The sequence below is a fragment of the Rhinopithecus roxellana genome, chromosome 5 (assembly GCF_007565055.1).
Source record: "Rhinopithecus roxellana isolate Shanxi Qingling chromosome 5, ASM756505v1, whole genome shotgun sequence".
NCBI classification, from domain to species: Eukaryota; Metazoa; Chordata; class Mammalia; order Primates; family Cercopithecidae; genus Rhinopithecus; species Rhinopithecus roxellana.
The window spans coordinates 121,130,009-121,201,273 of record NC_044553.1 but is presented as its reverse complement, the minus strand read 5'-3'; the positions used below and the strand labels follow the sequence as shown (position 1 = coordinate 121,201,273).

General features: G+C 44.9%; 3 protein-coding genes across 6 annotated transcripts in view; 2 read left to right on the top strand and 1 right to left on the bottom strand.

Annotated features, from left to right (window-relative positions):
* Positions 1 to 4,371, top strand: part of LOC115897707 (endogenous retrovirus group FC1 Env polyprotein-like) — an 11,268-nt gene extending 6,897 nt beyond the window's left edge. For 3 of the 4 annotated variants that reach the window (XM_030931572.1, XM_030931575.1, XM_030931574.1), the window contains one exon: positions 2,191 to 4,371. In XM_030931572.1, coding sequence (XP_030787432.1) covers positions 3,027 to 4,229 — 1,203 coding nt within the window. In that variant the 5' untranslated portion in view covers positions 2,191 to 3,026 and the 3' untranslated portion in view covers positions 4,230 to 4,371. Of the gene's footprint in view, positions 1 to 1,861; positions 1,872 to 2,190 lie in introns of those variants that run through there. The other variant, XM_030931573.1, reaches the window with a different exon arrangement.
* A 33,064-nt stretch (positions 4,372 to 37,435) lies between these two features.
* Positions 37,436 to 39,313, bottom strand: LOC104679279 (gamma-aminobutyric acid receptor-associated protein-like 3). The gene has a single exon (XM_010384799.2). The coding sequence runs from the start codon at positions 39,059 to 39,061 to the stop codon at positions 38,708 to 38,710; it is 354 nt and encodes a 117-aa protein (XP_010383101.2). The 5' UTR covers positions 39,062 to 39,313; the 3' UTR covers positions 37,436 to 38,707.
* Positions 39,314 to 41,815: 2,502 nt separating this feature from the next.
* ZNF774 (zinc finger protein 774) lies at positions 41,816 to 51,020 on the top strand. The gene is made up of 4 exons (XM_010384798.2): positions 41,816 to 41,982; positions 44,238 to 44,360; positions 48,388 to 48,494; positions 49,582 to 51,020. Exons 2-4 carry the CDS (start codon positions 44,257 to 44,259, stop codon positions 50,820 to 50,822), a joined length of 1,452 nt encoding a protein of 483 aa, XP_010383100.2. The 5' UTR covers positions 41,816 to 41,982; positions 44,238 to 44,256; the 3' UTR covers positions 50,823 to 51,020.
* Positions 51,021 to 71,265: the final 20,245 nt, after the last annotated feature.

Below are 71,265 nucleotides of genomic sequence, written 5' to 3'. Positions count from 1 at the left end.
AACAAAAGACCTCCTGAAAACCTTGGGAAACCTAGGTTATCGAGCCTCAGCTAAAAAGGCCCAGATCTGCAGGCCAGAGGTAACCTATTTGGGGTATCTACTTAGAGGGGGACAGCGCTGGCTAACAAATGCTCGAAAAGAGACTGTCCTACAGATCCCCAGACCGCAGTCAACACGGCAGGTAAGAGAGTTCCTGGGATCTGCAGGGTTCTGCAGACTCTGGATACCTGGCTTCGCTGAATTGGCAAAACCCCTCTATCAGGCTACCAAAGAACAGCAGCCCTTCAATTGGACTGAAGAGGCTGAGCAAGCTTTTCAGCAAATCAAAACTGCTCTGCTCTCGGCCCCCACGCTGGGTCTTCCGGATGTCTCTAAGCCTTTCCACTTATACGTGGACAAAAGCCGGGGCATAGCGAAAGCAGTATTAACTCAAAATTTAGGTCCCTGGCGCAGACCGGTTGCATACCTCTCAAAGAGACTGGACCCGGTAGCTGCAGGATGGCCTCCTTGCCTCTGGATGATTGCTGCAACGGCCCTAATGGTCAAAGACGCTAACAAACTGGCTATGGGCCAAGAATTACAAGTCACCACCCCCCATGCTGTCGAAGGCATTCTCCGACAACCCCCTGACCGATGGCTCAGCAATGCTTGGCTTACCTATTACCAAGGGCTGTTGCTAAACCCCCTCAGAATAACATTTAAGCCCCCGACAACCCTAAACCCAGCATCGCTGTTGCCAGACCCAGACTTAAGTAAGCCACTCCACAACTGTGCTGAAATACTAGCCCAGGTGCATGGAGTCAGAGAAGACCTCCAGGACCGACCGCTGCCAGATGCAGATCTCACCTGGTTCACTGATGGAAGCAGCTTCCTTCACCAAGGACAGAGGTATGCGGGGGCGGCGGTAACCTCAGAGACTGAGATAATTTGGGCTGAGCCTTTACCTCCAGGAACATCGGCTCAAAAAGCTGAGTTAATAGCCTTGGCACAAGCCCTGAAACTAGGCAAAGACCGTAAACTGACAGTGTATACTGACAGCCGGTATGCATTTGCCACTGCCCACATACATGGGGCTATATACAGAGAGAGGGAACTTCTCACAGCTGAAGGAAAAGACATTAAAAATAAAGAAGAAATCTTAAATCTTCTGGCTGCCCTTTGGGAACCCAGAAAGCTGGCTATCGTCCACTGTCCGGGACATCAAAAAGCCACTAACCCAGTCACTCGAGGAAACAACCTGGCTGACCAGACTGCAAAGGACGTGGCTAAAACCACCCCCCAGCTACTGACCCTCCGGCTGCCTGATCCTGGGCCCAGAGAGTTGCCCTTTCACCCAGAATACTCAGAAGAAGACCTCCAGTGGATAAATAAACTCCCCGGAACACAGGTCAGTAATCAGTGGTGGAAAGATTCTAACAACAATACCATTCTCCCAGACAGGTTGGGGCAGCGAGTAATAGCACAAATCCACCGAAGCACTCATCTGGGCCTGCGGCGGATGTTAGATTTGATTCAACACACTGGACTAAAAAATTAAAAACGCCCCTGAAAAAATAGACGCCACGGTTAAAAACTGTGTAGTATGTCAACTCAATAACGCCAGTCACGGGACCCAGACCTCGGGAAAAAGACAAAGGGGAGATAGACCTGGTATATATTGGGAAATTGACTTCACAGAAATAAAGCCGGGAAAATATGGATACAGATATTTACTAGTTTTTATAGATACATTTTCAGGATGGGCAGAAGCTTTCCCGACAAAGAAAGAAACTGCACAAATTGTAGCCAAAAAGATCCTAGAAGAGATACTGCCCAGGTACGGCTTTCCAGTCATGATAGGGTCGGATAATGGGCCGACCTTCACCGCAAAGGTAAGTCAGGGACTGGCTTCCATCCTTGGGGCTAATTGGAAACTACATTGTGCTTATCGACCCCAAAGCTCAGGTCAGGTAGAAAGAATGAATAGAACATTAAAAGAGACCCTAACTAAATTGACCATGGAGACTGGCGCTAACTGGGTAGTCCTCCTCCCCTATGCTCTGTTCCGGGCACATAATTCGCCTTATAAACTAGGACTTACCCCTTATGAAATAATGTATGGCAAACCACCCCCTATCCTCCCTAACCTTAAAGACAATCTCCTCAAAGCTGACACAGATAATGGTCGTGAACTTTTGTTTTCCTTACAAGCCCTACAGAGAGTTCATGAGGAAGTCTGGCCCAAGCTAAAAGAACTATATGAAGCTGGGCCTCCACCCATTCCACATCAGTACAAACCGGGAGACTGGGTCCTCGTCAAACGCCACCGACAAGAAACCCTAGAACCCCGGTGGAAAGGACCATTCCAGGTGATCCTGACTACGCCTACAGCCCTCAAAGTGGAAGGCATCGCCGCCTGGATTCATCACACCCACGCCAAGCCTATAGACCCGCTCTCAGACCTTGTTACATCCTTGACGGGAGAGACAACAACCTGGACAGTTGACCGGACCAAAGAAAGCCCTCTAAAACTTGTTCTACGCCGTCAACAACCTAAACTGTAACTATGACACCTACCTCCTTTATAACTCTTCTACTCTTATGGATCCCCTGTGGGGAGACCCAGGCAAACCCGGCAACATCCCCTTTCACTTGGCGTTTCTTCCTGACTGAGAACTGGACCAATTATGCTCAGACAGAACAAAAGGGCTATGTATTAGGCACTGCTGATTGTCCCCCTGGGGGTTGTAGCACTCCCATCTATCTAAATTTCACTGATTTTAAACACCAGCCAGGAAAGGCAGCACCCGCAATTTGTTTTCTCTTTGACCAATCACTCTCTTATTGTAATAACTCATGGGTAGAACAAAGTGTCGGCTGCCCATATAGGTCCTGCAAAATCCACACTGTTAAAATCCTAAAAACTTCTGAGTCCCTGTCCAGTCAAACGTGGCAGTCACACAATTTTTTTAAAACCACATCAGGCTACACCTGGGTTATCTGGGACCCCTAGGGACCCCCGCTGGACTTCTCAGCAAAAAGGGGCCATGTACTTGACTTCAGGGACAACCTGGCCTAGTAGCCGTCTCTTTCTCTGGCGTTCCCTTGTTCAGATCCAGACCACCCTACACGCAGCTATACAGAACCAAGAGAGGGAATTAAATGTCCAGCTTTCAACTTTAACTCCTACCCGCCCCTTTTCCTGGTTATCCCTATTAAGAGAAGGGTTAGAAATCGCAAACGCCACTGGCCTAGGCAATCTCTCTGCATGCTTTTTCTGCGCGGCTCTAGGGCGACTGCCGTTAACGGCAGTTCCACTTCCAGGCCCGTCTAACGCTTCTCTCAGCCTAAGCCCTAACAACAGCCACATACCACCCCCGATCCCTGACGTCCCCTTGTTCCTAAACCCTGGACAGACACAAGTTTCCTTTTGTTATTCCAATACCGGCACTACCCTCTGTAATACAATTTCCACTCCCAACTCAACCCTCTTTGCCCCCCCCCCACCCCCCGGTTCTTTCTTCTGGTGCAATGGGACCCTATATAAGAACCTTTCCACTCAGGCCACTATAACCCTACTGTGTCTCCCTGTCACACTAGTCCCCCAACTGACCTTGCGCACCCCCGCAGAATTTTCCAGGTGGGACTCCGCCCCTTTCCCTAGACAAAAACGAGCTATATTCCTCCCCTTAGTAGCCGGAGTCTCACTCACCACGTCCTTAGTTGCTGCAGGACTAGCCGGAGGAGCTTTAGGTCACTCCCTTATCAGCACTGCAAAGCTCTCTCACCAATTCTCCATAGCTATGGAAGCTTCCGCTGAATCCCTTGCCTCATTACAGAGACAATTAACTTCCCTTGCCCAAGTTACTTTACAAAACTGCCATGCACTAGACCTGTTAACGGCAGAAAAAGGAGGGACCTGTCTTTTCCTCAGAGAAGATTGTTGTTTCTACATAAATGAATCTGGACTCGGAGAAACGCGAGTCCAACAGCTACATAAACTTAGCCTAGAATTGCAGAAACAACAATTCACCTCGGCTGCCAACAGCTGGTGGAATTCCTCCATGTACTCCCTTCTAGTGCCCCTCATAGGACCATTCATAAGTATACTTCTCTTACTCACTATAGGACCATGTATAATAAACAGATTAACAAACTTTGTAAAAGAAAGACTCAACACTGTCCAGCTTATGGTCCTGAGAGCCCAGTACCAACCTGTACTGACCAAAACTTCCGAGTCAGACATATAAGACCCAAGATTGGCTCTCCAGGTGCTAGAGAGAGGGGGAAATAAGAAGTGGAAAAATACTGAATATCAGAGGTCAGAAAAAGTCAGGAAACTCCCCCTAATGCAAAAACAACACAGTTATCTGGAAAGTCCCTAGCAGAGCAATGGCCATTTGTGTTTTGGTCAAAGGGCGGGAACCAATGAACAACTGACTAATGTTCAACTTTATTTTTTTATTTTTATTTTTTATTATACTTTAAGTTCTAGGGTACATGTGCATAACTTGCAGGTTTGTTACATATGTATACTTGTGCCATGTTGGTGTGCTGCACCCATCAACTCGTCAGCACCCCTCAATTCATCATTTATATCAGGTATAACTCCCAATGCAATCCCTCCCCCCTCCCCCCTCCCCATGATAGGCCCCGGTGTGTGATGTTCCCCTTCCCGAGTCCAATGATCTCATTGATCAGTTCCCACCTATGAGTGACAACATGCGGTGTTTGGTTTTCTGTTCTTGTGATAGTTTGCTAAGAATGATGGTTTCCAGCTGCATCCATGTCCCTACAAAGGACGCAAACTCATCCTTTTTTATGGCTGCATAGTATTCCATGGTGTATATGTGCCACATTTTCTTAATCCAGTCTGTCACTGATGGACATTTGGGTTGATTCCAAGTCTTTGCTATTGTGAATAGTGCCGCAATAAACATACGTGTGCATGTGTCTTTATAGCAGCATGATTAAATGTCAGCCAATTGTAAACCTACAACTGTAAAAATCCCCAGTGACTCTGTAACTTGCTGTAACTTGTTTGTGTCTGACTATAAAAGGCAGCAGAGCACCGAGCTCAGGGTCTCTCCCTAGGATCTGACGCCTGGCCGGAGAGATCCAAGTTCGAACTCAAAATAAAGCGATCCCTGACGCTTGGCTTTGTCTCTGGACTCTGGTGGTTGCTTCTGGGTCATCGCGGGTCTGGGCATTACAGTCCATGTCCTCATTTTTAATGTACTGCAATGTATGTTGAGTATTTTCCATGTCATTGTAAATTCTTCATAATCATTATTTGCAGTGGTTGAATGATCTTTTTCATGATAGGGTTCTATTGTAATTTTGTAATAATTTACTTATTTTTAGACACTGATCATTTTGTTTTTTGCTGTATTGACTATTCTTATCATATATTTTTGTATGTATTTCTGATTGTTTCCTTATAAGAGACCTAGTATTGAAATTACTGAGTCAAACACATTTGCAAATCTTTTTATTCATGCTGCAAAAAAACTTCCTAGAAAGCTTGCATTATTGTGTACTGTCAACAGCAAGTACCATAAGGAATGTGCACCTAACTGCACCCTAATCAAAAGTAATGAAAACAACTTTATAAATCTCTCTTATCAGTGCATTGGTAAAAAAAAAAAAAAAAAAAAAGATGTTTTAATTTGCAATTAGGCTGGACATGGTGGATCATGCCTGTAAATCCAGCACTTTGGGAGGCCAAGGCAGGAGGATCACCTGAGGTCAGGATTCGAGACCAGCCTGGCCAACATGGTGAAACCCCATCTCTACTAAAAACACAAAAAAATTAGCCAGGCGTGACGGCATGTGCCTGTACTCCCAGCTACTCGGGAGGCTGAGGCAGGAGAATCGCTTGAACCTGGGAGGTGGAGGCTGCAGTGAGCTGAGATTGCACCATTGCACTCCAGCCTGGGCAGCAAGAGCAAAACTACCATCTTAAAAAAAAAAAAATTCAATTAATTACTAGTATAAATGAACATTTTAAAATGTATATTTCTGTTTCTATAAATTGTTAGCAGTTTTTACTTATTTATTTACTTAGAGACAGGGTCTTGCTCTGTTCCTAGGCAGTGGCAAAATCATAGCTCACTGCAGCCTCAAACTCCTGGGCTCAAGGGGTCCTCCTGTCTTGGTTTCCCAAAGTACTGGGATTACAGGCATGAGCCATGATGCCTGGCCTTTTTACTTATTTATTTATTTACTGGGATCTTAATTTTAAAATCCATTTGTATGACCCCTTTATTTATTGAAGATACCAATCTATTGTCTGCTATATTGTTATAAATGTTTTCTCAATTAAGTGTATTGCTTAATTTATAGTTTTTTTTTGTTTGTTTGTTTTTTTGAGACGGAGTCTAGCTCTGTCACCCAGACTGGAGTGCAGTGGCCGGATCTCAGCTCACTGCAAACTCCGCCTCCCGGGTTCACATCATTCTCCTGCCTCAGACTACAGGCGCCCATCACCACGCCCGGCTGGTTTTTTGTATTTTTTAGTAGAGACGGGGTTTCACCGTGTTAGCCAGGATGGTCTCGATCTCCTGACCTCGTGATCCGCCCGTCTCAGCCTCCCAAAGTGCTGGGATTACAGGCTTGAGCCACCGCGCCCGGCCAATTTATAGTTTTATGAATATTTTTGTCACAGGCTGAACTCCCAATTTTGGGGTTCAGTCAACCTGGGAGGCCATGTGGGTTCTTGGCTTTGCACAAGAAGGAATTCAAGAGCAAGCCAACAGAATGAAGAGAAAGCACATTTAATAAGAAAGTAAAGGACTGCTGGGCGCCATGGCTCACGCCTGTAATCCCAGCACTTTGGGAGGCCGAGGGGGTGGATCACCTGAGGTCAGGAGTTCAAGACCAGCCTGGCCAACACGGCAAAATCCCATTTCTAGTAAAAATACACAAATTAGCCAGGGATGGTGGCACACACCTGTAGTACCAACTACTTGGGAGGCTGAGGCAGGAGAATTGCCTGAACTCGGGAGGCAGAGGGTGTAGTGAGCCGAGATTGTGCCACTACACTCCAGCCTGGGTGACAAAGTGAGACTCCATCTCAAAAAAAAAAGAAGAAAGAGAGGACTTCGGGAGGCTGAGGTGAGTGGATAACTTGAGCCCAGGAGTTCGACACCAGCCTGAGCAACATACGGGGACCCAGTCTCTACAAAAAATGTAAAAATTAGCCAGGCTTGGTGTTCTGCATCTGTAGTCTCAGCTACTTGGGAGGCTGGTGTGGCAGGATTGCTTGAGCCCAGGAGGTAGAGGCTACAGTGAACTATGATCATGCCCATGCCACTGCACTCCAGCCTGGGCAACAGAGCAAGACACTGTCAATAAATAAATAAATAAATAAATAAATAAATAAATAAATAAAGTGAGCAAAATCCCCTGGTGACCATCCAGTAGGCCCCAGAGACAAAAACTCCTCATCTGAGGAATTTGGAAGTTATTAGACTTCCCTGTTATCTAAAGACACTTGGTTCCAGGCCTCTTTTCAACTTAAAATGTATACGTAACTAGGATTTCTATACATCTCCGGAATGCATGCATGCCAAAACTGGTTGTTCAACCCTTGCTAACATTAAGACACCAAAATGTCTAAAAATGTAATCATTTATCATGCAGGTTACCCTTCAGCTCCTGCTTTAGGTTCATAAATATCCCTAAGGAAAAGACCACCGCAGTGGCTCAGTGCTCTCGCTGACGCGCCCCACTGCACTTTTCTGCAATGTTCCTTCTTTCTATAATAATAAAACTTTCCTTTTTCACACCTGTACTGTTGTCAGTAAATTCTTCTTACCAATCCTCAAGTTGACTGTTACCAGAAAGGGGTCCCAGTCCAGACCCCAAGAGAGGGTTCTTCAACCTCTCCCAAGAAAGAATTCAGGGTGAGTCTATAAAGTGAAAGCAAGTTTATTAAGAAAGTAAAGGAATCGGTGGGGTGCAGTGGCTCACTCCTGTAATCCCAGCACTTTGGGAGGGCGAGGCGGCAGATCACGAGGTCAGGAATTCGAGACCAGCCTGGTCAACATGGTGCAATCCCGTCTCTACTAAAAATACAAAAATTAGTTGGGTGTGGTCGTGGGCACCTGTAATCCCAGCTGTTTGGGAGGCTGAGGCAGGAGAATCGTTTGAACCCAGGAGGCGGAGTGGGCAGGGAGCCGAGATCATGCCGTTGCACTCCAGCCTAGGCAACAGGGCGAGACTGTCTCAAAAAAAAAAAAAAGAAAGAAAGAAATATATTCATGTACATTTCCACACTTCCGATAAAACAACATAGGGTCTATACACTATAGTCTATTTGTGGTTTTTTCCACTTCATTGTAGCCCCTTCTCAAGGCCCTAAAACTAGTGGAGCCAGTGAGCTACTGGGGAGTTCGTGAAGGGCCGCCACTCTTTCCACTCATTTCTAAAATAATAAGTTACGAAAAAAATAATTTTTATCTGACTAATGCTAGTCCTTTTTTTTTCTTTTTTTTTTCTTTTTTTTAAAAAAAGCGTCTTGCTTTGTTACCCAGGCTAGAGTGCAGTGGCATGATCACAGCCCACTGCAGCCTCGACCTCCTGGGCTCAAGAAATCCTTCCAATTCAGCCTCCCGAGTAGCTGGGACTACAGATGGGCACCACCACACCTGGCTAATTTTTTTTAATTTTTTGTAGAAAAGGGGTTTCTTGGCTGTGTGCAGTGGCTCACGCCATAATCCCAGCACTTTGGAAGACAAAGGGGGGTGGATCTTGAGGTCAGGAATTCAAGACCAGGGTGACCAACATGGTGAAACCCCCATCTCTACTAAAAAGACAAAATTAGCAGGGGGTGGTGGTGCATGCCTGTAATTCCAGCTGCTTGGGAAGCTATTATTTTTGGTAATAATAATAAGTTAGTAATTTTTGTATTTTGTATTTTCACCATGTTGTTCAGGCTGGTCTTGAACTCCTGACCTCAGGTGATCCACCCACCTCAGCCTCCCAAAGAGCTGGGATTACAGGCGTGAGTCACCACACCTGGCCACTGAAAACAGCTTTATTGAGGCAGCAGTGTTACAGCTCTGTAACTGCTCCTGCAGGGCAGAGCTACCCAGTAGTCAGTGTGTTGAGAGTAGCAGCTAAGGGGCAGTTCCACAGTCATATTTATACCCACTTTTAATTACATGCAAATTAAGGGATGGGTTTTTCAGAAATTTCTAGGAGAAGGGTGTAACTCCCAGGTTGTTGCCATGGAAAGGGGCAGTAACGTCTGGGTGTTGCCATGGCAATGGTAAACTGACATGGCATTGGTGGACTGGTGGACACGTCTTATGGAGAGGTGCTTTCCCCTCTTCCCTGTTTCAGCTAGTCTTCAGTCTGGTCTGGAGTAAAGGCCTGCCTCCTCCCTCACAACTGCTGCTAATCAGGGTGTATACTAAGGGCAACTTGACTCTATGCTCCCAGTTTGCAATATCTAGCTTGACCCAAATAGAACCTCTCTCTTACTATTGTTGTTTTTTTAGAGAAAAGGTCTTGCTCTTGTTGCCCAGACTGGAATGCAGTGGCAGGATCTTAGCCCACCATAACCTCAAATTCCTGGGCTCAAGCAATCCCCCTGCTTCAGCCTCCTGAGTAGCTGGGACTACAGGCATGAGCCACCATGCCTGGCTAATTTTTAAACTTTTTGTACAGATGGGGTCTCACTATGTTGCCCAGGCTATTCTGAAACTCCTGGCAAGCAATCCTCCCAACTCGGCCTCCCAGAATCCTGGATTACAGGAATGCGCCACTATGCCCAGCCCCAAATAAATTCTGTACTTATTTTAATTTTGCTTCAGCTTCCTTTCAGGTCGACAGTTCCCAGTTGACTCTCAACATGTTTATGAAATTAAGCCATTTCAGTGGGGCGTGGTGGCTCACGCCTGTAATCCCAGCACTTTGGGAGACCCAGGTGGGCAGATCACTTGAGGTCAGGAGTTTGAGACCAGACTGGCCAACATGGTAAAACCCTGTCTCTACTAAAAATACCAAAAAAAAAAAAAAAAAAAAAAAAAAAGTCAACCAGGCATGGTAGTGCATGCCTGTAATCCCAGCTACTCGGGAGGTTGAGGTGGGAGAAACACTTGAACCTGGGAGGTGGAGGTTGCAGTGAACCGAGATCATGCCACTGTACTTCAGCCTGGGCAACAGAGAGAGATTTCATTTCAAAAAAAAAAAAAGGCAATTTATTTAGTGATGTAAAAGTTTTCATGGATATATATATAAGGGAATCAGGCAGTCCTCAAGGAGGAAGAAGATGAAGCAACAGAGCAGGGGAGGAATAGGAGGGAGGAGAATCTCCCCCAGGCTGAGCAGCCCGGGGCACTGAGCTCTAGATGTTTGCACCCCTCCTTTGTTTTCCCCATCTCTTCCCTACTCCCCAGGCCAGTTACATGGCAAGGCCTGGACAACTGGAAGGAAAGAGAATGAAGGATGGCACTGGGGCAGCAGCTGTGATGGCCGAACAGGTCCTTCTGACTGGGCAGCATGGAGGCCACTTTTGTCAGCCTGAGAGTTGCAGAAGTAGATGGTAGGGAATCCCCTGCTTGGGGAATGGCACAGTAGGTAGATTAGAAAGTTGGAGAACAGGAACTGTAAGCCACTAGCAGGAACATGGTTGAAGAGCCGACTGTAGAGTCCAGACTGAGGAAGGAGGTAGAAAAGGAACAATAAGCAAGGAAGAAGAGGAGGCTGTGGCAAGGACAAGGGGCAGCCCCAGTTATTCTAAGGGAAAAGGAGAGACGGAGTTGAGAGGCTGAAATGGAAGGAGCTCCCTCATGTGGCCAGCCTTTCGAGGTTACTGGAGCAGAGGAGGTAAAGGGACCATGTGTACCAGTGGTGGAACTGTGATAAATAAGTATGAGGCCGGGCGCGGTGGCGCATGCCTGTAATCCCAGCACCTTGGGAGACCAAAGCAGGTGGATCACTTGAGGTCAGGAGTTCGAGACCAGCCTGGCCAACGTGGTGAAACTCCATCTCTACTAAAAATACAAAAAATTAGCTGGGTGTGGTGGCAGGCGCCTGTAATCCCAACTACTCAGGAGGCTGAGGCAGGAGAATCACTTGAACCCGGGACGTGGAGGCTGCAGCAAGCTGAGATCGTGCCATTGGACGTGACAGCCTGGGCGACAATAGCGAAATTCCATCCCCCCTCACAAAATAAATAAATAAATAAATAAGTATGCTGAAGCCACTGAGGATGAGGGCAAGACACCGGGATAAGGGAAGCCTGGTAGCCAGGTCCCAAAGCCATTCCAGAGGGCTGCGGAATGACCCAGAGAAGAAGTCCTCAGCTAAGGCAATGACACTAATGACTAATTGATGGTTGTAATCATTTCTTCCTTTTTTTTTTTTTTTGAAACAAGGTCTTGCTCTGTCACCCAGGCTGGAGTGCAGTGGCCCAATCTTGGCTCACTACAGCCCTGAACTCCTGGGTTCAAGCGATCCCCTTTCCTCAGCTTCTCAAAGTAGCATTACAATCAGCACCAGGAATTGAGCCCAGCTGAACTGTGCCACCATATGCGTAGCAACTACAACTGAAATCTAGATGGGAGTGCCGTGTGTGAGGCAGGTGTTTGTAGGTGACAGTGGAGCGGACATGCAGATATCCTGAGCATATGTAACTACTGTTGGAGTTTAGAGGAGGTCAGTAAACAATGCCCCTCTTTTCTTCACCCAAGTTTAGAATTAATGGAGAGATGGACTCAGATGGAATCCATTCAGATGAATCGCTCACTCATTCAACAAAATTTATTGAGCATTATTTATATGTGCCAGGATGTACCAATGATTCAGAGAGAATAAAACAGCAAAATCCCTACTCTTGTTGAGCTTACATTCTGGTTGGAAGAGATGGACAGTAAATTAAACAATTAAATAAAGCATAGGCTGGGCGTGATGGCTCATGCCTGTAATCCTAGCACTTTGGGAGGCTGAGGCGGGAGGATCACTTGAGGTCAGGAGTTCAAAACCAGCCTGGCCAACATGGTGAAACCCCGTCTCTACTAAAAATACAAAAATTAGCTGGGTGTGGTGGCAGGCGCCTATAATCCCAGCTACTCAGGAGTCTGAGGCAGAAGAATTGCTTGAACCCGGAAGGCGGGGAGGTTGCATTGAGCCGAGATTGCACTCCAGGCTGGGTGACACAGCGAGGCTCCATCTCAAAAAAAAAAGAAAAAGGAAAAAAAAAATTAAGTAAAGCATATGGTATGTTAGAATGAAGCAGAAAGGAGTGGAGAGTACTGGGGTGTGACCGTGAGCAAGATGGTCAGGAAAGGCCTTGCTGATAAGCTTATGAGGGGGAAAGACTGGCAGAAGATGATGGTCCACACCTTGCTGCTATCAGAAGGAAGAACATTTCAGGCAGGAAACTGCAAGCGCAAGGCCCCTGCGACAAGACTGGCTTGAAAGCACGATATATGCTGATATAACAACAACAACAGCAACAACAACGACGACGACAAATGACTGTGTAGCCTATCTGAGAACTCTAAGCTAATCATGCTGATACTATTTTCCTTCCCAGTGACTGGTGTAAGGGGTGAACAATTCTGACACAGGAGGAGATGTCATCTACCTAGGGGCTCCTGAGAATTGTTTCCACACTCTGATGAGAGGCCCACATTCTGTCTGTGGACTTTTCCACAGTTGATGTGATGTCTGAAACTGTTGTAGCCATGTTGTGGTGAGAGGGGACTCAGCCTGAGATGGCAGAGCCAGAAAGACAGAAGGAACTTGGGTTTTTCATGACATCAGTGAGCCACTGATAATGCCAAGGCTTCAGCTGCACGAAGACCAATTCAGTATCACGTCAACCCTGGGCAAGTTGGTGTGTATGGTTCAATGAATGTGTCGGTTGATGACAATGTGTATAAGTTCAGAAAATTATATGAGGATCCAGCTATTATACTTTCTCATTAAAACCTTATAAAAACAAAATATCATTATATGACAATCATATTGGCAAAAATAAAAAATGTCAGAGAGGGCTAGGTGCAGTGGCTCACACCTGTAATCCCAGCACTTTGGGAGTCTGTGACAGGAGGATTGCTTGAGCCCAGGATTTCAAGATCACCCTGGGCAACATGGTGAGACCTTGTCTGTATAAAAAATCTAAAAACTGGCCGGGTGTGGTGGCTCACGCCTGTAATCCCAGCATTTTGGGAGGCCTAGGCAGGTGAATCACCTGAGGCCAGGAGTTCAAGACCAGCGTGGCCAACATGGTGAAATCCAGTCTCTGCTAAAAATGCAAAAAATTAGCCAGGTGTTGTGATGGTAGCCTGTAATCCCAGCTACTCAGGAGGCTGAGGCAGGAGAATCACTTGAATCCAGGAGGCAGAGGCTGTAGTGAGCCAAGATGGCAACACTGCAGTCCATCCTGGGAGACAGAGTGAGACTTTGTCTCAAAAATAAAAATAAAAAATAAAATAAAAATCTATTTAGCATGGTGGTTCACGCTGTAGTCCCAGCTACTAGGGAGGTTGAGGTGGGAGGATCACTTAAGCACAGGAGTTCAAAGCTGCAGTGAATTATGACCATACCACTGCCCTCCAGCCTGGGCAACAGAGAGAGACACTGCCTCTTTTTAAAAAAAAAAAGTTAGCTCTTAGTACACAACAGCTACCCATTCCTCACCCTACAGAAGGCAGCTGTGCACCAGTTCCTGGATCAGCATGTAAACAGCTTGCATGAGCCAGGGTATGCAAAAAAAAAAAAAAAAAAAAAAAAAAAAAAAAAAAAAAAGCCTGATGTCCAAATATTGAGGATCTGTGCTCAGATCCCTGATTACTGCTTTTCATCACAGAGGTGCAGAGAAAGAGAGAGGTGGCCATTGTTTTCTGGACATCTCCCGTTGCTGCAAGCCCCTTCCACTCTGACTAACGTAATTCCCAGGACATTTAACAGGCCAGTGCCCTTTTTCTTCCTCTTTCATTTTTCTCTTTTCTCCCTTTTGAGGGCCAGACATTAAAGACCAGGACATTAAAAAGAAACTACATATATGGGGGATATTAGAAGGTGAGTGTTCATGTTCAGGGAAAGGCTCAGGCTCAGAAAACCCTGAAAACATAAGATTACTTGTCAGGATTATCATTCTTGGTACAGAGACCGCCTACAATAATTTTTTAAAATAGACAAAAACAATAACAACAACAACAACAACAAAAAAAACCCCAGCAAATCCTAGTGGAAGGAGAGAATCTGATTTCCAGAGTCACCCCATTATTAGAGTTAAATGTCCAGTTTTCATGAAAAACTCACAAGATATACAAAGAAATAGGAAATGACTCATTCAAAAATAATAATGTCACCAGAAACCATCCTGTAAAAGACCTGATGGCAGATCTACTAAAGACTTCAAAACAGCTGTCTTAAAGATGCTCAAAGAACTAAAGGAAGATATGCAGAAAGTGAAGAAAATTATGTATAGCCAGGTACAGTGGCATATGCCTATAGTCCCAGCTACTCTGAAGGCTGAAGCAGGAGGATCACTTGAGCCCAAGAGTTCAAGGATATGGTGCACTATGGTAGTATCTGTGAATAAGTGCTGCAATCCAGCATGGGCAACATAGCAAGACTCTTGTCTCAAGAAAAAAAGAAAGGGAGAAGAGAAGAGAAGAGAAGAGAAAAGAAGAGAAGAGAAGAAGAAAGGAGAGCAGAGGAGAGAAGAGGAGAGGAGAGGAGAGGGAAGAGGGCAGAGAAAAGAGAAAAGAGAAAACAAAACAATGTATGAACAATATATCTATTGTTCAATTTATTCAACAATAAATTTCTATTTATGATAGAAATATCAGTAAAGGCATAGAAAACCTAGAAAGAAACCAGAAAGAACTTCTGGAGCTGAAAAGTACAATAACTGAAATGAAAAATTTACTAGAGGGATTCAAAAGCAGATTTGAACAGGCAGAAGAAAGAATTGTTGAATATAAAGATAGGACAATAGAAATTATCAAGTCTGAGGAACAGAAAGAACAAAGATTGAAGAAAAGTGAACAGCTCAGGAAACGCTGTGGGATGCCATCAAGCATGTCACTGTCATTGTGGAAGTTCCAGAGGAAGAGAAAGAGGCAGAGAGAACATTTGAAGAAATAATGGTTGAAAACCTGCTAAATTTGATGAAAGACATGAATATAAATATCTAAGAAGCTCAACAAACTCCAAGTAGGATGAATTTAAGGAGACTCACACCAAGACACATTATAAATAAACTTTTGAAGGCCAAAGACAGAGAGAGAATCTTGAAAACAGCAAAAAAAAGAGTGATTTATCACATACTGGGAACCCTCAAAAGGATTATCAGCAGATTTCTTATCAGAAATTTTGGAGACCAGAAGGCAGTGAATTGATATACAGTCATGCATCACTTAATGACAAGAGTATATCTGAGAAATGCACTGTGATTTCATCCTTGTGCAGACATCATAGAGTGCACTTACACAAGCCTAGATGGTATAGCCTACTATGTATCTAGGTATATGGCATAGCTTATTACTACTAGGCTACAAATACGTATGGCGTGTGTGTGTGTGTGTGTGTGTGTGTGTGTGTGTGTGTGTGTGTGTGTTTAGACAGAGTCTCGCTCTGTCGCCCAGGCTGGAGTGCAATGGCGCAATCTCAGCTCACTGCAACCTCCAACTCCCGGGTTCAAGTGTTTCTTCTGCCTCAGCCTCCCAAGTAGCTGGGATTACAGGCACACACCACCATCCCTGCCTAATTTGTGTATTTTTAGTAGAGACGAGATTTCACCATGTTGGCCAGGATGGTCTCGATCTCCTGACCTTTTGATCCGCCTGCCTCAGGCTCCCAAAGTGTTGGGATTAGAGGTGTGAGCCACTGCGCGCTGACCAGTATGTTTGTTTTTTGGGGTTTTTTTTTTTTTTTTTTTTTTGGAGAGGGAGTCGCGCTCTGTCGCCCAGGATGCAGTGCCGTGGCGTGATTTCAGCTCACTGCAACCTCTGCCTCTCTGATTCAAGCAATTCTCCTGCCTCAGCCTCCCAAGCAGCTGGGACTACAGGTGTATGCTGCCATGCCTGACTAATTTTTTGTATTTTAGTAAAGAGGGGTTTCACCATGTTGCCCAGGCAGGTCTTGAACTCTTGAGCTCAGGCACTCCTCCCACCTTGGCCTCCCAAAGTGTTAGGATTACAGGCATGAGCCACTGTGCCCAGCCTGTTTTGTTTTGTTTTGTTTGTTTTGGTTTGTTTTGTTTTGTTTTTTTAGATGGGGTTTAGCTCTTGTCTCCCAGGCTGGAGTGCAATGACACAATCTCGGCTCACTGCAACCTCTGCCTCCCAGGTTTTTGCGATTCTCCTGCCTCAGCCTTTCAAGTAGCTAGGATTACAGGTAACCGCCACCACGCCCAGATAATTTTTATATTTTTAGTAGAGACAGTGTTTTGCCATGGTGGCCAGGCTGCTCTCAAACTTCTGACCTCAGGTGATCCACCCGCCTCTGCCTCCCAAAGTGCTGGGATTATAGGCATGAGCCACCGCGCCCAGCATAGCATGTTACTGTACTGAATACCACAGGCAATTATAACACAATGGTAGGTATTTGTGTATCTAAATATAGGAAAAGTACAGTAAGAATTCAGTATTATAATCTTATGGGACCACCATTATATATGTGGTTCATTGTTGACTGAAACATTGTTATGTGGCACATGACTGCATATGCTGTTTACGAGAGGCTGTCTTTAGATCCAAAGACACAAACAGATTGAGAGTGAAAGGTTAAGGCCGGGCGTAGCGGCTCACACCTGTAATCCTCGCACTTTGGGAGGCCGAGGTGGGTGGATCACCTGAGGTCAGGAGTTTGAGAGCAGCCTGGCCAACATGGTGAAACCCCATCTCTACTAAAATTAGCTGGGTGTGGTGGTGCACACCTGTAATCCCAGCTACTTGGGAGGCTGGGGCAGGAGGATTGCTTGAACTTCAGAGGCGGAGGTGGCAGTGAGCTGAGATCATGCCACTGAAGCCCGGGCAACAGAGTGAGACTCTGTCTCAAAAAAAAAAAAAGAGAGAGAGAGAGTGAAAGGGTAGATGAATTCCATTCAAATGGTAACCAAAAGAGGGTATGTGTGGCTATACTAATATCAGACAAAATAGACTTTAAATCAAAACAGTTTACAAAACACAAAGAACATTATCTATTACAAAAACATTCCAAACAACAAGATATAACAATTATAAATATTGTGCACCTAAGTTCAGACTACCAAAAATATGAAGCAAAAAACTAACAGAATTAAACAATTGTACTATTCTCCAATAATAGTTGGAGACTTTATTCCCTCTCAGTGATGGTTAGAACAACCTCCCTAAACTCCTAAAGTTAGACTTTAATACCTCCCCCTCAGTGATGGTTAGACAGAAGATACGTAAGGAAACAGAAGATTCTAAAACCACAATGAACCAACTAGATCCAAGGGACATATACAGAACAGTCTACCCAATAACAATAGCATATACATTCTTCTCAAGTGTACATGGGACACTTTTCAGGATAGGCCATATGTCAGGCTACAAATTAAGTCTCAATCAATATTATTTTATTTTTTGAGACAGGTGAAACCTGAGAACATTATAAGTTAAATAAGCCAGTCAGACAAAGACAAATACTGTATGAGTCAGCTTATATGAGGTACTTAGAGTAGTTAAAATCTTAGAGGCCAGGCACAGTGGCTCACACCTGTAATCCCAGCAATTTGGGAGGCCGAGGTGGGAGGATCGCTTGAGCCCAGGAGTTTGACGCTAGCCTGAGCAACATAGTGAGACCCTCTCTCTAAAATAAAATAAAATAAAATAAAATAAAATAAAATAAAATAAAATAAAATAAAATAGGCATAGGTGGCACACGCCTGTAATCTCAGCTATTCCAGAAACTGAGGTGGGAGGATTAACTTGAACCTGGGAGGTTGAGGCTGCAGTGAGCTATGATCACACCATTGTATTCCAGTCTGAGTAACAGAGCGAGACCCTGTCTCAAAAGAATAAAAAATAAAAAAATTATAGAGACAGAAAATATGATGATAATTGCCAGGGGCTGGGGACAGGGGAAAGTGGGGAGTTATTGCTTAATGGGTATAGAGTTTCAGTTTTACTAGATGAAAAGAGTTCTGCAGATGTGTGGTGGTGTTGGTTGTGCAACATTATGAATGTACTTAATGTCACTGAACTGTACACTTCAAAACAGTTAAGCTAGGTAAATTTTACGTTATGTGTATTTTGTCAAAATTTTATAAAAAATTAAAAATAAAAATAAAATAATGGGAGGCTGAGGTGCAAGGATAACTGGAGCCCAGAAATTCGTGTGTAGCCTGGGCAACACATCAAGACCTCATCTCTAGGAAAAGTTAACAATTAGCTGGGTGCGGTGGCACGCACCTGTAGTCCTTGCTACTTAGGAGGCTGAGATGGAAGGGTCGCTTGAGCCCAGGAGTTCATGACCAGTCTGGGCAATACAGCAAGACCTGGTCTCAAAAGGAAATAAAATATAATAAGTAAAATATATTGGTAATATCCAGTTTGATAAAAATGCAGAAAAAGAGGCACTTTCATAAACTGTTAGTAGAAGCATAAATTGAAGGAGCCTTTGAGAATGTGATTTAGCAGTATCTATCAATACTTTAAATAAGTACGTTCTTTGAATTAACTTTGTACTTTTGGGTATCTATTCTGAGAAATATTTGCATAGGTGTGTATAGAGACATGCACACACTGGCTGTAATGTAAAAAGGTTGGAATCAACAATGAGTGGTTAAACTGATTATGGTAGAGTCATATTGTTTAATTGTAAGTACAATTGATGCTCATTATCTAAGGGAGCTGTTCTCTAATATCACACTACAAACACTGAATCCACGAATATGGAACCATTGCTCCTAGAGGAAATACAGGGTTGGTTCCTATAAGCCTCTAGTCACAATATTTACATTCATCAATCATGTGTGCTTCTGTTTGAAATACATTATTCAGTATATTTTTCTTACAAATGATTGATTGCATAGTCCTTCAAAGATTTAAAGCCTGGGATTTGGAGACTATTTGCATTATACAGGCTAATTTGTCAATGTCCTTGTAAAACAAGCCAGTCTCATCAGAGTTGAAAAACTGCTTTCCTATCTAACCCTTACCCTTTTCCCAAATTACACTTAGCTCGTATAGCTTTATTTTATTTATTTATTTATTTTTGAGACAGGGTCTCACTCTGTCACCCAGGCTAGAGTGCAGTGGTATGATCTCAGCTCACTGCAACCTCTACCTCTCAGATTCAAGGACCATTTTTTTCGGTCATCATCTCCTGAATCCACAAATTTGGCCACTTGCATATCTTTTCCACAGCTTCACCATGCACTACACACATTACTCTATTTAGCACTTTCTGGAGCAGCCTCATGTACAGGTTGGCCAATTTCCTCTTCGTTTTTCTAGGTATGTTGTGTCGTTGATTCATTGAGGGACTCACAGCACTATGACTCATGTCTGAACAAAGCTTATCTAACCATGTCTGTCAGGCACATCCCATCACAGCCTTCTTGATCATATAAACACTGGATAACATTTCAGCACTGCACTACACTTCAGCTTTTTTGCATTTAAAAAGCAAAATCGGCCAGGCACGGTGGCTCACGCCTCTAATCCCAGCACTTTGGGAGGCTGAGGTGGGCGGATCATTTGAGGTCAGGAGTTCAAGACCAGCCTGGCCAACATGGTGAAGCCCATCTCTGCTAAAAAAAACAAAAATTAGCTGGGCGTGGTGTCATACATCTAGTCCCAGCTACTCAGGAGGCTGAGGCAGGAGAGTCACTTGAACCCAGGAGATGGAGGTTGCAGTGAGCCAAGATCTCACCACTGTACTCAGGCTTGAGCCACCGCGCCCAGCCTGGTGCCACTTTTTTTTGAATTTTTATGCTTTTTGCTGTTGATTTGCTTTTTTTTTTTTTTTCTTTTTTTTGGAGACAGAATCTTGCTCTGTCACCTAGGCTGGAGTACTCAGGTTCAAGCAATTCTCCCACCTGAGTAGCTGGGACTACAGGCACGTACCACCACACCCAGTTAATTTTTGTATTTTTTTGGTATAGGTCGCTGGTCTTGAACTCCTGACTTCAAGTAGTGATCTGCTTGCTTAGCCTCCCAGAGTGTTGGCATTACAGGTGTAAGCCACCATGCCTGGCCTTGTATAACTTTTTTCTTTTTTTTGAGACAGGGTCTGTCTCTGTTGCCCAGGCGGGAGCGCAGTGACTCAATCACAGCTCACAGTAGTGTTGACTTCCTGGGCTCAAACGGTCGTCCCACCTCAGCCTCCCGAGTAGCTGGGACTACAAGTTCAAGAAACCATGCCCAGCGTGAAGCAACTCAGATTTATCACTGCTTTGCACAAGTCTACAAATAATCCCCAAAGCTATATGAATACTGATTTTTGGGTTACAAATAAATGCAATGAGTAGGCAAATTCACACATATGGAATCCATAAATAATGAGGACAGACCATACCTATTAAAAAGAATACAATAGGCTTGGCGCGGTGGCTCAAGCCTGTAATCCCAGCACTTTGGGAGGCCGAGGCAGGCGGATCACTTGAGGTCAGGAGTTCGAGAACAGCCTGGCCAACATGGTCAAATCTCATCTCTAGTGAAAATGCAAAATTAGCCAGGCATGGTGGTGTGCGCCTATAATCCCAGCTACTTGGGAGGCTGAGGCAGGAGAATTGCTTGAACCTGGGAGGCAGAGGTTGCAGGAAGCTGAGATCACACCATTGCACTCCAGCCTGGGCAAAAAAAGCAAAACTTCATCTCAAAAAAAAAAAAAAAAAAAGAATACAGTAGATCAGTATGCATTTGCATGGAAGGATGCCTGTGATATGTTTTCAATCAAAAAAAGAAGCTAAGGCTGGGAGCGGTGGCTCACATCTATAATCCCAGCACTTTGGGAGGCTAAGGTGGGCAGATCGCTTGAGGCCAGCAGTTCAAGACCAACCTGGGCAACACGGCAAAACCCCATCTCTACAAAAAATACAAAAATTAGCCAGGTGTGGTGGCCTACACCTGTAGTCTTAGCGACTCATGAGGCTGAAGTGAGAGGATCACTTGACCCCGGGAGGCGGAGGGGTCTCAGCAAACCAAGATCATGCCACTGTACTCTAGCCTGGGTGACAGAGCAAGAACCTGTCTCAAAAAAATAAATAAATAAAATAAAAGAAGCTGGTCATGATGGCATGTGCCTGTGGTATCAGCTACTCGAGAGGCTATGGGAGGATCGCTTGAACCCAGGAGTTTGAGACCAGCATGGGCAACATAAAGAGAACTTGTCTCTACAAAGAGAGAGAGAAAGAGAGTCATAGAACAACATGTACAAAGGTTTAAAAAAAAAAAAAAGCAAACACTTGTAAAAGTCAGGCAGGCAACATAAAATGGTAAGGCGGTCCAGTGTAAGACACCTGGGAATGGTGGGGGCTGGAGAGGAGGAGATCTCGCTCTTCTACCAAGGGCAGCCCACTACTCAGTGTCAGTCAATTATTCCCAGGCAGCAGGGCAAGCCCAGTGATGCCTTATTTTTCAGGTTTTCGAGACTCCTGTGAAATATCCCAATCTTAAAAGCTGGCTACTAATTCAGAATATAAGAAGAAAATACTGCCAGGCGTGGTGGCTCGCACCTGTAATCCCAAGCACTTTGGGAGGCTGAGGCGGGCAGATCACCTGAGGTCGGGATGTTTGAGACCGGCCTGACGAACATGGAGAAACCCTGTCTCTACTAAAAATACAAAATTAGTTGGGTGTGGTGGCACGTGCCTGTAATTCCAGCTACTCGGGAGGCTGAGGCAGGAGAATCGCTTGAACCCAGGAGGCAGAGGTTGCAGAGAGCACCATTGCACTCCAGCCTGGGCAACAAGAGCGAAACTCTGTCTCAAAAAAAAAAAAAAAGAAAATACTATGTGAGTCAAACAAAGCCCATTATGGAACCAGGCTTGGTGGCTGCTATAGCTGGGACTATATACTATATATGATGGTTGAGGCGAGGGCTCAGGAGTTGGAGGCTGCAGTGAGCTGTGATTGCACCACTGCACTCCGGCCTGGGTGACAGAGTGAATCCTCATCTCGAAAAATAAAATAAGAATAAATAAAAATGCAAAACCCATTGTGGGCTACATTTGGACTACATGCTGGCAGACTGGGGCCTGCAGTGTGTGGTAGAATTTATGAGAAAAATATACACATGAATAGAAAGGTACAGAAAATGATCTGCATCCCATCAGACCAGTAATAATGCATACCTTGAGATAGAGAAGAAAGAATGAGGTCGCTGAAGGTATGGAATAGGTCTTTATCTTTTCTGTATTGTTTGTGACCTTGAACGTGAAAATATAGTTACCTATTACCTATGTACTTTCTTTCTTTAACTTTTTTTTTTTTTGAGATGGAGTCTCCTTCTGTTGCCCAGGCTGGAGTACAGTGGCACACTCTCGACTCACTGCAACCTCTGCCTCCCAGGTTCAAGTGATTCTCCTGCCTCAGCCTCCCGAGTAGCTGGAATTACAGGAGCCCGCCACGGCGCCCAGCTAATTTTTTTATTTTTATTTTTAGTAGAGCTGGGGTTTCACCATGTTGGCCACGCTGGTCTTGAACTCCTGACCTCAGGTGATCCACCTGCCTCAGCCTCCCAAAGTACGGGGATTACAGGCGTGAGCCACCGCGCCCGGCCTACCTATGTGTTTTAAAAAGAAGAGTGCCCCCTGAATTAGAATACCAAACATTATTAGTCCTGTGGCCCTCTAGGTTGGGCAATGTTAGAATTCTCTGCTTTGGATTGCAAGCCTTCAAAAAGCAAAGCTTATATTTCAAACTTGCTTTTTAAAAAAAGTCATAGTAATGTTTTCCTTATTTGGGGAATGCTGATTTTCAAAGAATGGAAACTCACTCAGAATAGCACCAGAACAAAAGAGGGATTTGGTGGGAAAGTATAGGGTGGTTTTGTAGCATCCAGGGCATGAATTGAAACCAGGCGCACAAGGAACAAGAACCCCAAAGCTGGAAGCCACGTGGCCCCAGAGCCAGTCTTCTTGTCTTCTCCTGTCAGCTTTCTGCTGTTTATTCTTCTGCTTGGTATGCCCACTAGTTCGTTACACATGGCCCTATGGCACCGTCAATCACAGGGTTGCCATGACCTCACAAGTCCTGCACACTTGGGTAGGAGTCTCCAAAGTCCCACGTCCATATTCCTGGGACAGAGAATCTGACTGTGGCCACTGAGTTTATGACCTAGATCAAATGTCCTCTCCCATCCAATCACTGGACAAGAGGAAAGTGGGATCCTATGGTTGGTGCAAACTGGCCCCAGGGACCTTCTCCTGCAGGAAAGGGCATTTCTGAGAGATGGAGGATGCAGCCTGGGGAGGGGCCTCAAAAGGAATCCACAGATGCAGCTATTGAACAAGTTCCATGTTTATAGGCACTTGTGAATGCTGAATTGGATAGAACACATTTGTTCATAAGGGAGGTAGCAGAGCAAAGTGGCCGAGATCTGGGACTTCAGTAGGATAACTAACCATCCCAGTTTGCCTAGGACTGAAAGAGGTTGTAAAATTGAAAGGACGCAGGCTTTCAATTTTAAAATTGGGACAGTTTTTAAAGATTTCCCAGCATGTGAGACTTTCATTGCCAAAACCAGGAAAGTCTCATGCAAACCATGATGAGTTGGTCCCCTTAGATTTTGGAGCTGGATCTAGTTATGAATCCTGGCTCAGCCGCTGCAGCTGTGTGACCCTGAGCAAGTCACTTTGCCTCTTATACCTCAGTTTTCTCCTTGCAAAATGAGAATAATAATAGTTCCCACATCACAGAGTAAGATAAGCACTTATGAGCACTCAGTAGAACTAGGCAATTAGGTAATGTCGACGAAAAGAGTCAAACTCTATGACATATTTGAAGAAACTTATTCTGAGCCAAATATAAGTGACCATGGCCCATGACACAGCCCTCGGGAGGTCCTGAGAACATGTACCCGAGGTGGTCAAGGTGCAGCTTGGTTTTATACATTTTAGGGAGACGTGAGACTTCAATCAAATACACTTAAGAAATACATTGGTTCGGTTCATTCAGAAAGGTGGGACAACTAGAAGCGGGGCATGGGTTCTAGGTTCTAGGTGGGTTTAAAAATTCTCTGGTTGACAATTGGTTGAGTTTATCTAAAGATCTGGGATCAACAGAAAGGAAAAGCCTGGATTTCCTTTCTGGAAACCAGAAAGGATTGCAGAGACCAAAGTTCTTATTTTCAGAGGAAGCCTTCAGAGAGAATACATTGTAAAATGTTTCTTATCAGACTTAATGCCTGTGTTGATGTCAATGCCAGCAAGGTATAATGAGGCATGTCCGAACCCCACTTCCCTTCATGGCTGAACCAGTTTCTCAGGTTAATTTTTTTTTTTTTTTTTTTTTTTTTTTTTTTTTTGACATGAAGTCTTGCTCTGTCGCCCAGGCTGCAGTGCAGTGGCATGATCTCAGCTCACTGCAGCCTCCGCCTCCCAGGTTCAAGCGACTGTCCTGCCTCAGCCTCCCAAGTAGCTGGGACTACAGGCACCCACCACAATGCCTGGCTAATTTTTTGTATTTTTAGTAGACATGGGGTTTCACCACGTTGGCCAGGCTGGTCTCGAACTCCTGGCCTCAGGTGATCCACTGTGTTGGGCTCCCAAAGTGCTGGGATTTCAGGCAGAAGCCACCTTGCCCAGCCTCAGGTTAAATTTTAAAAGGGCCCTGCCCAAGAAAGTACGTGGTTGGTGGGGGCCTTAGAATTTTATTTTTGGTTTACAGTAATAATATATATGGTTAAAAAAATGTCTACAGTCAATAATAATTTAATTGTACGTTTAAAAATAACTAAAAGAGGGCTGGGTGCAGTGACTCACGCCTGTAATCCCTGCACTTTGGGAGGCCAAGGCAGGAGTATCACTTGAGCCCAGGAGTTTGAGACCAGCCTGGGCAACATAGTGAGAGCCTGTTGCAGTTTTAGAAAATAATAATAAATAACTAAAAGAGTATATAATTGGCTTGTCTGTAACACAGCGGCTTTTGAGGGGATGGATAACCCATCTTCCACGATGTGATTATTACGCATTGCATGCCTGTATCAAAACATCTCAGGTACCCCATAAACATATAAACCTACTATGAACCCACAAAAATTAAAAATAAAAGTAAAATTTCAGGCCAGGCACGGTGGCTCACGCCTGTGATCCTAGCGCTCTGGAAGGCTGAGGTGGGTGGATCGCCTGAGGTCAGGAGTTTGAGACTAGCCTGACCAACATGGCGAAACCCCGGCTCTACTAAAATTACAAAAATTAGCCGGGCGTGGTGGCGCACGCCTGTAATCCCAGCTAACTCAGGAGGCTGAGGAAGGAGAATTGCTTGAACCTGGGAAGTGAAGGTTGCAGTGAGCCGAGATTGCGCCACTGCACTCCAGTCTGCGGGACAGGAATGAGACTCCATCTCAAAAAATAAAATAAAATAAAATAAAATAAAATAAAATAAAATAAAATAAAATAAAATTTCAAAATTGAAAGCAAAACAAACAGTGAAAAGTAAGACTCACTCCCACCTCTGTCACTCAGGCCACAGGTCCCCAGTTCTCTTCTTCAGAGTAACCACTTAGCAGTTTCTTATGTATCCTTCCAGATAGTCTGTGAATTATAGAAAGGTATATACAGATCTTCCTTCCTTCCTTCCTTCCCTCCCTCCTTCCTTCCTTCCTTCCTTCTTCCCTCCCTCCCTCCCTTCCTCCTTCCTTCTTTCCTCCCTTCCTTCCTTCCTTCCTTCCTTTTTTCAGATGGAATTTTGCTCTCATTGCCCAGGCTAAAGTGCAATGGCACAATCTTGGCTCACCGCAACCTCCACCTCCCAGGTTCAAGTGATTCTCCTGCCTCAGCCTCCCAAATAGCTGGGATTACAGGCACCCAATACCACACCTGGCTAATTTTTTGTATTTTTAGTAGAAACTGGGTTTCATCATGTTGGCCAGGCTGGTCTCGAACTCCTGACCTCAGGCGATCTACCCACCTTGGCCTCCCAACGTGCTGGGATTCCAGGTGTGAGCCACAGCGCTCAGCCCAGATCCTTTTCTTAATTTTTTTTTTTCTTTTGAGATGGAGTTTCACTCTTTTGCCTAGGCTGGAGTGAAGTGGCGCAATCTCAGCTTGCTGCAACCTTCAACTCACCAGTTCAAGCAATTCTCCTCCTGCCTAAACCTCTCAAGTAGCTGGGATTATAGGCGCCCACCACCACGCCCAGCTAATTATTGTATTTTTAGTAGAGACGGGGTTTCAACATGTTAGCCAGGCTGGTCTCAAACTCCTGACCTCAGGTGATCCGCCTGCCTCAGCTTCCCAAAGTGCTAGGATATAGTGTGATTTATAGTGTCACTTATAGGTGTGAGCCACCACACCTGGCCCCAGATCCTTTTCTTATAGAAATATTAGTAGGCCACACATTCTGTTCTGCTGAAAGCTTTTTTCATGTAATACTACATCTTGGAAGCATTCCATATCAGAATGTTTAGGTCTATCTTTATTATTATTATTATTATTATTATTATTATTATTATTGTTGTTGTTGAGACAGAGTCTTGCTCTGTCGCCCAGGCTAGAGTGCGGTGGTGTGATCTTGGCTTATTGCAATCTCCGCCTCCCAGGTTCAAGTGATTCTCCTGCCTCAACCTCCTGAGTAGCTGGGATTACAGGAACCCACCACCACGCCCAGCTAATTTTTTATGTTTTTAATAGAGATGGAGTTTCACCATGTTGGCCAGGCTGGTCTTGAACTCCTGGCCTCAAGTGGTCTGCCCACCTCAGCCTTCCTAAGTGCTGGGATTACTGGCGTGAGCCACCGCACCCAGCCAACCTCATTATTTTTAATGGCTACATACTGTTTCATGGCCTTGGAATCATAATTCATTTAGACTTTCTCCTATTGATTGAGATTTGGGTTGCTTCCATTTATTATTATTACTATTTTTAGAGATGGGGCCTCACTATGTTACTCAGGCTGAAGTGCAGTGGCTATGCCCAGGTGACATCATAGTGTACTGTAGTCTTGAACTCCTGGGCTCAAGTCTTGAACTCCTGGGCTCTTCAATCTCAGCCTTCTGAATAGCTGGGGCTACAGGTGTGTGCCACCATGCCTGGCTGTTCTACTCTTTTGTTACTACAAACATTATGACAAACAATGTAATATTGTCTTGTATACACAACTTTGTTTACATTCATAAGTATCTCTAGGATAAATTCTTAGAATTGGAAATGCTCGGTCAAAGGAGCTATTATTACCATTCATTGTTATTATTATAATTAATCTCTAAGAAGTCAGATGTTGGATCTACTCCTTCCTTCTAAAGGCAAATAGTAGCTGTTATATCTGAGCATAAAGAGATCTTCTATATCTACTACCTTTTGTGAGTAAAAAATTATTAAGTCCTGATACTGACCTCTTGGAAAATTCCAGAATGCTTCCGCTATCTCTCCTATGTTTTCACACCCATTCTCTTTTCCCTATTTACATTGGCACATGACCACATTCCCACAAAATGTGTCAGTTGAGTTGGTGTCTTAGCCTGGGTTCCTTAGAAAACAGAGCCTGAGGCAAAGCTTTATGAGAGTGTAGAATCTCAGGAAGGCATGAGTAAAGGGAAAAGGGAGAACAAGTCAAACAACGAGGACGAGTCAACATAACAGCATGCATGATGGTCCTGACCACAACTTAGGCAACACAATTGCCTCCTCACTCTTAGAAGAAGCAATTGAGCTTACATAGGGGAAGCAAGTCTCTGAGAAGCCAGAGTAAGCCACTGCATCTCTGCACAGTCTGTGGAGTCACAGGAAGAGGCCCGGGGGGGGAGGAGGTAAGGAAGAGAATACATTTATCTACAGGCTGCCATCTTCTATTGGTCAAAGTTTGCCCCTCAGGGTGTCAACTCCTTTTAGCTTATGAGCTGAGCCGCCTGACTCCTCCAGCAGCCATGGAGAAAGCCAGAGCCCAAGACTATAGCCAAGCATCAACCTGGAGGGTAAGCCACTGCACATCCGTGGGGTTTGAGATGGTCCACAGGGTCTCTCATATCAATAGCAACAGGAAACCCACATGGTAGGAGGACAGGAGCAGAGATGCTGGTACAAGGCCAGGGTGCTGTTGTGTCATGCCCTCATGTGACATGAGGAACCTCGAGTAACCAACACAGAGCAAGTCATTGCTAGAGTTCTGGCCAGCAAGGCAAGTGCAGGATTTGTAATGGCATGTAAAGTGAATCTGGTACAGGGCCAGGCTTGGTGGCTCATGCCCATAATCCCAGCACTTTGAGAAGCCGAGGCAGAAGGATCACTTGAGCCCAGGAGTTTGAGACCAGTCTGGATAACATAGAGAGACCCCCGTCTTTATAAAAAAAAAGATTTTTTAAATTAGCTAGGTGTGGTGGTGCATGTCTATAGCCCCAGCCACTCTAGGGCCTGAGGTGGGAGGATCATTTGAGCCCCAAACATTGAGGCTGCAGTGAGCCATAATCATGCCTTTGCACTTCAGCCTGGGTGACAGGGCAAGACTCTGTCTCAAAACAAACAAACAAACAAACAAAAAAAAAACAGAAAACAACAAAAAAACCAGTTTGGTACAGGTGGGAACATTGGCACATTGCACTCATTCTGAGATGGACATTTTATTACCATTTTTTTTCTTTGAGTTGGAGTCTTGCTCTGTCGCAGAGCCTAGAATACAGTCACGTGATCTCGTCTCACTGCAACCTCCACCTCCCTGGTTCAAGCGATTCTCCCACCTCAGCCTCCCGAGTAGCTGGGATTACAGGCACCCGCCACTATGCCTGGCTATTTTTTGTATTTTTAGTAGAGACAGGTTTCACCATGTTAGTCAGGCTGGTTTCAAACTCCTGACCTCAGGTGATCCGCCCATCTCAGCCTCCCAAAGTGCTGGGATCACAGGCGTAAGCCACCGCGCCCAGCCATTTTATTACCTTTTAACATCATCGAAATCAGGATTTATCTCACAATTGACAGAATGTCAGAGTTTAATTGGCAGTTTCGTTCCCTTTCTTGGTGGTACATAAGTGGCCTTCTAGATGAAATAAGGTAATGTATTTAGACTGATGTGTACCAACATGTCTCTTGATATCCTTGGCCCAGAAATGTTCTCACAAAAGAGGCACTGCCCATCTCCTATGAGAAAGACCCACAATGGGGAAGAGCAACTGGCAAATTCGTAAGCCAGGGATGTTGCATTCCCATTGTCTATAACAAGCATTCATTACAATTACCATTAATATGACCACTTGTTGCTTATAGGTAGCGGTGTTGAAATGTTTGCTAATGTCAAGCCCAAGCTGTGAAACAAAAGTTCATTCATGCTTCATGATGAGTAATGGCTTTGGTTAAGTCAGAACTCAATGCTAAAAATCGATACCTCATTAGCCTTGATAAAGGAAGTGTAATGGGGTGTTTCAGCAGAGCCCAGGCTGGGAATCAGTTTGGTTGTATTTCGATCTGATGGGTCATGATGCCTTTGTGGATTTGTTTGCATAAATCATTATGTTCACAAATATGGTTAAATTAAAGAAGCAAGTTACTAAATAATATCAACACTATGAGTTCATTATTGCTTGTTTGAAAAAAAATGTGTATATGTATCAGTGTGTTTAACCAGTGTGTTCCAGGTTTATGTCTACATTGATATCTTAAATCACTGTGCTCTAAAATGTAGACTTTGGTGTCTAAATCTTCACCACTCAAAAGCGTTGTCCTTGAACCAGCAGTATCCCAAGCAACACCTGGGAAGTTGCTAGAAATGCACAATCTCAAGCCCCATCCTAGACTGGCTGAATCAGAATATGTATTTTTTTTTTTTTTTTTTTTTGAGACGGAGTCTCGCTGTGTCGCCCAGGCTGGAGTGCAGTGGCCGGATCTCAGCTCACTGCAAGCTCCGCCTCCCAGGTTCACGCCATTCTCCTGCCTCAGCCTCCCGAGTGGGACTACAGGCGCCCGCCACCACGTCCGGCTAATTTTTTTGTATTTTTTTTTAGTAGAGACGGGGTTTCACCATGGTAGCCAGGATGGTCTTGATCTCCTGACCTCGTGATCCACCCACCTCGGCCTCCCAAAGTGCTGGGATTACAGGCTTGAGCCACCGCGCCCGGCCCAGAATATGTATTTAAAATGCAAACTCCCACATTAACTGATGAATGGATAAACAAAAATGGTACATTCAGTTGGGTGCAGTGGCTCATGCCTGTGGTCCCAGCTACTCCAGAGACTGAGGCAGGAGGATCGCCTGAGCCCAGGAGTTTGAGACCAGTCTGGGCAACAGGGTGAGGCCTCACCTCTACTAAAAAAATACAAAAATTAGCCAGGTGTGGTGGCGCATGCCTCTGTAGTCCCAGCTACTTGGGGGATTGAGGTGGGAGGATCGCTTGAGCCCTGGAGGTTGAAACTGTGCATACTACAGTATGGAGAAACCTTGAAATGTTACACTACGTGAAACAAGCCAGACACAAAAGGCCACATGTGTGATTTCATTTGTGTAAAATGTCCAGAATAGGCAAAACCATAGAGACAGAAAGTAGAGTAGTGTTTGCCAAGGGCTGGGAGAAGGGGGTAATTGGGAAGCACTGCCAATGGGTACAGAGTTTCCTTTTGGGGTGATGGAAATGTTGTGGAATTAGATGCTGGTGATGATTGCGCAACATTAGGAATAAATTTAAAAACGCTGGGCTGGGTGCGGTGACTTACACTTGTAATCCCAGCACTTTGGGAGGCCGAGGCAGGCAGATCACTTGAGGTCACAAGTTCGAGACCAGCCTGGCCAACATGGTGAAACTCTGTTTCTATCAAAAACACAAAAATTAGCCGGGCATCATGGCACCTGCCTGTAATCCCAGCTACTCCGGAGACACAAGAATCCCTTGAACCCAGGAGGCAGAGGTTGCAGTGAGCCGAGATCGTGCCATTGCACTCCAGCCTGGGTGACGGAGTGACACTCCACCTCAAAAAAACAAACAAACAAACAAACAGAAAAAACAAAAAATAACACACTGAACTGTACACTTCAAAAATTTGAATTTTATCTTGTGAATTTTTTTTCTCAAAAAAATTAAAAAACAAAACCAACTTAGCATATTGCCTGGAAACTTTTAAAAATAGCATATTGCTTTCTTTTGTTCCCACAAAGGAGGAAAAGAAAATGCTGTGAAAGTCATCATATTCCAAAAAATTGCCATATGATATTTAATATTCCCTGAGTACTCAAAAATACTGTGGATTTATTTTGGATCATCCATGTAAGTGTAATGTACAAGGTTCCTTGAAAATATAATGCTGCTGCTAACGTCATTAAAAGTAAAAATGATCAAAGTAATAAAAGGTGTTCAAACGTTTTTTTTAAAAAAATGCAAGCTCCCCAGGTGTTTGAGAAGCAATTTGAGAAACACCATCTCCTTAACTACATGGCCTCAGTGTTCTTTCTCACCCTCATTCAGAAAATCCTTCCCTTTTCATTTGGGAATCTCCACAGGTGGCACATTTCGCATATGAAGCACATCCCCTGCCCTAGTCTGCAGCCTCCTCCACCTCCCCGCTGCCTGCGCTGCAGCAGTCCTGCTTAGCGGCGTGGCGCTACCATGGGGAGCCACCGTCAGCAACTGATTAGGACATGGCATTGCCTGGAACCAAGGTCTCACTCCTCTGTTCTCAGTTGCTGTCATGGGCTGGCAGAAGAAACCAGCTGACACCAGACTGTTCACCAGTGTCCTCTCTGCCTCCCTAGGCACCTCTGTACCAAAAATCTCCCCTCTCTTTAAACATAAAAGGGTTTACATTACAGGTTCATGCCTGTAATTCCTGTGATATGGGAGGCCGAGGCAGGAGGATCGCTTGAGCTCGGGAGTTGAAGGTTGCAATGAGCCGTGATCAATTTAAAAATTTTTAAAAAGAGATAAAGACACCAGATGTCAACACACATAGAGGATTCAAATGGAGTAGGGAAAGAAAGGAAGGAATCTCTCCCTCTCCCCAGAGATGTCTGAACTCTAGCTTCTGCTCAGAGACAATTTTCTATTGCACAGACTTGAAAGATATGTAACAATTTTTTTTTTCTTGAGATGGAGTCTCACTCTGTCACCCGGGCTGGAGTGCGGTGGCAAGGTCTCGGCTCACTGCAAACCTCCATCTCCCAGGTTCAAGCAATTCTCTTGCCTCAGACTCCCGAGTAGCTGGGATTACAGGTGCATGCCACCACACTAGGCTAATTTTTGTATTTTTATTTATTTATGTATTTATTTATTTATTTATTTTCTTGAGACAGGGTCTCAGACTCTGTCTCCCAGGCTGGAGTGCAGTGGTGTGATCTCGGCCACTGCAACCTCCACCTCCCAGGTTCAAGTGATTCTCCAGCCTCAGCCTTCTGAGTAGCTGGGATTATAGGCACCCACCACTACACCTGGCTAAGTTTTTTGTATTTGTAGTCGAAATGGGGTTTCACCATGTTGTCCAGGCTGAAGGTTTTGTATTTTTAGTAGAGACAGGGTTTCACCATGTTGGCCAGGCTGGTCTTGAACTTCTGACCCCAAATGATCTGCCCACCTAAGCCTCCCAAAGTGCTGGGATTACAGGGGTGAGCCACCGCCGTTATGTAACAAAATATTAATAGTGTTTTTGTACTGGACGGTAGGAATTTTCTCTTTATGTATCTGTATTTCTAATTTTATTTTTAAAAAGAATGTATATTATATAATCATAAAAATAAAGAAAAGTGTTTTGTTAGAGGAAATGAGAAACTCTCCGTGGTGATGGAATATGTGATTTCAACATGCATCTTTTTTTTTTTTTTTTTTTTAATTTTTAAAATTCCTCCTATTTAGGAGGAAGATAGGGTTTAGCAATGTGTTTTATTTTATTTTTTATGTTTTATTTTTTGAGAGGGAGTCCCACTGTGTCACCCAAGCTGGAGTGCAGTGGCACTATCCCGGCTCACTGCAACCTCCACCTCCCGGGTTTGAGCAATTCTCCTGCCTCAACCTCCCAAGTACCTGGGATTATGAGCTCCCACCAGCACGCCGGGCTAATCTTTTTTTTTTTTTTTTTTTTTTAGATGAAGTCTAGCTCTGTCGCCCAGGCTGGAGTGCAGTGACGTGATCTTGGTTCACTGCAACCTGCGCCTCCCAGGTTCAAGCGATTCTCCTGCCTCAGCCTCCTGAATAGCTGGGATTACAGGCATCCGCCACCATGCCTGGCTAATTTTTGTATTTTAGTAGAGACAGGGTTTCGCTGTGTTGGCCAGGCTGGTCTCGAACTCCTCAACTCATGATTGCCCTGCCTCGGCCTCCCAAAGTTCGGGGATTACAAGCATGAGCCACCACACCTGTCCTAATTTTTGTATTTTAGTAGAGACAGGGTTTTACCATGTTGGTCAGGCTGGTCTCAAACTTCTGATCGCAAATGATCTGACTGCCTCGGCCTCCCAAAGTGCTGGGATTACAGGCGTGAGCCATAGCGCCTTCAACAAGCATCTTGAAATAGAGAATTTCTGTCTTGCAAAAATTAGTGTATGAAGGTCACAAAGCCTTCCTCATACGGTTCACAGCACACAGAACAGTCTTTTTATAAAGGATGTGGGGTTGCAGAGACAGGAAACGAATTTGGTTCCCAGATCTTAGCAGGCATAGATGGGGAGGCCCTCCAGAAATCTACTCAGGCCTCCCTCCTGCAAATGTGGGCATGCTGACCCCTGTTATCTGTAAAGAGGGAGCTCTTAAGATAACTGTCCATTATCAAACCAATTGGTGATAATCCCTGCCTGAGCCTTTTAAATCACTTAGACCTAGACATTGAGTACTTTGTTTTGAATTTCTACCAAGAAGTTGAATGGGTTAATTATCCTGGAAGTGGTTCAGCTTAAAAGGGTTTGAGATAATTTTGCTATTTTGTTATTATTGGCAAGGATGAAAACCTCTCATTTTGTTTCTAATTTTATTCACTTTTGTGTGAATTATCTGGACTCTTTACAATGAATAATTTTAAACGGGTAATTCTAAAAACTAAAAACTGGTATTAAAAATTAATGTGTTCTTTAAGGAAGATTTAAAATACAGATGAGCAAAATGTATTCCTGTACTGTATTTATGTACATGTATATGTATATGTGTATACATATGCATGGATTCTTTTTTCAAACAAATGATGATGCATTAGTGGGAAATGTTTGAATTGCAAGTGCCTGGACTTCACCACTCAAACTATCTTAGGCAAGAAGGGAATATTTATTGACTCATAAAACAAACTTCAGGAAAATTCAGAGTTATTTCTGGCTACAGTGACCCAGGACTCAAAATGCTCTTAAAAGTTTTCTAGCTTCTGCCCTCTGCTTCCCTCTCTCTGCCTTCGTCTCATTCTCTTGGAACGCAGTTCAGCTGGCAGGAAATATGGCTGCCATGGCCTACAGACTCACATCTTACCATCTTTACTTCCGGAAAGGAACAGGTCCTTTTCCTTTGGTTCCAGCTTACAAAGTCCCAGGAAAGGTCCCTGATAGGCTCAGCATGAGTCATCTGTGCTCTTCTTGACAAATCATTTTGGGCCAGATAGCACAGTTCTGCCGTCAGCTTGGTTTGGGTTGAGTGCTCATGTCCAAACCAGACCCTGTGATGGAGAGGAAGGATCAAGTAAGCAGATGGCAGCTCCCATCTGAACTATGCATGGGGTGCTGTTCTGTAAAGAAAAATCAGGTGCTATTTCCCCTAGAAAGATAGTGTGCTGGTAGACAAGTGACAGATATTCACCAGATGCAAATGGAATCATATTTCACATGTGTTTTGCCACACACTTTTTTACATCTTTCATTTATCTATGTTCGATGACATAATTTCAGTGATAATAACATTTAATGACAGAGCAATATTCTATTCTGGAATACAGCCATGATGACTGGAAGTGACCATGAGGACAAGAGCCACCCACCAAGGTTGACAGAGCAGGAAGACAGAGAACACCCAGGTCCTTGACAGCATCCTGGAGTTGCTTCACTAGACATGTATTAGTAATCTCTAGATTTTTTTTTTTTTTTTTTCTGAGACAGAGTCTCTCTCTGTCATCCAGACTGGAGTGCAGTGGCACAATCTTGGCTCACTGCAACCTCTACCTCCCAGGTTCAAGCGATTCTCGTGCCTCAGCCTCCTGAGTAGCTGGGATTACAGGCATGCGCCACCATGGCCAGCTAACTTTTTTGTATTTTTAGTAGAGACAGGGTTTTGCCATGTTGTCCAGGCTGGTCTCAATCTCCTGGCCTCAAGTTACCCACCACTTCGGCCTCTCAGATTGCTGGGATTACAGGTGCGAGCCACTGCGACCAGCCTTTCTCGACTTCTTGATACGTGAGAAAAATAATCCCTGATTTGGATAAACCACAGTAGTCAAGTTTCTCTTGCATATGGACAAGTGCAGTTCCCAATATATACACTTCTTGACAGCCTTGCATGATTAAAGGTAGGCCAGGGAAATTAACATCAATGGGAAAGCTAGGGAAGGGTAATGATAGGAACCCCAGAGAGGTTGAAGGGAAGCTGAAATAAAGGACCTTGTAGCCTACTTCTTTTTTGAAGTGTTGAAGGAAACTGACCCATAGAGCATCCTGGAGCCAACATTCGGTGGTTGCAACAGAGTAGAACTGGCATTCATAGCTGAATTGGGTAGCAAGAAGGTAAGACGTAGTACCCAAGACTTCGATCCTATGTAGCATGAAGGGTTGCAGAAGTCTCTAAGGCTCCTAGTTTGAGTAATGGGATCATCTCCCCCGTTCCCCATACATAGAGATCTTTACTGTAAGTTTCCTTAAAGAGCTGTCATAGGAGCATGACAGAGTACATCAAGGACAATGTCCTAAAGTCCTCTGTAGTCCCTGTGGTAGTCAACCTCCAGGGTGGCCCACTATGATGGTTAATTTTAGGTGTCAGTTGGGTGTGGTGGTTCAAGCCTGTAATCCCAGCACTTCGGGAGACTGAGGCAGGAGGCTCACTTGAGCCCAGGAGTTCATGACCAGCCTCAGCAACATAGCAAGACCTCCTCTCTACAAAAAATTTTAAAATTTGCCAGGTGCAGTAGCACATGCCTGTAGTCCTAGCTGCTTGGGAGGCTGAGGTGGGAGGATCACTTGAACCTGGGAGTTTGAGGCTGCCGTGAACTATGATCACACCACTGCATGGAAGCCTGGGTAACAGAGTGAGACCCTGTCTCTAAAAAAAAGTTTTAGGTGTCAACTTGACTAGATTAAGGAATACCCAGATAGCTGAGAAAGCATTATTTATGGTTATGTCTGTAAGTATGTTTGGAAGAGATCGGCATTTAAATCAGTAGACTGATAAGGAAGATCTGCCCTCACCCAGGGTAGATGGTACCATCCAGTCAGCTGAGAGCCCAGATAGTGCAAAAGGACAGATGAAAGGCGAATTTTCTCTCTCTTTCTTCTGAGCTAGGACACCCTTCTCCTGATCTCAGACATTAGAACTCCAGGTTCTTCAGCCTTCAGACTTCAGGACTTGCACCAGCAGCCCCTCAAGTTCTTGGGCCTTTGAACTTAAACGGACTCATACTACTGGCTTCCCTGGTTCTCTATATCTATATATCCTATTGGTTCTGTCTCTCTGGAGAACTCTGACTAATACACCCACTATGATCCTTGCCTCTAAGTATTCACACCTTTGTGTAGTCCCCTCACACACTGTACCAGGGTTGGTCTGTGTGACCAAAAGAGTATGGCAGAAATGATGGTCTATCACTTCCAAGGTTAGAATGCAGCTTCTGCTTCTTTCTGTCTTAATCACTCACCCTGGGGAAGCCAGCTGACACATTGGGAGGAGAAGCTACAGGTGAGGAAACAGTCACATGAGGGAGATTGGCAGCAAGCAGATCATCTGGCCCCAGTCAAGCCTTCAGATGACTGTAGTCCCAGCCAGTGTCTAGACTGCAACTTTGTGAGAGACCTTCAGAGATACTCACCTAGGCTGTTCCAGATTCCTAATCTGTTGATTAAATAAATCAAATATAAATCAAATCAAATCAAATATAAATAAATCAAATATAAATTTAAAAAATATTTTTTTTGAGACAGGGTTTCACTCTGTCTTCCAGGCTAGAGTGCAGTGGTGCCATCCTGGCTTACTGCAGCCTCAGTCTCCCCAGGCTCAAGTGATCCTCTTACCTCAGTCTCCCAGGTAGCCGAGACTACAGGTACGCATCACCAAGCCCAGCTGATTTTTTTATTTTTAGTAGAGACGAGGCCTTGCTATGTTGCCCAGGCTGGTCTTGAACTCCTGGGCTCAAGTAATCCTCCTGCCTCAGCTTCCCAAAGTGCTGGGATTATAGGCCTAATCCACTGCACCTGGCACATGTTTTGTTTTGTTTTTTAAGGTAAGCAATTATTTTATTTCCTTGGCCTGATGGCATTGACTTCATTACACAAGAACTTGCAGCTGACAGAACTGACACACAGATTTCCCCCAAGAGGAAGAACCCTTTTCATTTGCAGAGATGAATTGAAATGTCATGTCTGAGTGCAATTCCTGCTCCCCACTCCCACCCCAAAAACCCGAAAAGTGATAACAAATCAATAAATCAGTAAAATTCCCATGATTTACTAAAAGTCATCCCTGCAAACCTTTCTAACTAGCAGCTGCAGTGGATAACCAAGAAGGGAAGCAGCTGGCCATCACATAGTATTTCTGTGAGTGTGAGACTGAAGGGACAGTGGCATGGGAGCAAGAATCCTGAATGACTGAGAGGTGTAGATAATCTACCTTACTTCATACCTGCCCCTTCCCTACATAAGACATCTCTGTCCTGATACATGGAAAATACTAGAGAAGATGCTAGGAGTGGTTTTATTCTGCAATTGGAAATGCCTGAAGCTTATTAAATTCCAAGGTAGGGGTGATAGAAGGAGCACCAAAGAGAAAGAACAGTTTAGACAGAGATGCTCAACACTCTGTCAATTCCAGTTTAATGCTATTTAATAACAAAACTGTCTTCTTAATCATAACCACCCTCATGCCTAACCCCTATTTTCCAAAAATAAGAGATCCCTGTCTAAATTTCTGGGTTGATGTCTACTGCCACCCCTGGGGTGGCACTGCGTTTGTGAGATTTTAACTGGGATGGGAGAAAAGAAGTGTGGGACAGGGAAGATCAGGGGCCACGATGCATCCATTACAGTGGGTCTTTTTTGGTTCCCAGGTATGGTCCACTACCACAAGTCCCCTTTCCCTACCTGTCTTGTGCAACTGTCAAAAATAGAATCTCTGCCCAAAGAGAAGGGAGTACAGGGAGTTGCTGCTGGACTGCCATCATCTCTGACCCCAACTTGTCCACTTCCTGACCCTTCCATGAAATTGCACAAAAATTAAATCTCAGGAATGCTGTAAAATTACATCATCCCCATTCCTCTATCAAAGCCAATGCAACAGCTCTGTCCTGATAAGCTTTCTTCCTGAGCTGAGGAAGCAGCAAAAAATATCAATTAAGCATGTGAAAATGTGATGACGGTGTGTGTGGTGTAGTTTCTAGATGTCTTCACCTTCTGTCTTCTCGCGGTGGGAGCCGCCCTCTCTTTCCCCAAGTCGCGCATACACCCCTCCCCTACCCCCAAGTCCAGATGCTTCCATCTGCTGGGCTTCCAACCACTCATTTCCCATAGACACTCTCATTACTGTAGGCCACATACAGAAAATCATCTTCCTCATGACTGTCCTCATACAGTTGGCCCACGGTAGCACTAGTGGGAGGGATTGTGTTGTTGACAAAGAAGAATAAGGCGCCCTCAGGTCTCAGGTGGATTCTCTTCCAGATTAAGAAGTAGAACTGGCCATTGGTAAGGTCGGAGGGCACTAGGTACTTCCTCTTGTCCAGATCAGGCACCCTGGCTTTTGGAGCCTTCTCTACAATCACAGGGACCCTGTCCGGATATTTCTTCCGGATATTTTCTGCTTCCCTTTTCCGATACTCAAAGGGATGGTCCTCTTTGTACTGGAAATTCATGATGAATCACATGGCTTCCGAGATCCCCGCGCAGGGCCTGCCTTCTTCGCCACTGACCGCAGGCCGCGTCCCGCTCCCTCCGCTGACGTGTGCTCAGAATAGGGGCAGAAATGTCTGCTTCTGGGTCAACAGCGCTGGTCCGAGTGTGCGGGCGGGCGGGCGGGCGGAAGGCGGGGTGGGAGGGGGACCTCAGGTGCTCCTGCCTGGAGGTAGAGGAAAGCCAGGTGGAGAAATACTGGCGGCTTTTCCGAACAGCTGGGAGCACAAAAACCAAATATTTGGTTTTTCAACCCAATAAATTTGGGGGTAATTTGTTACACAGCAACAGATAATGATAGACTCTCTCTTTTAAAAAAAAAATCAGTTCTGAGCCGGGCGCGGTGGCTCAAGCCTGTAATCCCAGCACTTTGGGAGGCCGAGACGGGCAGATCACGAGGTCAGGAGATTGAGACCATCCTGGCTAACACGGTGAAACCCCGTCTCTACTAAAAAAAATACAAAAAAAAAAAAAAAAAAAAAAAACTAGCAGGGCGAGGTGGCAGGCGCCTGTAGTCCCAGCTACTCGGGAGGCTGAGGCAGGAGAATGGCGTGAACCTGGGAGGCGGAGCTTGCAGTGAGCTGAGATCTGGCCACTGCACTCCAGCCTGGGCGACAGAGCTGGACGCCGTCTCAAAAAAAAAAAAAAAAATCAGTTCTGGCCGGGTGCGATGGCTCACGCCTGTCACCGCAGCACTTTGGGAGGCCGAGGAAGGCCTGAGGTCAGGAGTTCGAGTCCAGCCTTGCCAACATGGTGAAAACCCGTCTCTACTAAAGATACAAAAAATTAGCCGGCGTGGTGGTGCACGCCTGTAATCCTAGCTACTTGGGAGGCTGAGGCAGGAGAATTGCTTGAACCCAGGAGGCGGAGGTTGCAGTGAGCTGCAGTCGCGCCATTGTACTCCAGCCTGGGCGACAGGGCAAGACTCAGTCTCAAAAAATAAAATAAAATAAATAAAATAAAATAAATTCAGTTCTATTAACTGCTGAAGTCTTTCTCTGTTTTCATGCTCCTTGAAGTCCTTTCACAGTTTTTCCTCACTCCTCTATGCCTCCTCTCGGCCACGCCCTTTAGCACCCAACCCCCAAGAGGTCATGATCGTCTCTTCAGGTGGCCATTGCGGGTACATGATTGGTTTCCTGCACTGACTGCTCTTGTCATGAGACCAAACTTCCTTTCTGTCACTCCCCACACACCTGATCATTGTGAACAAACCGCTGCGAGAACAAGGTAAGGCAGAAGAAACAGAAGCTGGAGAGAGTGACAGGGGATAGCCACCAGCCAGATTCTGTGACTCTTCATTCATCTCCCCACTCCAGTCCCAGATTGAAGAGTAATCTTCATGATCTCCCTGATGGCAAAATGCTAGAAAGACTTACCGAGGGGCCTGAAGATGCCTTCAGTTCTCCAGGTCCTGAACTCTGTTCCAGTTACAGAAGGCCTGGCAATCCCTAGGTTTCCTGGGCATTCCTTTGTTACTGAGCTCCTCTGGGATTTCCATTTTCCTCATTTTCATCTGACTAAATCTAACTACATCTAACTACCTCTGCTAACTAGATATTTGTTCACAGTCGACAGAGTTTCTGAAAATGCAATGTAGTTATCTTGCAGATGACTACAATTGTAGCAAAATAAGGAAGATGCAACTGGCTATATGAAAAAAAAGACAAAATATTACTTAGGATTTTGATACCTTTTATGGTTTATCTCCCATTTTGGCCTGTGAACTTCATGAAGGTAACGGTTATGTATGATTCCCGAGTAACCACAGTTCCCAGGACGATCTTGAGTATAGAATGTTCCCAATAAATATCCACTGGGAAATGCACCCTATTTTTGTTGAAGGAATGGTGGAATTAGCATCAAAGGGATCTTCAACATTAACTCTATGGCTGGCAATTCTAAGCGTTTTATAGTACATCACAAAATGTTCTTTCTTTTTCTAAATTGCACTGAATCAACAAACGGAGTAGACAGGCACATTTTCTTCACTTTAAGGAAAGACGTTATTATTTTTTAGCTAGGGGCCGACCCAAAGTGACCACTGGCTTTCACATGAGACTCAGGAGCCTCCCCAGTTTGAAGCCCAATATCACATTTCCCAGAATACTTGATGCCTTCGCCCGCCTCCTCTGGCTATCAACCAGACGGAAAGGGGATGCGCCTGGGAGTTTGATGCCAAGGGAAGGATGCGGAATGTCTGTTTTCTCCTAAGGGCTTCTGCTGGGCCTTTCTTATGTCCAGTTTGAGTTGGTCTGGGACCCGGTCTCCGCAAACGCCCTGCAGGCTCCGGTCGCCGGGGATGAGGTGGAAGACTGAGCAGAAGAGAGGCTGCAAAGGCCAGAGGGCTGAGCTGCTCTGCGCTGGGGAGGGGCGAGGTGCCAGAGCGCGGGAGACCTCACGGTGGGCACCAGGCTGCTCCGCGGTAGGTGGGTGAGGCCAGGAGATTCACATCAGCAGATGCCACAGTGAGGGTACAGCATTTAGATCCCTTGGCTCCAAACAGGCGGTTCCTGGGGGCCGGTAGCTGGGGAATTGGGTTTACCATTTTTCAACGCTTGGAACTGGACATCCACGGCTCCGAGTCCTTTGAGGTCTTGCTCGGGACTACGTTTCCCAGAAGGGTAGGCGGTAATTGATAGCTCTGACAGCCTATGGACAGAGAAAAATTCTAGCCATGGAAACTGAAAAGCCAATAGCAAGAGGACAGGGGCGGTACTTTCCGGCTGCGAGCTGTCGAAGCCGGAGTCACACCTGTGTCCCCACAGCCCTGTCACGAATCCCAGTCGGGTTCTGGGAGGGACCGCCTCGGGGTTGCGGGCCGGGTGCGGCTCGGCGGTGGAGGACTCACTTCCTGCTCCATCCCCGGCTGGGCCCTGGGGCGGTGAGTGATCCAAGGAGGGAGACGGCGGCAGCAGCAGCGCGCTGCTGAGGGGCGTGGAGGGGGCTCGCCCGCCACCCAGACGTTTTCTCAGTGGGGTTCCCGCGCTGGCCTTTGGGAGCCCCCGGGGCTTGCTGGGGTGTGGGAGAGGTAGCTGTGGTCTCTATACCGTCGTCGAGATAAGTCATTCTCTTAATCAGTTTTCTTGCTTCTCGATGGTGGACCCCGGGTTTCAGCTGATCTGCTACCCTCTGACCACCGCACCCTGGTTAGGGCCCCAGCACCGAGAAGAAGAACGGGGTTCAGCCCCAAGCGTGCAGTCATGTTCCTATTAATAAACCCGGTGAACGCACTGGAGCTTCTCACAGTGGCACTTAGTCACAGCCCCTCAGAGCTGTGGGGCCTTTGAGGTCACCTGCGCATGGGGAAAGGGATGGGCTGGGAAACAGGGTTTCTATAACCGTGGCTAAGAAGTCTCCAGCAAGGGGGCCCTGCAGCTGTGTTTTGTAATGAATGTAGAAATAAAAATTATACTAAAAACTCTTTTTTTTTTTTTCCTTTTTCTTCTTCTACTTTTTTTTTTTTTTTTAGAAGGGATTTCGCTCTTGTTGCCCAGGCTGGAATGCAACGGTGCTATCTCCGTTCACTGTAGTCCCAGCCTCCCAGGTTCAAGTGATTCTCCTGCCGCAGCCTCTCGAGTAGTTGGTATTACAGGTGTGCGCCACCACACCCGGCTAATTTTGTATTCTTAGTAGAGACAGGGTTTCACCATGTTGGCCAGGTTGATCTCGAACTCCTGACCCCAGGTGATCTGCCCATCTCGTCCTCCCAAAGTGCTGGAATTACAGTCATGAGCCACAGCACCCGACCAATACTCAAAACTGTTATTACCATTTTTACTTTCTAATTACATTATTGTTGTTTGTTAAAGTTTTAAACCAGAGCGATGGCTTTTAGATCCTTAAAAACTCAATACTTTATAAATGACCAATAATAATGTCTGTAAATACATAAATATTTCCCCCAAAAGTGTGTGTGTGTGTGTCTGTGTGTCTGTGTCTGTATCTGTGTTCCAGTAGTAAATAGGTGCTTTGTAGTGAGACAAAAGATGTGAAAGAGTAAAACTTCTTCACCCTAGTCTGATCCTTCCTCCCCTGAAATGCAATACTCTTTGTAGTGGGTGGTCATGCTGGCTGCAATTTTTTTTTTTTTTTTTTTTAAGGGAGAGACAGGGGCTCACTCTGTTGCTAGGCTGGAGTGCATGGAGTGCAGTGGCGCCATCATAGCTCACTGCAGCCTTGAACCCCTGGGCTGAAGTGATCCTCCCACCTCAGCCTCCTGAGTAGCTGGGACCACAAGTGCATGCCACCATGCCTGGCTGATTTTTAAAAGTTCTTTGTAGAGAAATGGGTCTCAATATGTTGCTGAGGCTGGTGTATTGGAAACTTTTTAAGGGAAAAAACATTATCTTAATTTCTTTGTGACTCCTATGCCTGGCAACATATTGATTGTTGAATAAATTACTGATCCATCCAGTAGTTGACTCTGACTATCCTCCAAAAAGTAATGTTTTTCATGATATTGCTGTCAATTTATTAATATATTAATGATTGGTTTCAGCCCCTAAGAGTTATGTTTTGTGCTTATCCCCATTGACTTTAACTTATTTTTACAACCTATCCATGTCTTTTTGAAAAAAAAAAACATGGCTTTTTCGGTCTTATTTCTGACTCCATTAAGATCTTGAAATAGAATGGTATCCAACACAGTTCCCTTTGGGGTTCTGCATAATCTATCCCTTGAGGTTGACCCCAAATCTGCAAGCCAAGAAGTCGGCTGTTCTCATAACTAATATGAGTATAGTTAAGTCCACAATTTCGTTTGCTGAGGAAAATGAAGTTGGGGAGAATCAAAACTTTCCAGAAATCAAATTATACCTACCAACTCTCTCCTTTGTTTACCTTGTTCATCGTGGACAATTTTTTCCTCAAAAAGTTAATGTATCTAAAAGACTGGGTTCTGTCAATGAGTTTGGGAGGCCTAGGCCTCACTTAGTAATGGGAAAGTTGGCTAGGAGAAGACGTATGTAAAAACAGACTAAGAAAAGCAACCCTCTGTAGTTGACAGAATTTACCTCAGGACCATTCTGATCAGGTGTAGGGGGTTGTTTGTGTACACTGATGGCCATTTTTTGGCTTTCAGATAATGGTGAGAATACCTAGGGAGCTACTGATGCATATTGATGTCTCTTGCTTTAGGAACTGATGACCCTTGATAATGTGGCTGGGGACTTCAGGGAAGAGTGGGTTGCCTGGACACTGCTTAGAGAATCCTCTTCAGGAATGCCACCCAGCACAGTTAGAAGAATGGGTTTTCAAAGGGTAAGAATGCTACTCTCCTTTATTTTATTTATTTATCTTGTTTTTTAGAGATGGGGTCTCGCTCTGTCATCCAGGCTGGAGTGCAGTGGCGTGATCTCGATTCACTGCAACCCTTGCCTCCTGGGCTCAAGCAATTCTCCCACCTCAACCTCCTGAGTAGCTGGGATCACAGGCATGTGCCACCATGCCCAGCTAATTTTTGGTGTTTTTAGTAGAGACAGGATTTTGCTATGTTGGCCAGGCTGATCTCAAACTCCTGAGCTCAAGCAATCCACTGCTTCTGCCTTCCAAAGTGCTGGGATTATGGGTGCCACCATGCCTGGCCACTATTCTCCTTTAATTTGAGACTTAGATAAAGGGCCCAGGTCTGAGTAGTCTCTGGTATGTTGGTGTCTTAGAGCTCCAGACCTCTGTAAGATTAATTGTTGCCTCCTTGGCAGAAAAAGAATTACGTCTTTATGCATTTTATGATTTGTAAACATCTTTGCTATTTATTGTCTTTTTAATACCTCATCATAACTTTTTGATATATGTATTACTATCCCCCTTTTCCAGCCTGGGTTGTCTCTCACCTCTGCCACTTAACTTTTGAGACTTTTGAGGTCTTTGTGGAAAAGGAGGTAATTTTTTCTGTCACTTAAAAACAGGCTGGGCACAGTGGCTCACACCTATAATCCCAGCACTTTGGTAGGCCGAGGTGGGTGGATCACAAGGTCAGGAGTTCAAGACCAGCCTGGCCAACATGATGAAACCCCGTCTCTACTAAAAATATAAAAATCAGCTGGGTGTGGTAGCAGGTGCCTGTAATCCCAGTTACTCTGGAGGCTGAGCAGGAGAATTGCTTGAACCTGGGAGGCGGAGGTTGCAGTCAGCCGAGACCGCACCATTGCACTCCAGTCTGGGCAATAGAGCAAGACTCTGTCTCAAAAAAACAAACCAACCAACCAAATACCTTCAATTACTCTTTCTCAGATATCCTGGCTACCCTTCCTCCTGCTTTACTCCATTTTTTTTTTTTTTTTTTTTTTGTGGCAGAGTCTCGCTCTGTCACCCAGGCTGTAGTGCTGTGGTGCGATCTCGGCTCACTGCAACCTCTGCCTCCTGGGTTCAAGTGATTCCTGGATAATTTTTTTGTATTTTTAGTAGAGATGGGTTATCTCCATGTGGGCCAGGTTGGTCTCAAACTCCTGACCTCAAGCGATCCGCTCACTTCGGCCTCCCAAAGTGCTGGGATTACAGGAGAGAGCCATAGCACTCTAATTTTTGTATTTTTAGTAGAGTCGAGGTTGCAACATGTTGGCCAGGCGGGTCTTGAACTCCTGACCTCAAGTGATCCACTGGCCTTGGCCTCCCAAAGTGCTGGGATTAGAGGCGTGAGCCACTGCACCTGGCCTACTTCATCTATTATACAAGTAACGTATACTCATTAAAGAAAAAGACAAGCAAAATGAAAACAAACATCATCCCTAATCCCACCACTGAAGAGTTACTATCCTACCAGCATTTTTCTAAGCATGTATACAATTTTAAAACAAGCACAAAAGGATAATATTGGTATTATACTGTACATTCAGCTGCACATTCTTTCTTCCATGTTGTATCATGAATATATTTTGACAACAATAAATATCTTTCTTTACATCACTTAAAATAACCACCTAGTATTTTGTTTTATGGAATACAATATTATTTTGTTGTTGAAGTCAAACATTAGATTGAACCATATATCTGACCTTTTTTTAACCTATAAAAATAGCAATTGCCTGAGCTACTCGGGAGGCTGAGGCAGGAGGATCCCTTGAGCACAGGAGTTCCAGGCTGCAGTGAGCTATATAATTATTCCTTTGTTGTGGCACATTTGGGTCATTTCTAAATTTTCACCAGGTTGTGTTAAACCTCTTTTAACTCATTTTTTAAAAGTGTTTTTCGAGACCATCCTGGCTAACACGGTGAAACCCCGTCTCTAAAAACTACAAAAAACTAGCCGGGCGACGTGGCGGCGCCTGTAGTCCCAGCTACCCGGGAGGCTGACGCAGGAGAATGGCGTGAACCCGGAAGGCGGAGCTTGCAGTGAGCTGAGATCCGGCCACAGCACTCCAGCCTGGGTGACAGAGCGAGACTCCGTCTCAAAAAAAATAAAATAAAATAAAATAAAATAAAATAAAATAAAGTGTTTTTTATTGAAGTATAATTTTATCATTTCCTTAGAATTCTCAGAATTAGAATTGGTAGGTCAAAGAACAGATACATTTCTAAGGTATTTAATACTTTGCAAAATGCCTTCCAAGAAGATCGAATCAATTGATTTATTCCCACAAACATTATATGAAAGTATCCATTTCTCTATATTCTACCTTTCACAGTGGGTATTATAATTTAAATAGTCTGGGCCTGGGTGTGGTGGTTCATGCCTATAATCCCAGCATTTTGGGAGGTTGAGGCAGGAGGATCACTTGAGCTCTGGAGTTCAAGACTAGCCTGGGCAACATAATGTCTCTACAAAAGTTACATTAACCAGGTGTAGGGGCTTGTGCCTGTGGTCCCAACTACTTGGGAGGCTGAAGTGAGAGAATCGCTTGAACCAGGAGTGCGAGGATGCAGTGAACTGTGATTGTACCAGTGCTCTCCAGCCTGGGTAACAAAGCAAGAGCCTGTCTCAAAAACGAACATGCATACAAAACACAAAAAAAGAGTCTGGGAAAAATAGCAATGATAGTTAACATTTATTGAAGTCTTTTTTTTTTTGGAGATGGAGTCTGTGTCGCCCAGGCTAGAATGCAGTGGTGCAATCTCAGCTCACTGCAACCTCCGCCTCCCAGGCTCAAGCAATTCCCATGCCTCAGCCTCCCAAGTAGATGAGATTACAGGTGTGCACTACCACATGTGGCTAATTTTTGTATTTTTAGTAGAGACAGGGTTTCTCCGTGTTGGCCAGGCTGGTCTTGAACTCCTAGCCTCAAGTGATCTACCTGCCTTGGCCTCCCAAAGTGCTGGGATTACAGGTGTGAGCTACTGCACCTGGCCAATGGATCTTATTGTTATCCCCTTTTTTTTTTTTTTTTTTCTTGTTGTTGTTGAGATGGAGTCTCACTCTGTAGCCCAGACTGGAGTGCAGTGGTGTGACCTCAGTTCACCACAACCTCTGCCTCCCAGGTTCAAGCGATTCTCCTGCCTCAGCCTCCCAAGTAACTGGGACTACAGGCCTGTGCCACCATGCCCAGCTAATTTTTAGTAGAGACGGGGTTTCACTATGTTGGCCAGGCTGGTCTCAAACTCCTGACCTCGTGATCCGCCTGCCTCGGCCTCCCAAAGTTCTGGGATTACAGGCGTGAGTCACTGTGCCCGGCCTCTTTTATTGATGAAGACATCGAGACACAGAGTTTAAGTAACTTTCTTAAGGCCACACAGCTTGTAAGAGGCAGGATTATGACTCAAACCCAGGCAGTGTGAATGCTAAGTTTGCACTCATTATCTCTACACTATATTGCCTCAGTGTATCATTGTTATAATGGAATTTCTTTGATTATAGTGAGGTTAAACATTTTTCATATATTTATAGGCTACTTAACAAGTGTTTATCTTTTTCTCATGGCTTTTTGACTGCTGCCATTCTGGGAAAATGTTAAAGCCCAACATTATAGTTAACTTCCTTCATTCTTTCAAAGGGTGAGGTCATGGCAGCTTTGTTTCTGATAAAATCCTCTCCGTATTTAACTTCAGCCTTGTGCCTTCAGAAATGGTTATTGTATTTACTTCAGAGTTTCTGTCAACTGAATCTGTTTTTTTGTTTGTTTTGTTTTTGTTTTGTTTTGTTTTTATGGGAGGAAAAGGGCTTTTTTTTCCTTAGTCTTTTGGGGAAATCACCCTGTTTTATCACTGTACCATGGCTGTACTTTTAATGAGACCAAATACATGTTAGAGTTTCCCTGGTGTTCTCTCATACCTAGGCAGGGAGTAGGGCTTGGATTTTGGTCAGGCCTTGTGTGATTGACTCAGACTCACATCCTATGTTTACATTCCTGTGTAGAATTTCCAGGCCTAGTGTAATCTCCCATTTGGAGCAGAAAGAAGAGCCATGGGTCCTACCACTCCAAAACTTTGAGGCGAGGAAGATCCTGAGGGAAAGCCACGCAGGTGAGATGTGAGTGCTCCCCAGTGGAAGGAAATCTAGCATTTCAGCCTTGTTTAGATGAAGAATTTGGAATGCCGCCCTAGAATTTTGTTCCTACTAGCAGACATTTAAATTTGACTTAATGGTCAGTAGTTAACTAAATAAAGTCTACATTTTGACTAAGCATTTCACTTTTGTCTAACCTATGTTTTTTTTTGAGATGGAGTCTCCCTCTGTCTCCCAGCCTGGAGTGCAGTGACACAATCTCTGCTCACAGCAACCTCCGCCTCCCAGGTTCAAGTGATTCTCCTGCCTCAGCCTCCTGAGTAGCTGGGACTATAGGCATCCGCCACCATGCCAAGCTAATTTTTGTTTTTTGTTTTTTTTTTTTTTTTTTTTTTTTTTGAGGCGGAGTCTTGCTCTGTCGCCCAGGCTGGAGTGCAGTGGCCGGATCTCAGCTCACTGCAAGCTCCGCCTCCCGGGTTCCCGCCATTCTCCTGCCTCAGCCTCCCAAGTAGCTGGGACTACAGGCGCCCGCCTCGTCACCCGGCTAGTTTTTTGTATTTTTAGTAGAGACGGGGTTTCACTGTGTTCGCCAGGATGGTCTCGATCTCCTGACCTTGTGATCCGCCCGTCTCGGCCTCCCAAAGTGCTGGGATTACAGGCTTGAGCCACCGCGCCCGGCTAATTTTTGTATTTTTAGTAGAGATAGAGTTTCACCACATTGGCCAGGTTGGTCTCGAACTCCTAACCTCAAGTGCTCTGCCTGCCTCGGCCTCCCAAAGTGCTGGGATTACAGGCGTAAGCCACCATGCCTGGCCTAAACCTATAATATCTTCTAAAGAAACCACCCAATATTAACAATATGTGGTCTTCACCTGAAGGATATCAAGATTCATCTGGCCATCTTAAAATTTAAAAAGTTTAGGAATTCATGTGTTCTGACAGCTCAATGAACCTCAATAAACTTTTCACAAAGTGAAAAGCAGAACGGTTGAATTAAGTGCAATCTGCTACAGAAACAGGGATTTTAATCTTTTTCACTGTTTTCTGATATTCCTTCCTGATAACTGATAACTTTATTCTCTGTTACTTACATTAATTTTTCAGACTTTGAGCATCAGGTGGCAAAGCTCAATCAGGACATTTCTGAAACAGCAGAACAATGTGGAACATCCTCAGAAAGAACCAATAAAGATCATTCTCATACTCTTAGTTGGGGAGGAAACTGGGAGCGAGGCCTAAAATTAGAAGGGCAACATGGAACCCTTCCAGGAGAGGACCAGCTGGAGCCCTTTTCACAGGAGAGGGATTTAAACAAGCTCCTAGATGGATATGTAGGAGAGAAGCCTATGTGTGCAGAATGCGGGAAAAGCTTTAACCAGAGTTCCTATCTCATAAGACACCTAAGAACCCACACTGGCGAGAGGCCCTATATGTGCACTGAGTGTGGGAAAGGCTTCAAACAGAGCTCAGACCTTGTCACCCATCGCAGAACACACACAGGAGAGAAGCCCTACCAATGCAAGGGGTGTGAGAAAAAATTCAGCGACAGCTCAACACTCATCAAACATCAGAGAACCCACACAGGGGAGAGACCCTATGAATGCCCAGAGTGTGGGAAGACTTTTGGGCGGAAGCCACACCTCATTATGCACCAAAGAACCCACACAGGCGAGAAGCCCTACACGTGCCTGGAATGTCACAAAAGCTTCAGTCGAAGCTCAAATTTCATCACTCACCAGAGGACCCACACAGGGGTGAAGCCTTACACGTGTAATGACTGTGGGGAGAGTTTTAGCCAGAGCTCGGATTTGATTAAGCACCAACGAACCCACACAGGAGAACGGCCCTTCAAATGCCCGGAGTGTGGGAAGGGCTTCAGAGATAGTTCTCATTTTGTAGCTCACATGAGTACTCATTCAGGAGAAAGACCTTTCAGTTGTCCTGACTGCCACAAAAGCTTCAGTCAGAGCTCACATTTAGTCGCGCACCAAAGAACACACACAGGTGAGAGACCTTTTAAGTGTGAAAACTGTGGGAAAGGATTCACTGACAGCTCCGCCCTCATTAAGCACCAACGAATCCACACAGGAGAAAGACCCTACAAATGTGGGGAGTGTGGGAAGAGCTTCAGTCAGAGCTCCCACTTTATTACCCATCAGAGAATCCACTTAGGAGACAGGCCCTATCGATGTCCTGAGTGTGGCAAGACCTTCAATCAGCGTTCCCATTTCCTCACACACCAGAGAACGCATACAGGAGAAAAACCTTTCCACTGTGGTAAATGTAACAAGAGCTTCCGTCAGAAAGCGCATCTTTTATGCCATCAAAACACCCATTTGGTTTAGGAAATAGTCTTTAGTGTTCTGCTGCTCCATTGCGAATTTTCATTGCTACTGTCTTCAAGCACCCCAAATAGAGAAAACCTGGGCATCAGAGGCTCAATTTAGGCCCTGATCTATCCTCCCTCTTTCTTGTCTATGTTATAACAGAGAGGATAAACTTAAAGGGACCAAATAACGGTCCGAATACAAAAGGCATTCCTTAGTGTGTGACTGACGCTTAGGGAAATGTGAGTTTAATAGTTGATGCTGGCCAGGCGTGGTGGCTTACGCTTGTAATCCCAGCACTTTTGGGAGGCCAAGGCGGATGGATCACTTGAGGTCAGGAATCTGAGACCAGCCTGGCTAACACGGTGAAACCCCGTCTCTACTAAAAATACAAAAACTTAGCCAGGCGTGGTGGCGGGCGCCTGTAGTCCCAGCTACTCGGGAGGCTGAGGCAGGAGAATGGTGTGAACCCAGGAGGCGGAGCTTGCAATGAGCCAAGATTGAGCCACTGCACTCCAGCCTGGGTGACAGAGTGAGACTATGTCTCAAAAAAAAAAAAAAAATTAGCTGGGCATGGTGGCATGCACCCGTAGTCCCAGCTGCTCAGGAGGCTGAGGCAGAAGAATCATTTGAACCCAGAAGGTGCAGGTTGCAGTGAGCTGAGATCATGCCACTGCACTCCAGCCTGGGCAACAGAGTGAGACTCCATCTCCAAAAAAAAAAAAAAAAAAAAAAAAAGTTGATGCCTAGTTACTAAATGAGAAATGAGAAAAATGTGGCCTAGAGATCATACGTTAACCACCTAGTACAGTGCCTGGCACAACATAGATGCTCAATAACTAAATGGTCACATCATTATTAATGATTAATATTTGAGGTCTTATATAAAGCCTTTAATGCACTACCTGGCCCTTAAAAGACACTCAATACAAGATTGGTGACTTTTATCAGTCTTTTTACTCAATTAGAAATTTATTAGTGTAGTCCCCCCACCCCAAGCTCAGAACTTGAAAGAAATTAGATTATAACTAGAAGGTTTGGCATTGGAATACACAGATTGAATAAAATGGAAATGCACTCCCAGTTCAGTGCTGTGCACGCATTAGTCACCAGATGTCTCACTGCCATGACAAGGCTGAATTATCGTAGAGGATGTTTGCGGTCTTGTGACTTGGAGACTGAAAGAATTTCAGAAGCTCTTTGAAATGGCAGTGTATGAGGTACTTCTACAGGAGGTTTGCTGTCATCTGACACAGAGAAAATATCCTACAATGAACAAGCCAGAGGGACCTGGTAGAGGACTGTAAAACTGTGGAAGCAAAATTGCTGAGAATGTCGAATGATATTACAGGGGTCCTCCCTGGCATTTAGCTGAAGGAAGCAACTCTTGTTTTCTAATTTGCTGAGTCATTGGCCATTTAGTTTTAGGTTAATATAATTCTCTGATCCTTTTAGGGCCATCCAGGTTATGCACTAGTACATTCCTACATTCAACTGAAACAAATTGAGGGAAGGCAGTGTGTTGGAAAGAACACTGACTTCATTGAGAAGGTAAAGTATTTGAGTCCTGGTCCTGATGCTTAATTTGGCCAGACTTTCATCTTCTCTCAGCCTCAAGTTTTACCTACCTCACAAGGTTGTTGTGAAGATCTAAAAATACACACACACACACACACACACACGCACGCTCTTTGTTGGTTAACTATGAATGTAATATCTCTAATGTTATAGTTCTGTTGCTAATGTGTTTTTTCCAAGAAAATTTTGGCTAATATTTCTTTAAGTATTCTCTTTTCTCTCATACTGGGGGACTTAAAAAAAAAAACTGTTGAAAATTAGGATGTAAAAATGCTAAATGACATGACTCATCATGGGCCACATAGTTAATGGAAGGGCCAGATTTGGCTGCAAGTCACTATTTCCAGCTTGCAGTCCTCCTCTGCAACAACAGACCAGCTCTGGGATTTGCTACAGTGCCTGTGAGACACTACAGGACCAGAGGACCCATATTACATCCATTAAACCAGTCTGAATTTGGAAATGATGGAGGGGTGTAGTCTAAGTTCTAGGGAGCTTTGCAAGATCCTGTGCTGGGGTCCTTGATCCTGGTGGAATGGAAGTGGAGGAGTAAGCGCAGGTGCAAGGGGTTAAGGAGGGAGCTGGGTAGTTACCACTTTTTAGAGAACAAAGTGGTGGATTAAAGGTTTTTTCTTTCATTCTCTTCCATTATATGGAATGCCATCTGAGTGCTGTGGCTCATGAAGGATAGAACTCAGCTAATAACCTTACCTCCGTTTTTTTTTTTTTTTTTTTTTTTTTTTTTTTTTTTTTTTGAGACGGAGTCTCGCTCTGTCGCCCAGGCTGGAGTGCAGTGGCCGGATCTCAGCTCACTGCAAGCTCCGCCTCCCGGGTTTACGCCATTCTCCTGCCTCAGCCTCTCGAGTCTACAGGCGTCCGCCACCTCGCCCGGCTAGTTTTTTTTTGTATTTTTTTAGTAGAGACGGGGTTTCACCGTGTTCGCCAGGATGGTCTCGATCTCCTGACCTTGTGATCCGCCCGTCTCGGCCTCCCAAAGTGCTGGGATTACAGGCTTAAGCCACCGCGCCCGGCCTACCTCCGTTTTTGAAAGCATCATTAGATAATTGACCAGAAAGGTTTTTTTAGTTAATCCAGTGCAGTGGTTCTCAAACTGTGAGCCCAGACCAGTAGCATCAGCATTATCTGGGAACTTTTCAGAAATGCAGATTCAGGCCGGGCGCAGTGGCTCATGCCTGTAATCCCAGCACTCTGGGAGGCTGAGGCAGGAGGACCACCTGAGGTCAGGAGTTTGAGACCAGCCTGGCTAACATGGCAAAACCCCACCTATACTAAAAAATACAAAAATTATCCAGGTGTGGTGGCATGTGCCTGTAATCCCACCTACTCAGGAGGCTGAGGCAGGAGAATTGCTTGAACCCAGGAAATGGAGGCTGCAGTGAGCTGAGATCACACCTAGTCTCAAACTCCTGACCTCAGGTGATCTGCCCGCCTCAGCCTCCCAAAGTGCTGGGATTACAGGCGTGAGCCACTGTGCCTGGTCACCTATCATTTTATTTGTTTTTCATGTTGTTCAGTTATTGTAAGATGTGAGCTCTGTTTTTTTGTTTGTTTGTTTTTGTTTTTGTTTTTTTTGAGACAAAGGCTTGCTCTGTTGCTCAGGCTGGAGTGCAATGGCGTGATCTTCGCTCACCGCACCCTCCACCTCCCAGGTTCAAGCAATTCTCCTGCCTCAGCCTCCCGAGTAGCTGGGATCACAGATACATGCCACCACGCCTGGCTAATTTTATATGTTAAGTAGAGACAGGGTTTCACCATGTTGGCCAGGTGGGTCTTGAACTCCTGACCTCAGGAGATTCACCTGCCTTGGCCTCGCAAAGTGCTGGGATTACAGGCAAGAGCCACCACACCTGGCCACCTATCACTTTGATTTTCATATTGTACAGCTATGGTAAAATGGAGCTCTCGAAGGGCAGTGTGAGATTTGGTTTGTGGCCCTGCCAGTCCCCTCTCTCCTCCCTGTCTTCCTGCCCATCCTCCCCCAGCCATGAGCAGGGAATATTTCAACACTATTGCTGAGAGTGGAGGTAACCCTTTCTATAGTTTTCTTTTCTTTCTACCTCATGACTAGATGATTTGCTGCTTTAACATGCTCCACACATCCATTCTTTCTCACTCCAAAATTGAGGTCATCACCAAGCCCCATTAATTTTACCTCCCAGATTCCTCTCAAACAGTGAAACCTGTCCGTCTTCACTGCCACTCTTCAGTCCCAAATGACCAATCTCTTACATGAATTCCTGCAGCAGCCTCCAAACTGATCTTCCTGATACTATTTTTGCTCTGAAAAAAACTCTGGTTTCACTCACAGAAACCAGAGTGAACTTTTAAAATCCTAAATCGAATCACATCACTTCTCAGCAGCTTTCCGTTGCTTTTAGAATGAAGACCCAAATTCTTACCCAGGCCTAAGAGCCCTTGTGGTTTTGTCCCCTCCCCCTCCAGCCTCTTGTGATGTCCCCTTCCCTCTCCCTTGCCTCATCTCGGCACTTTTTGAGTTCTCTGCTCCTTGGTCATGCCAAGGTTGTGCGCTCTTTAGACCCTTGGTACTAACTGTTCCCTCTGCCCAGAATGTTCCTCGCCCAGACCTTTGCATTGCCTCCTATTTGTCAGCCAGGGTTCAACCTAAACCTATCTCCTTAGGAAGACTTTCCCTAACTATCCCATCTAAATTAGTCACCCTCCATCACATTATCCTCTTTTTTCATCAAAGTCCTTATACCTGTCTGATAATTTCTTATTGATTTGTTTTTGGTAAACTCCACAAAAGGTGGGAGTCATTTCTCTTGTTTCCATTCTTTCCATGGCACTTAGAACAGTGCCTGGCACATGGTAGGTGCTCAATATGTGTTTACTGAATGAATTAATGAGTGCATGCTCATGGGCAAGGATCTCATTGTGCTGGAAAAGTAGCAGAGTGAGACAAAACTGGCCAGGTGAGCGAGCGAAGGTCACACCAAGAAGGTTCTTAGCTGCCAAACTAAAGAGTTTGGATCTTACTCTCTGGAGAAAAGGGCATAGCTGGTGGTTTTATAGGAGAGGAGAGGCGTGATCAGCACTTGAGAAGGTCAATTTGGCCGCTGTGTGTAGGTCATATTATGGAGAAAAAAACTAAAGGCTTTGAGACAATCCATGATATAAAGTAAGTCTCCAGCGAGTAGTTGTTATCACCAAGCACCAGGGCAGACACCACAACAAAAAGACAAGATCTCTAGCCCTTCTTTTACCTCGAAATAATTCCTCCTAGACCTTAGCATCGCATTCCTTCTCTTCCCCTTTTGTAAAACTTCCACTCACATGTAGATATTCTCAGGGTTATCAGGCCTAGGCCCTTTTAATAGGGCCACTTACCCTAGCATGCTTCTACAACTGGACCCTCAAAGGTCTTTTAGGGCTGAGTGTGGTGGCTCACACCTGTAATGCCAGCACTTTGGGAGGCTGAAGCCAGAGGATTGCTTGAGCCCAGAAGTTCAAGACCAGCCTAGGCACCATAGCCAGACCCTGTCTCCACAAAAAATAGTTTCAACAAATTAGACAGGCATGGTGATGTGCGCCTGTCATCCCAAGTACCTGGGAGGCTGAGGTGGGAGGATTGAGGATTGCCTGAGCCCAGGAGTTCAAGGCTGCGGTGAGCTGTGATCGTACCATTGTACTCCAGATTGCATGACAGAGCTAAAACTTGTCTCTTAAAAAAAAAAAAGACTTAATTTCTACATCTGAAGGCCTCTTGTTAGTCTTCTTCTGATTCAAGAACTCTTTACTGTTTGATGCCATTTACATATGTTTTTTATTATTTTTTAGAGATGGGGTCTTGCTCTTTTGCTGAGGATGGAGTGCAGTGGTGCGATCATGACTCACTGAAGCCTCAACCTCCCAGACTCAAGCAATCCTCCTGTCTCAGCCTCCTGAGTAGCAGCTAGGACTACAGGCACATGCCACCAAGCCCGGCCTTTTAAAATATTTGGTAGAGGCCAGGTGTGGTGGCTCATGCTTGTAATCCCAGCACTTTGGGAGGCCAAGGCAAGTGGATCACCTGAGGTCAGGAGGTCGAGACCAGCCTGGCCAATATGGTGAAATGCCGTCTCTAGTAAAAGTACAAAAATTAGCTAGGCATGGTGCTAGGCGCCTGTAATCCCAGCTACTCAGGAGGCTGAGGCAGGAGAATCACTTGAACCTGGGAGGCGGAGGTTGCAGTGAGTCGAGATCGTGCCATTGCACTCCAACCTGGGTGACAAGAGCGAAACTCCATCTCCAATAATAATAGTGATAATAATTTTGATAGAGACAGGGTCCCCCTTTGTTGCCCAGGCTGCTCTTGAACTCCTGACCTCAAGCAACTGTCCCACCTCCGCCTCCCAAAGTGCTGGGATTACAGGTGTGAGCTACTGCACCAGGCCCATATGCCTTTTTTAAAAAATTATCTTTTCCATTGGTGATTATGAGGTTGTGAGATGATTCTCCTACATTTCTGGATGCTCCTCTTCAAGTACCTTCCCTGGCTCCTCTGGTTTTTGTTTTGTTTTGTTTTGTTTTTGAGACAAAGTCTTGCTTTGTTGCCCAGGCTGGAGTGCAGTGGCACGATCTCGGCTCACCAGTTCACTGCAACCTCCCTCTCCCAGGTTCAAGGGATTGTGGTGCCTCAGCCTCCGGAGTAGCTGGGACCACAGGCCCAGCTAATTTTTGTACTTTTGGTAGAGACGGGGGTTACACTAGTAGGCTGGTCTTGAACTCCTGCCTCAGGTGATCTGCCTGCCTCGGCCTCCCAAAGTGCTGGGATTCTAGGATTGAGCCACCGCGCCCCGCCTGGCTCTTCTTCTACTCAGATATTCCTGACCCGTCAACACTCTGGTTGAGGTCTTCTTTCTTCTTTCTTTTTTGTTCTGCACATTAAGCTTATGACTTCAACCATCATTTCTCAGAGCATGGGTCTGGCTCAAACTCTCTCCCGAGTTTCAGACCTACAAGTCTAGCTACGTGGTGGGGACCTCCCCCAGATGACCTGCTGCTTCCCAAACCCAGACTCTCCAAATTACAGTCAGTATCTCCCCAAGAAGCATTCCCCCAGGCATTTCTCTTTCTGATTTCAATCCCCCATTCTCCTGCATTGCCTTGCCAGAAGCCTCCTGGTCAGCTTGGATTTCTTTTTGTCCTTTTTTTTTCTATATTTTGCTGGTGCCTCGTCATGTAGTTGCTGCCTCTACACTTTCTCTTCTTTAAAAAAAAATTATAAAAGCATCACATGCTTGCTGAAAACATTTCCAAAAAATACAGAAGTGCTCAAAGCGAAAAAATGGAAATGCCTTGTCCCTTCCTCATTCCCTCCCCCAACCTCACTCCCCATATTCAGCTCTGTAATAGTCTGGCATGCCAAGTCTTATTTCCAGCTCCTCTTTTCCATCCCCACTGCCATCATCTGAACTAAACAGATTGTTTTCCATCTGGTCTCCTTGACTTTTCCTTCAACAGACATTAATCAAGTGCCTTCCACACACCAAAAGTCCTACCCTAGATCCTAGAGGTTCAAAGACAAGTAAGATAGTTAGAGATCCACATTCCAGAGCTGTTTAACTTTGGGCAAGTTACTTAATCTCTCTGACCCTTACTTCCTTATCTGTAAAATGATGCTAATCCCAGCATCTTCTTCATGGGGTTGAACGAGGATTAATGAGATGATCCATGAAAAACTCTTTGTACTAACTACCTGGTATATTGTATCTGCTCCATAAATGTCAGTGACAACAATGATAATAATGATAATCTTTGGAGGAGTTTATAGTTTAATGGAGAGACTTAAAGCATAAGAATTATATAGGTGAAGAATGATGAGAAAATATTTTTGGAAAAGGAAAACAAATAGTTCTACTAAAATTAAAAATAAAAGGCTGATGTAGAGAGTTGGGAAACTGGGAGGTAAGAGCTCGGATTTTGTCCTCTAAGACAGTAATTCCTGAAGTGTGAGCAAAAGTCCACCTGCATCAGTCTTACTTGGGGTGATTGCTCAAAATGAGGATTTAGTGGCTGCACCTCCGAGCAAGTTGGTAATTTACATATCGAATACTATCCATCAAGAAAAGCCGGCAGACTACAGTTGCATGCATCAACACAGACAAGCTTCAAACAATATTGAATGTAAAAAGCAAGACATAGAAATATATGTTTAGTAAGAGTAAAAATACAGTAAAGGTAAAAAAGAGGCAAAACTAAACAATATATTGCTTAAGCAATAAGGATACACAAACTAATGAAAATCAAATAATTTACTAATACAAACTTCAGTATAGTAATTATTTCGAATGGGAGAGAAAGATGCAAAGTTTCTATTTCTTTTTGTTTGTTTGTTTTGATTTGTTTTGAGACCGAGTCTCATTCTGTCGCCAAGGCTGGAGTGGCACGATCTCAGATCACTGCAACCTCCGCCTCCTGGGTTCAAGTGGTTCTTCTGTCTCAGCCTCCCAAGTAGCTGGGATTACAAGCATGCACCACCACACCCAGCTAATTTTTGTAATTTTAGTAGAGATGGAGTTTCACCATGTTGGCCAGGCTGGTCTCAAACTCCTGGTCTCAAGTAATCTGCCCACCACTGCCATCAGTTTCTATTTCTTAAGTTGGGTGCTGAGTACACAGGTTTTCTTTGTGAAATAATTATTTAAATTGTTAATATGCATTACTTATATGCTTTTCATTTACAATGTATTTCACAAGAAAAATAAAAGAAAGCAAATAAGAAAACAGAACACTTCTCCCGAGATTGACCTTTTTCACTCAAATCTCATTGAGTTATACTGAGGGGGAAAAAGAGTAATCTGAGTGCCTGGACCCTGAACAGACACTAGATCAGTTCCTTCATTCCCAGTCAAACACATGCACACACACACATTTTCTTATATTTCCTTCAGCAAACGCCCCTCCAACAAACCCCAAAACACCCTCTGCTCCTTTCTGTGTATAAATTAGAGCAAATAAATGTCCAAAAGAGTATAGGCCATCTTTCTATAAACAGTCGATCTTGGACCTGGTGTCTGAATCGGGGATGCTCTACTGCATTAAAAATGCTCATGTGAATATTTTGTTGCTCCCCAGAAAAAAAGTTTCCACATTTTAGATTTTCACAGGATGAGAACAATTTTAAACCTTCCTTACTTGCTGTGGAATTTTTTTTTTTTTTTTAAGACAGCTCTTGCTCTGTCACCCAGGCCGGAGTGCGGTGGCACGATCTCGGCTCACTGCAACCTCTGCCTCCTGAGTTCAAGCGATTCTCCTGCCTCAGCCTCTCGAGTAGCTGGGATCACAGGTGTGCACCACTATGCCCAGCTAATTTTTTGCATTTTTAGTAGAGACGGGGTTTCACTCTGATGGCCAAGCTGGTTTCAAACTCCTGACCTCAAGTGATCTGCCCACTTCGGCCTCCCAGAAGGCTGGGATTACAGGTGTGAGCCACCACACCTGGCCACTGCGGAATCATTTTTAAAGCTATCGTATCAATTTACAGTGTTCCCAACAGTAAATGGCTACTAGTCTCATCACACCCTCATCTTTAAAAAAGTTTTGCTAATTTAATATACATTATTGTTACATATTGTTTTAATTTGCATTTCTTTGATTACCAGTGAGGTTGAACATTTTTTTCTATGTTAGAATCTTTCTTGTATTTCTTCTGTTGTTGTCATTAGTGTAAATCAGAGCAGGATTGGGAATATAAAAACATGAACATTTGATTTTGAGGAATCTTTGTTTTCCTGTTGTCTTCCTTCCCTCTCTCTGCTTTATTATCTTTTATTTCATATTCATTTATAGAAATATCAGAAAATACAATTAAGCAAACAGTAAATTCCACTTCCCAGAGATAACCACTACCGTTTGTTGTATATCCTTTTAAGCTTTTTCTCTGCCAAAAAATATTCACAGATATATCGCTTATTCTTTCTGAGCCTGTTTCCTCATGTATCGAATGGAATACTTGTTCTTCAAGTTGATAATTAACTGGTGGGAGCACATGAAAGGATTTTATAAAGTGCACAAATGCAAGTTGCTGCTCTTATGACAAAGAAAAAAATGTCTTTTATTCTGCCAGGCAGAATGATGACACTTTGTTTCCTGAACACAGCCTGCCCTCTCCAGAACAATTTCTTCTCTCTAGAATAGCTTCTTGCTTCACTTCCTCCTGCTGAACTACTATCTACTCTTTTTTAAAAAGTCAATATTAAAATATACAACAATTAGTGTAAAGAACAACCATGTACCCACTGTACAACTTGGGAAAGAGTTTGACATTTCTCACTCCTATGCTTTTATATATATTTGCTTTTTTCCCTGTCTCTCTATACATACATATATATTTAGTAAGAGCAAAAATACAGTAAAGATCAGGGCGGGTGCGGTGGCTCACACCTGTAATCCCAGCACTTTGGGAGGCCAAGGCGGGCGGATCACGAGGTCGGGAGTTTGAGACCAGCCTGGCCAACATGGTGAAATCCTGTCTCTAATCAAAATACAAAAATTAGCCGGGTGTGGTGGCTCACACCTATAGTCCCAGCTACTCAGGAAGCTGAAGCAGAAGAATCCCTTGAACCTGGGAGTGGAGGTTGTAGTGAGCCAAGATTGTGCCACTGCACTCCAGCCTGGGTGACAGAGTAAGACTCCGTCTTGGAAAAAAAAAAAAAAAAAATACAGTAAAGGTAAAAAACAGACAAAACTAAATATATTGCTTAAGCAATAAGGATACTCATACAAACTAATGAAAATCAAAGGATTTACTAATATGAACTTCAGTATAGTAGTTAATTGGAAACATATGTATATTATATATAATTTACATGTATTATATGTATACCTATGTATGTGTATATATATAGAAAAAAGCAAATATATGTATACATACATATATATCTATATATGTAAAAATTTTATTTATAAAATGTTTTTGAGTATGAAACGATATCTCATTGTGGTGTTAATATGCATCTCAGCTGGGCATAGTAGGTCACACATGTAATCTCAGCATTTTGGGAGGCTGAGGCAGGAGGATTTCTTTTTTTTTTTTTTTTTTTTTTGAGACAGAGTCTCACTCTGTCGCCCAGGCTGGAGTACAGTGGCCGGATCTCAGCTCACTGCAAGCTCCGCCTCCCGGGTTCCCGCCATTCTCCTGCCTCAGCTTCCCGAGTAGCTGGGACCACAGGCGCCCGCCACCTCGCCCGGCTAGTTTTTTGTATTTTTTTTTAGTAGAGACGGGGTTTCACCGGGTTAGCCAGGATGGTCTCGATCTCCTGACCTTGTGATCCGCCCGTCTCGGCCTCCCAAAGTGCTGGGATTACAGGCTTGAGCCACCGCGCCCGGCCTAGCAGGAGGATTTCTTGAGCTCAGGAGTTCAAGACCAGCCTGGATAGCATAGTGAGACCCCATCTCTAAAAAAAAGATGAAAAATTATTTGGCCATGGTAGCTGGTGTCTGTAGTTCCAGCTACTCGGGAGGCTGAGGTGGGAGGATTGCCTGAGCACTGGAGGTCAAGGCCACAGTGAGCTATGATCATGACACTGCACTCCAGCCTGGATGACAGAGCCAGATCCTGTTTCAGATAAATAAAGCAAAGTAAAGTAAAGTAAAAAGTGTCTCCCTGATTAGTGGGGAAGTTACCCAACTTTTTTATTTTTAAAGGGAGTCTCACTCTGTCTCCCAGGCTGGAGTGTAGTGGCACGATCTCCTCTCACCGCAACTTCCACCTCCCAGGTTCAAGCAATTCTCCTGCCTCAGCCTCCCCAGTAACTAGGATTATAGGCATGCGCCACCATACCCGGCTAATTTCTTTTTTTTTTTTTTTATTTTTTTTGAGACGGAGTCTCGCTCTGTCGCCCAGGCTGGAGTGCAGTGGCCGGATCTCAGCTCACTGCAAGCTCCGCCTCCCGGGTTCACGCCATTCTCCTGCCTCAGCCTCCCGAGTAGCTGGGACTACAGGCGCCCGCCAGGTCGCCCGGCTAGTTTTTTGTATTTTTAGTAGAGACGGGGTTTCACCATGTTAGCCAGGATGGTCTTGATCTCCTGACCTCGTGATCCGCCCGTCTCGGCCTCCCAAAGTGCTGGGATTACAGGCTTGAGCCACCGCGCCCGGCCTAATTTCTTGTATTTAGTTGAGACGGGGTTTCGCCATGTTGGACAGGCTGTTCTCAAACTCCCGACCTCAGGCGATTCCCCTGCTTGGGCCTCCCAAAGTGCTGGGATTACAGGCGTGTGCCACCACGCCCAGCAGTTACAAAACTTTTACGAGTTTATTGTTGTTCATGTTGCCTCTTCAGGGAATTTTGTTTATAAAGTACCTATTCTTCAAGGCTCCATTAAAACACCTCCCTCTCCATAAAGTATTTCCAGATCTCCTCCATCAAGCAGATAGGATTTCCTTTGGACTTCTGTAATCCTTTCTTTCTACATCTTGGGTTTCACTCACTTCTTATTTAATCTTGCATTACAGTCACTTGTGTACTTGTCTAAAGGGCAGTGACTATGTTTAACTCAACTTTATGCCCTTGTTCATACTAGTACAAAAGTAAACATTTCATAAATCTTTGTTGAATCAAATCATACTCCTCCCCTGCTTATAAAACCTTAAATCATTTCCTATTGTCTACAGAAGAGAGTGGAATGTCCTTTAACGTAGAATTTAAGACCCTTCCACAGGCTATAGCATCAACCTTCCTTTCTTGCTCTTCTCCTGGGAGGACCTTGCTTTCTGCCCCAGATACTAGATTCTTCATCCACAATAAGGTCCCAGTCCACTAATGTTTGACTTTTCTCTCTGCAGCTGGGATGGCAGGTTGGTCCCACCCATTTTAGTTGCCTATAAAATTCTTTTTTTCTTTTTTTTTTTTGAGATGGAGTCTTGCTCTGTTGCCCAGGCTGGAGTGCAGTGGCATGATCTTGGCTCACTGCAACCTCCCCGTCCTGGATTCAGGCAATTCTCCTGCCTCAGCCTCCCGAGTAGCTGGGATTACAGGCACCTGCCACCATGTCTGGCTAATTTTTGTATTTTTAGTAGAGACAGGGTTTCACCATGTTGACCAGGCTGGTCTCGAACTCCTGACCTCAGATGATCCGCCTGCCTCCGCCTCCCAAAGTGCCGGGATTACAGGCGTGAGTCACCGCGCCCTGTCTGAGCCACCGCGCCCGGTCTAATTTTTGTATTTTTAGTAGAGACGGGGTTTCACCATGTTGGCCAGGCTGGTTTTGAACTCCTGATCTCGTGATCCGCCCGCCTCAGCCTCCCAAAGTGCTGGGATTACAGGCATGAGCCACCACGTCCAGCCCAAATTCTTTAAGAGAAAAATCTCTTGGGATCCTGAAGCCAGAAGCTTGATTTTATCACTGAGTCTGCCCTGAATCTGTCAGTTATGTACTAAGAATACATAAATTTCTTGATCCAGGTGACTTGGGCTTAACTGAAGGAAACCTGAAGCATCTAAATGTTAGCACTTCAGCCTGAGTCTAGGCACCAGCATAGCATGTCCTCCCTCTCCAGAGTCAGAGGCATGTTACAAACAGAATATATGGACACACATCAAACCCCACATTGTATCTTTCTAATTTATTCAATTTAATTCAGTAAACACTCATTACCTATTATATCCAGGCCTAGTTGAGGGTGCTTGGGATACAGGTATAAACATGACAGTTCTCTTGAGGAGCACAGAGTGGTTGTGGGAAACAGACATACAGACACGTAGTTTCTTTCTTTCTTTTTTCTTTTTTTTTGAGACAGAGTCTAACTCTGTCCTTCAGGCTGGAATGCAGTGAGATGATCTCAGCTCACCACAACCTCTGCCTCGCGGGTTCAAGCAATTCTCCTGCCTCTGCTTCCCCAGTAGCTGGGATTACAGTCATGCGCCACCACACCCAGCTTATTTTTGTATTTTTAGTAGAGACGGGTTTTTGCCATGTTGGCCAGACTGGTCTCAAATTCCTCACCTCAGGTGATCCTCCCGCCTCGGCCTCCCAAAGTGCTGGGATTACAAGTGTGAGCCACCGTGTCCAGCCCAGACACATAGTTTCAATACAAGAAGTCTATGTCAGCCAGGGAAGGGCTATCTTGAGAGTCAAGGAAGGCTTCCTGGAGGAGGCATCACTTACGCCAGTTGGTCCATGAATGAGAAAAATGCATACAAGCCATGATACTGAAATAAAGCTTTGTTTAATTAACCTTGACATGTAAATTCAGTCACAGAAGACATTCTGATACATGGGGGCATTGCCAGTGATTCCACGAAACTGAATAATGTGATTGATACTTGTGACTGAGAGAGCTTGTTTCTGTACTGTAAGGAAGGTGGCAGAACCTGGCCTTTTTTTAAAAAAAAATCAAACTGGACATGTGTCAGTGAACTGACTTGAGTCTTAGGGAGGAACATTGCTGCATAGCTGTATGTCTCTTGCGTTTTTTCCTGTTAGTCTTTTTTTTTTTAATTTTAATTTTTTTTTATTTTTTGAGACAGAGTATGACTCTGTTGCCCAGGCTGGAGTGCAGTGGGGTGATCTTGGCTTACTGTAAGCTCCGCCTCCCAGGTTCAAGCAATTCTCCTGCCTCAGCTTCCCAAATAGCTGGGCATCTCACCATGCCCAGCTAATTTTTGTATTTTTAGTAGAGACAGAGTTTCACCATCTTGGCTAGGCTGGTCTGGACCTCCAGACCTGAGGGGATCCACCTGCCTCAGCCTCTCAAAGTGCTGAGATTACAGAAGTGAGCCACCTTTCCTAGCCCTTTTTTTTTTTTTTTTTTTTTTTTTTTGAGACAAGGTCTTGCTCTGTCTCCCAGGTTGGAACACAGTGGTGCAATCACAGCTCCCAGGAGTCTCGACTTCCCCAGCTCAAGTGGTCCTCCCACCTCAGCCTCCCCAGTAGCTGGGGCCACAGGCATGCACCACTATGCCCAGCTAATTGTTTTTATTTTTTGTAGAGATGGGGTCTCATCATGTTTCACAGGCTGGTATCCAACTCCTGGGCTCAAGCAATCTTCCTGCCATGGCCTCCCAAATGCTAGGATTACAAGTGTGAGCCAGTGTGCCCATGTGTTAGTCTTTACATAACTGAATGGTGACTGAGTCTTGCAGTTTCTACCTTGCCCTGCTCTGGCATTATAAGTTGTAGAAGCCAGGCGCGGTGGCTCATGCCTGTAATCCCAGCCCTTTGGGAGGCTGAGGCGGGTGGATCACAAGGTCAGGAGATCGAGACCATTCTGACTAACACAGTGAAACTAAAAATACAAACAATTAGCCAGGCGTGGTGGCGGGTGCCTGTAGTCCTAGCTACTTGGGAGGCTGAGCGCAGGAGAATGGTGTCAACCTGGGAGGCAGAGTTTGCAGTGAGCAGAGATTGTGCCACTGCACTCCAGGAGTTGGATACCAGCTTGTGCAACATGATGAGACCCCATCTCTACAAAAAATAAAAACAATTAGCTGGGCATAGTGGTGCATGCCTGTGGCCCCAGCTACTGGGGAGGCTGAGGTGGGAGGACCACTTGAGCTGGGGAGGTCAAGACTCCTGGGAGCTGTGATTGCACCACTGTGTTCCAACCTGGGTGACGGAGCGAGACTCCGTCTCAAAAAAAAAAAAAAAAGTTGTAGTAGAAATGTCACTCATTGCCTGTAATCTCATGAGAGGCCTAGTTAGATTTTTCTGTACTGTACTTCCACAGGAGCTTATGGGAAGGTGACTTTCCATAAAGGATGTGAGCTTTCTACCACCCAAATATCAGTTCTAAAGAAAATGAGGCGTGATAAAGGAAGAAGGTATTGACAGGTGAAGCCAGCTGGGCTTCTGGGTCAGGTGGGCACTTGGGGAACTTTTCTATCTAGCTAGAGGATTAAAAATGCACCAATTAGTACTCTGTGTCTAGCTAAAGGATTGTAAATGCACCAATCGGCACTCTGTAAAATGGACCAATCAGCACTCTGTAAAATGGACCAATCAGCAGGATGTGGGTGGAGCCAAATAAGGGAATAAAACCTAGCCACCCCAGCCAGCAGTGGCAACCCGCTTGGGTCCCCTTCCATACTGTGGAAGCTTTGTTCTTTCATTCTTCACAATAAATCTTGCTGCTACTCACTCTTTGGGTCCACACTACCTTTATGAGCTGTAATACTCACCGCAAGGGTCTGCAGCTTCATTCCTCGAGTCAGCAAGACCACGAACCCACCAGGAGGATCAAACAACTCCGGACACGTCACTTTTACAAGCTGTTACGCTCACTGAGAAGGTCTGTGGTTCACTCCTGAAGTCAATGAGACCACGAACCCACCGGAAGGAATAAACTTGGGACACATCTGAACGTCTGAAGGAAAAAACTCCAGACACAACATCTTTAAGAGCTGTAACACTCGCTGCGAAGGTCCACGGTTTCATTCTTGAAATCAGTGAGACCAAGAACCCACCAAAAGGAATAAATTCTGGACACAGTATTTACAGCCCAGTGTCCACCCATTCCCCATGTAGCAACCCATGGTACCTGAGGAAAAAGGTCACAGCCTCTGCCAGTGGTGGGCATCTTTCCAAAGAGGTTCCACTTGGACTTTTTGAAGCATCATGTGGCTGTTAGTGAAGCCTGGGGTGAAGTTTGAGAAGCCTGGGCTGTTTGAGAAGCCTGTGGCTGTTTGAGAAGCCTGGGGTGAAGTTAACTAGACAAGAATCAGGGCATGATTGCACATGCACACACCTTTGCGATTTTTCTAGCTTGGTTTACACTGTTACTGCAACTTGTGCCCTTTCTCACCCTTTCCATTGGTCTTCCCTGCAAAGTCTTCCTTTTTTTGAGTTGAAGTCTCGCTCTGTTGCCCAGACTAGAGTGCAGTGGCACGATCTTGGCTCACTGCAAACTCCATCTCCTGGGTTCATGCCATTCTCCCGCCTCAGCCTCCCAAGTAGCTGGGACTACAGGCACCTGCCACGAGGCCTGGCTGATTTTTGTATTTTTAATAGAGACGGAATTTCACCGTGTTAACCAGGATGGTCTCCATCTCCTGACCTCATGATCTGCCCACCTCAGCCTCTCAAAGTGCTAGGATTACAGGCGTGAGCCACCATGCCCGACCCGTCAACTGTTCTGTTATCTGTGCTCCTAGATTTCTGTTTTGATGTCTGAAAGCTTCTTGAGGGTGCTTTGTCGAGTCTATATCCATCACATTCCTTGGTGGATGTGGCCTCACAAATCTTTCAACTCAGCCCTCTAGGTCCTTATGTGCATTGGTGGAGAATAGCGTTCACATATGTGGGCTTTGGGTCCAATGCAGTTTGAATTCTGAGTATGTCACTAACTAGTTGCATAATCTTTGGAACATTAATAACTTTGCTGATCTCAGTTTTCTCATCCTTAAATTGAAAATTCTAGTAGTTCCTACCTCATAGGATTGTTGTGAAGGCCAAATGAGATCAAATACTTACAACTGGACCTAAAGGGCACTGGTTACGAGTTAGCTGTTGTTACTAGTAACCCATTGTCATCCCTGTCGATGTTTCAGGAGTTTGCCATGGGTAACCCTACCATGCAGGCTTGTCTCGGGTTCTAACCCTGTGATGGGGTCTGGTGTTCCATGCCTCATTTACTGCTCTTTCCCCATACTTTGGTCTGACTCTCCAATGAGCTCATGATTCCTATGAGCTATTTCTGTCTCTTGGTGAGTCCTTAGATTTGTCCTTTGTCTTAGGCCTTGAAGACTGCAGTAGAACTTTGTGGCCTATTCTAACCCCAGCCCGGAAACCAATGCCCCAACTCCATTCTGGGCTGACTTCCTGGCTTCCTCCCACAACTTCTGGGTCTCTGTTTTTATATATTGTCCCTAGACTAGGACATGGGTGTTCACACATGTTTGTTGAAAGGTTTTCCGAGGCAATTAGGCATATTTAAGAGATGAATGAACACCTTCTCATTGATATGCTGTCCATAAACTAGGACACAGTGTTGAATGATGATTTGACAGAGATTTTAGAATCAGAGAGATACAGACTTGATCCTAACTCTGAATCTTATGGCTTAAGCAAAATACCTAACCTCTTCGTGCTTGTTTTCTCATTTGTAAAACAAGGATAATTATATTTCCTCATGGGGTTATTGTGAAGATTAAATGAGACAATATAAATAAAGCACCTAGCATTTTCTGGAACATGATAAGCAGTTGGTAAATAGCTGCAACTACCAACAGGTAGTTCAAAACTTTTCCTCCATCTGAAACACCAAGAGTTGAAGAAATGGCTGAAGTCGGAATACCTGGCAAGAGCTGTGCTTAAACACAAGATCTGGAATATCTGAATACCTTTAGGACAAGGTGAAATAGGTTTCTCTCAAACGAGTTGGTTAAGGAGTTAAGCATGATAGGTAATAGTTGAAGTTTCACAAGGATGAAAACTGGTACTTGACAGACAGCCACTTCATGGTATTCTGAAGTTTACTGGCCCTTTGTTCTATCTCTAGAACAAGGTGTTCTATCTCTTTTCCCAAGGTATTCAACATATAGAGAGACAAAGAAGATCAGTAATTACATAGACCAAATGGAGTATCTGATTTATTGTGGGCTACATCTGCTCAAAAGACTCATGAACTATATGGAGTTAGTCTTATCAGAGAGTAGCAGGGTGCCCAGCTAGCTCATAGTCCTTTTGATACAAAATTTCACCATTAGCATATTTGGCAACATTATTTATAAGCCACCCCAACCCCCTCCCCATACACTCAAGTTTCCTTAAGTGTATGTAATAGTTTTCTTTTTTTTTTTTTTTTTTTTTTTTTTGAGACGGAGTCTCGCTCTGCCGCCCAGGCTGGAGTGCTGTGGCCGGATCTCAGCTCACTGCAAGCTCCGCCCCCCGGGTCCCCGCCATTCTCCTGCCTCAGCCTCCCAAGTAGCTGGGACTACAGGCACCCGCCACCTCGCCCGGCTAGTTTTTTGTATTTTTTAGTAGAGACGGGGTTTCACCGTGTTAGCCAGGATGGTCTCGATCTCCTGACCTTGTGATCCGCCCGTCTCGGCCTCCCAAAGTGCTGAGATTACAGGCTTGAGCCACCGCGCCCAGCCAATAGTTTTCTATTGAAGTACAGGCAAGCTTGACTGGGTTCTTTGCTCAGAGTCTTACAAGGTCAAGATTAAAATATTCACTAGATTAAGGACTTACCTTGAGGCTGTGAGGAGAATCTGCTTCCAAGCTCATTTAGGCTATAGGCAGAATCAAGTTCCTTGCAGTTGCAGTTCTGAGGTCCCTGTTTCCTTACTGACTATCAGTCAGGGGCCACTCTTAACTTTTCAAGGCTGCTCTCAAGTCCCTTCCATGTGGACCCCTCCATATTCAATACCAGGAATGGCCCATTGAACCATTCCATGCTTTGAGTCTCTGACTTCTTTTGTCAGCTAAGGGAATCTCTCTGCTTATAGATGGCTCATGTGATGACCAGGATAATCTCCCCATCTTAAGATCAACTGTTTAGTAGCCTTAATTGCATCTGCAAAATCCCTTCAAAATAGTGCCTAGATAAGTGTTTGATTGAATAGCCAAGCATTGGGAATCTTGGACAGTCATCTCAGAATTCTGCCTACACAGCATACTTACAATCTCCTGAAAAGCTATCCTGTGAGGTCTGACAGTTATAGTACAAACCTCGGATAAACACTCCCATTTCAAAATGGAGAAATCAGCCAACAAGAAAGGGGCTACAGGCCCCATGCAAGTTTGAAAGCTGGAAGGGCAGTCATTAAATCTTAAAGCTCTGAAATAATCTTTGGCTCCACATTCCATATGCTGGGCACAGTGTTGCAATGGGTGGTCTCCCAAGGCATGGGGCAGCTCTACCCCTGTGGCTATGCATGATTCACCCATGATTGCTCTCATGGGCTCGAGTTGAGTGCCTGTGGCTTTGCCAGGCACAGAGTGCAAGCTGCTGTTGGATCTACCATTCTTGGATCTACAGGACGGTGGCCCTCTTCTCACAGCTCCACTAGGCAGTGTGCCCATTGGGAACTCTGTGTGGGGAATGTGTATTAATCTGTTCTCACACTGCTAATAAATACATACCCAAGACTAGGTAATTTATAAAGGAAAGGGGTTTACTTGACTCACAGTTCCACCCTGGGGTGGGGCTCACAACCATGGCAGAAGAAAAATGAGGGGCAAATTCACATCTTACATGGCGCCAGACAAGAGACCTTGTGCAGGGCAACTCCCATTTATAAAACCATCAGATCTCATGAGACTTATTCACTACCACTAGAATAGTATGAGGGAAACCACTCCCACGATTTAATTATCTCCACCTGGCCCCACCCTTGACACGTGGAGATTGTTACAAGTCAAGGTGAGATTTGTGTGGGGACACAGCCAATCCATATCAGTGTGCCAACCTTACAATTCCCCTTGGCACTGACCTAGTAGAGGTTCTTTGTGAGGGCTCCACCCCTACAGCACTCTTTTGCCTGGACACCCAGACTTGTCCATACACCCTCTGAAATCTAGGTGGAGGGTGGCAAGCCTAAAGTCCTGTGCTCTGTGCACCTGCAGGCTTAACACCACATGGAAGCCACCAGGGCTTTTGGCTTGTACCATCTGGAACTGCAGCCCAAGCTGTACCTGGACCCCTTTGAGCTGTGGCTAGAGGTGGAGCAGCCTGGATGTGGGAAGCAGTGTCCCAAGGCTGTGCAGGGCAGCAAGGCCCTGGGCTTGGTCCAGGAAACCATTCTTCCCTCCTAGGCCTCTGGGCTTATGATGGGAGGGGCTGCCATAAAGGTCTCTAAAATGCCTTTGAGGTCTTTTTTCCATAGTCTTGGCTATTAGTTCTTGGGTCCTTTTCAGTCAAGCAAATTTGTCTAGCAAGTGGTGGCTCCAAAGCCTGCTTGAATTCCTCTCCTGAAAA

Excerpts from the sequence above, each read along its gene's own strand:
- LOC104679279 (XM_010384799.2), bottom strand. The coding sequence starts at position 39,061 with ATGAATTTCCAGTACAAAGAGGACCATCCCTTTGAGTATCGGAAAAGG.
- ZNF774 (XM_010384798.2), top strand. The coding sequence starts at position 44,257 with ATGTGGCTGGGGACTTCAGGGAAGAGTGGGTTGCCTGGACACTGCTTA. Across the intron at positions 44,361-48,387 it reads GAAGAATGGGTTTTCAAAGG|AATTTCCAGGCCTAGTGTAA; the intron begins GTAAGAATGCTA and ends ATTCCTGTGTAG. Across the intron at positions 48,495-49,581 it reads CCTGAGGGAAAGCCACGCAG|ACTTTGAGCATCAGGTGGCA; the intron begins GTGAGATGTGAG and ends TTAATTTTTCAG.